Source organism: Carcharhinus amblyrhynchos, unplaced genomic scaffold (genome assembly GCF_965287045.1).
Source record: "Carcharhinus amblyrhynchos unplaced genomic scaffold, sCarAmb.v2.hapA scaffold_38, whole genome shotgun sequence".
In the NCBI taxonomy this organism is placed as follows: Eukaryota; Metazoa; Chordata; class Chondrichthyes; order Carcharhiniformes; family Carcharhinidae; genus Carcharhinus; species Carcharhinus amblyrhynchos.
In genome coordinates, this window is record NW_027649779.1 from 9951254 (window position 1) to 10023342 (window position 72089).

General features: G+C 41.9%; 12 non-coding genes and 2 gene segments (V, D, J or C); 3 read left to right on the forward strand and 11 right to left on the reverse strand.

The window, feature by feature from the left end:
• Window positions 1–1685: 1685 nt before the first annotated feature.
• Window positions 1686–31503, reverse strand: LOC145362568 (Ig heavy chain C region, secreted form-like). The segment is given in 6 exon segments: window positions 1686–1715; window positions 2705–2922; window positions 3129–3428; window positions 12009–12044; window positions 13236–13568; window positions 31404–31503. Coding segments are annotated over 6 exon segments (1017 nt in total).
• On the reverse strand, window positions 29246–29318 carry trnav-aac (transfer RNA valine (anticodon AAC)). Its single transcript has one exon. It is a non-coding gene; the product is annotated as a tRNA-Val (tRNA).
• A 1413-nt stretch (window positions 31504–32916) lies between the features above and the next one.
• Window positions 32917–32987, forward strand: trnag-ccc (transfer RNA glycine (anticodon CCC)). The gene has a single exon. It is a non-coding gene; the product is annotated as a tRNA-Gly (tRNA).
• A 441-nt stretch (window positions 32988–33428) lies between these two features.
• Window positions 33429–33503, forward strand: trnan-guu (transfer RNA asparagine (anticodon GUU)). The gene has a single exon. It is a non-coding gene; the product is annotated as a tRNA-Asn (tRNA).
• A 3297-nt stretch (window positions 33504–36800) lies between these two features.
• On the reverse strand, window positions 36801–36873 carry trnak-cuu (transfer RNA lysine (anticodon CUU)). The gene has a single exon. It is a non-coding gene; the product is annotated as a tRNA-Lys (tRNA).
• A 2451-nt stretch (window positions 36874–39324) lies between these two features.
• On the reverse strand, window positions 39325–39397 carry trnav-cac (transfer RNA valine (anticodon CAC)). The gene has a single exon. It is a non-coding gene; the product is annotated as a tRNA-Val (tRNA).
• A 406-nt stretch (window positions 39398–39803) lies between these two features.
• On the reverse strand, window positions 39804–39875 carry trnae-uuc (transfer RNA glutamic acid (anticodon UUC)). Its single transcript has one exon. It is a non-coding gene; the product is annotated as a tRNA-Glu (tRNA).
• Window positions 39876–41156: 1281 nt separating this feature from the next.
• trnav-cac (transfer RNA valine (anticodon CAC)) lies at window positions 41157–41229 on the reverse strand. The gene has a single exon. It is a non-coding gene; the product is annotated as a tRNA-Val (tRNA).
• A 420-nt stretch (window positions 41230–41649) lies between these two features.
• Window positions 41650–41721, reverse strand: trnae-uuc (transfer RNA glutamic acid (anticodon UUC)). The gene has a single exon. It is a non-coding gene; the product is annotated as a tRNA-Glu (tRNA).
• A 573-nt stretch (window positions 41722–42294) lies between these two features.
• On the reverse strand, window positions 42295–42368 carry trnan-guu (transfer RNA asparagine (anticodon GUU)). The gene has a single exon. It is a non-coding gene; the product is annotated as a tRNA-Asn (tRNA).
• A 1736-nt stretch (window positions 42369–44104) lies between these two features.
• trnan-guu (transfer RNA asparagine (anticodon GUU)) lies at window positions 44105–44178 on the reverse strand. Its single transcript has one exon. It is a non-coding gene; the product is annotated as a tRNA-Asn (tRNA).
• A 409-nt stretch (window positions 44179–44587) lies between these two features.
• Window positions 44588–44658, reverse strand: trnag-ccc (transfer RNA glycine (anticodon CCC)). The gene has a single exon. It is a non-coding gene; the product is annotated as a tRNA-Gly (tRNA).
• A 1062-nt stretch (window positions 44659–45720) lies between these two features.
• On the forward strand, window positions 45721–45793 carry trnaq-cug (transfer RNA glutamine (anticodon CUG)). The gene has a single exon. It is a non-coding gene; the product is annotated as a tRNA-Gln (tRNA).
• Window positions 45794–57713: 11920 nt separating this feature from the next.
• LOC145362569 (Ig heavy chain V region MOPC 21-like) lies at window positions 57714–70659 on the reverse strand. The segment is given in 4 exon segments: window positions 57714–58057; window positions 68881–68925; window positions 70144–70443; window positions 70568–70659. Coding segments are annotated over 4 exon segments (735 nt in total).
• Window positions 70660–72089: the final 1430 nt, after the last annotated feature.

Below are 72089 nucleotides of genomic sequence, written 5' to 3' on the forward strand. Positions count from 1 at the left end.
CTGTAGTTCCCGGGATTCACCGGCTTGTCGTTGACGGTCCACTTGACGAAGATCTCTCGGGGGGAGAAACCTCTCACTAAGCAGCTGAGGGAGATGAAACTCTGAGCGGAGACTTCCTCTGCCGAGGGCAGGAGGACAGAGACGACCGGTTCCCGCGGATTTGGATCTGTAGAAAATGTACAATAAATGTCAATAAACTGGAAAATTCTGGACACAAATGAAACGGCTGGTTAGATATCAGGAAAGTTTGCTTCCCTTTTGATTTTAACTGTTCCCATTTTTGACTTCTAGCTTGGAGGAGCGATGAACACCATGGTTTTCTGAAATAACTAAGGGGGACGGACTGGAAAGTTTGAGAAAGTTTACAGCACAGAATCAGGCCATTCGGCCCAACTGATCTACTTTTCTTTTTGGTTTTCTGGTTTTTATGCACCACATCAGGCTCTCCTCTTCTTCTTCGATCTAAACTCAATAACATCGCCTTCAGTTCACTTTTTATTCATCAACACATCAAACTTCCCCGTAAAAATATCGATCGGCCCAGAGTCTTTCAGTTGGTAGAGTTTCCAGTCAGAAGAGACCATGAATGCACTGAATATTAAATATTGACTAGTACACATCCACTGGAGACAGACACAGTGATGCATTTACAGAGAAGCATAGAACAGGAAAACACAGTACAGGCCCTTCAGCTTTCAATGTTGTGCCGAGCTATGTCCAAACCTAAGATCAAGCTATCCCACTCCCTATCTCTCTGGTGTGCTACATGTGCCTATCCAATAACCGCTTGAATATTTCTAAAGTGTCCGACTCCACTATCACAGCAGGCTATGTATTCCACACCCCAATCACTCTGAGTGAATAATCTACCTCAGACATCCCTCCTATATCTCCCACCATGGACCTTATGGTTATGCTCCCGAGTAACAGCTACATCCATGCAAGGAAATAGTCTCAGCACGACCACTCTCTTTATACACCTCATCATCTTATAAACCTCTATTAAGTCCCCTCTCATCCTCCTCCGCTCTAAAGAGAAAAAAACCCCAGCTCCCTCAACCTTTCCTCATAAGACTTACCCTCCAAACCAGGCAGCACCCTGGTAAATCTCCTCTGCACTCTCTCCAATACTTCCACATCCTTCTTATAGTGAGGTGACCAGAACCGCACACAATATTCCAAATGTTGTCCAATATAATTGCAGCATAACCCCACAGCTCTTAAACTCAAATCCCCTGTTAATAACCGCTAAAACACTATAAGCCTTCTTCACGGTTCTATTCACTTGAGTGGCAACCTTTAGAGATCTGTGGATATGAACCCCAAGATCTGTCAGTTCCTCCACATTCCTCAGGACCCTGCCTACATTTTGACCCTACATTTACTGCTCCAATCTCTCAGCTCACCTGTTTCCTTGTGGATAGATGTTCTTAAAGGAGTCGGCAGATCCTGATGGCTCACCACGCACTCAAACACAGCCGCACTCAGCCAGGCTTGTGTGGAGATGCTTAATTTGCTGATCACGCTGTCACGATCCGCTCCGGGCTTTTCGGCAATCTCTGATTTTAAATACTTCCTGTCTCGGATCCAGGACACGTTAACTCCATCAGGAGGATGAGAAATGATGCAGGTTAAGGTCGCGGTCGCCTCCAGTAAGACCTGTTCTATTGGTGGTGGCTGTATCTTCACTGTGGATTCATGGCATTGGAGAGGACCTGTGAATGAGAAATGAAAATCAACCGTAGTTCCCCTTCAGAGACAGGACAGCAGTCTTCAGCCTGAATGAGACGAAGTTGCCTTCGAAGTATCAATCTCCAACTATCGGCCTTCAATTTCTATAGGCGATGGCAAACCAGCTTGTTCTATGAAATTATTCCCTTTATTAAAGTATTGTAGCTGCTGTATCATTCTCATGAATCAGCATTACAACTGATACCATCCTGAACTCAGGGACAAAGTACTGCCCGTTGGTTTATAAGGTTAAGATGCATTTTGCAATATTTTACCCCTGTGCTGTGACCTGTGAAACAGTCCGATACCGACTGTCTCTCCAAGTCTTACCGGCTGTCTCAAGAAAAATAGTGACATCAAGGCCACTTCACTCACTTCAAGATAGAAGGGAACATTATTTGAAAAGGAGACAGTGGCATGGTGTGTTGTCAATAGAGTTGTAACCTAGGGCAAAGCTCTGGGGAAATAGATTCGAATCTCACCACTGCAGATGGTGAAATGGGAATTTAATAAAAATCTGTGATTAAAAGTCAAATGATCACCATGAAGCCATTGTTGTAAAAACCCACCTGGTTCACGAATGTCCTTTAGAAAAGTAAACCTGCTGTTTTTCTCTGGCCTGGCATGCATGTGACTCCAGATTCACAGCAACGTGGTTGACACTTAAGTGCCCTCAGGGATGGAATATAAATGCACATCTCAGGAAGCAATAACAAAAATTGCTGTTGTGATGAAATTCTGAGTGGGGCACTGTCCGAATGCAGCAAACTACATGACAATAACTTAGAAATTGTTCGATGCTTTCTACAAACTTTAATAGATCCCTAATTTCAATTAACAGCAGAATGGTATATTTTATGCACGATTTGAGTCTCTTACCCCGAGATGCGCTGATGTTCAGACTCTGAGTGTTTCCTTGATGAGTGACCTGGCAGGTATAGACCGCTTTGCTGAACCATTCCCCAGCGGAGACTGTCAGCCGGCTGCTGGCCGAGAAGTTCCTGTTCATTTGACAGGGGGGAGAGGTGACAATTCCTGAATCCACGGGTTCCCCATTCTTCAGCCACTTCACCGTCAGTGACCCTGGCTGGAAATCGATGATTGAACAGACGATGGTTGCAAATTTGCTGCTTGAGATTTCTTCACTGGAACTCACGGTGAGGATAATGGTTGGATGGAAAACTTTACGACCTTCAGAAAAAAAGCACATTCGTCATTTCCAGAAAATGTGGATCAATTAAACTTTTGTCTACATTAGCAACTCATTTGCAGTCAATAGACACTAGCCGGAACAATCCAGGGGTCTGGATTGTGCACATCTATTTAACTGAGTTATAACCAAGGCCCTACGTGTTAAGCACAGTGTTCCTGTTTTACACAAGCTCCACAACACTTACATGGTATTTCAACGCTCTTGACAGAGCTGCTGTGTTGAACCTCACAGTCAATTCTGGGACATTCTCCCGCTGAGTTGCTGATGGTTAACTGACTGCTCAGGGTGTAGGTTCCCTTCGTGTTTCTCACTGAAGGGTACGTCTTAAACCCAGTGGTGAACGGCTGCCCATTTTTCTTCCATGTCACTTTGGAAATATCTGGAAGGTAATCCATCGCCAAACAGCCGTAAGTGATGGAGCCGTCGGAGTTCTGTTGCTGACAGGAGGAGACCAGGCCGTAGAGAGTGGGCGGAGACGGTGTCACTGGGAAAGAATAGCCGATTGAACAAGTTAGACTCTTATTTGCGTTTATTAAGTCATCAAACATATTGTTACAAATATGTTTCTGTATTAGATATAGTTCTTGGTGTTGAAGGGATGAAGGGATATGGGTAGTAGGTGTGATCAGGATATTGATGAGCTCTGACCAAAGTGAATGGTGGACTAGGCTCAATGGGCCGAATGGTCTACTCCGGCTTCTATTTTCTATGTTTCTATCTCGAACATTGATTAAAATTATGGACTTTCCTAACACTTCCGGATTAAAACTTTCTTCCGCCTTTGAAATTATGTTACTTTTATCATTTGGGAATTGTCATCTCTGTAGAAACTCATATCCCTGTCTCCACTTCTATCAAATTAGGAAGGAACAAAAAAACACATTCTGTTAGTCTCACAATGACATGTCATTCACTGGATTAACAGTGAACAGCAAAAAATTTCTCCATTATTGCAGCAACCATTTATTTCTCAAACAACACCTTGTGATGAAGAAGTTTTCTCTTCGTTCATACCATCCACTTACCTGATGAGGGAGCTCCAACAACTTGTGATTCCAAATAAACCTGTTGGACTTTAACCTGGTGCAGTGAGATCCTTACTGTGCCCACACCAAACTCACCCCGGCATCTCCACACTAGTGCCCTTTCCCCCGCCTCTCTGCCCTTCCCCCAGCTCTCTGCTGTTTCCCCCGGCTCTCTGCCCTCCCCCCACCCCGGCTCTCTGCCCTTTCCCTCGCCTCCTGTTCTCCCCTGACTCTTTGTCATTGTCTCTGGCCCCGAGTCCCCAGCGATTCCCTCCAGCTCTCTGCACTCCCAGGGCAGCTCCCACGTTTAAACACCAAACTGCCGCTTGAGATCTTTCTTCTCTCTCGTTGCAGACCTTCCCCACACAGATTTTGTGAGTGTGGGTGAGAGAATGTGAGTGTGTGAGGGTGAGTGATTAAATGAGTGAGAGTGGGTGAGTGACGGTGTATGCGTGACGTAAGGTGGGTAAGAGAGTTTAAGTGAGCGAACTTCTTTGAGTGACGGTGAGTGATTGAGGGTGAGTAAGTGTGGGTGAGGGTAGGAGAGCGTGAGTAAATGACGGTGAGTGAGAGAGTGTAGGTGAGTGAAGGTGGTTGGATGAGTGTAGGCAAGCAAGATTGAAAGAATGAAGGAGAGTGAGTGAGGATGTGTGAAGGTTAGTGGAGGTGGGTGAGTGAAAGTGAGTGAGATTGAGTGAATGAGGGTGAGGGAGTGAATGTAACTGAGTAAGTGAGGGGTGAGTGTGAGTGAGTCAGGGTGTGTTATTGAGGGTGGTGTGTGAGAGTTTGTGAGGGAGAATGAATGTGGATGGGTGGGAGAATGAGGGTGAGTGAGTGAAGGTGTTTGATGAGGATGAGTGATTGAGGATTTGTGAGTTAGCGTGCGTGAAGTTGCGTGATGACGAGTATGTGAGGGTGTGTGAGTGAATGTGTTTGCGTGAGTTTGAATGGGTGACCTGGCGGAAGTGAGAGAGACACACAGAGAGAGGGTCATTGAGCTTGAGTTTGTGCGGGTGAGTCTGGGTGATTGAGGGTGGGTAGGTGAGTGAGTGTGAGTGAGAGTGAGTGAGACTGGATGAGTGAGGGTGGGTAAGTGGGGTGAGTGAGTGATTGTGAGAGAATGGGGTGAGTGAGTGAGGGTGAGTGAGAGTGAGTGAGACTGGATGAGTGAGGGTGGGTAAGTTGGGTGAGTGAGTGATTGTGAGAGAATGGGGTGAGTCAGTGAGCGTGAGTGAGAGTGAGTGAGACTGGATGAGTGAGGGTGGGTAGGTGGGGTGAGTGAGTGAGCGTTCGTGAATGGAGTGAGTGAATGAGGGTGTTTGAGACTGGGTGAGTGAGGGTGGATTAGTGGGATGAGTGAATGAAGGTGAGTATGAATGTTGGTGGCTGACTGAGGGTCTAAGTCAGTGAGTGAGGATTAGTGAGTGAGGTTGAGTGAGTGATGGTGTATCAGTGTGGGTGGCTGAGTGACAGTGAGTTAATGAAGGTGCGTGAGGGTGAGTGCGTGAGGGTGAGTACGTGTGAGAGAGTGAATGTGGGTGCGTGAGTGAGGGTGTGAGGATGAGTGAGTCAGGGTGTGTGTTTGAGTGAATGAGCGAGGTTGAATAAGGGTGTGTGAGTGCTTGTGGGTGAGTGAGTGAGAATGGATGAGAGTGAGTGAGCAAATATGAGTGAGTGATTGTGAGTGAGTGAGTGTGTGAGGGTGACTGACTCAGGGTGAATCAGGATCAGTGAGTTTCTGCGGGTGAGTGCATGAGGTTGAGTGCATGAGGTTGAGTGCATGAGGCTGAGTGCGTGAGGTTGAGTGCGTGAGGTTGAGTGCGTGAGGTTGAGTGCGTGAGGTTGGGTGCGTGAGGGCGAGTGCGTGAGGGCGAGCGCTTGAGGGCGAGCGCTTGAGGGCGAGCGCTTGAGGGCGAGTGCTTGAGGGCGAGTGCTTGAAGGCGAGTGAGTAAGGGTCAATGAGGATGAGTGAGTGGGGGCGAGGGAGTGAGGGCGAGGGAGTGAGGGCGAGGGAGTGAGGGCGAGGGAGTGAGCGTTAATGAGAATGAGTGAGTGAGGGTGAGTGATTGTGGTTGAGTGAGGGTGAGTGAATGAGGGTGAGTGAGTGAGAGTGTGTCAGTGAGGGAAGGTAGGTAAGATAAGGTGAGTGAGTGAAGTTATTTGAGTGAGGATGAGAGATTGAGGGTGAGTGAGTCAGTGTGGGTGAGGGTGAGAGAGTCAGTGAGCCACCTCCTCCTCTCCCTCTCCATCGATCTTTTCCCGATTCTCTCCATTGATCAGCTTTCAGTAACAGGGCTGTGTAAAGTCAGGAATCAGTGTAGATCACCGGGCAGCTGCTTTAATGTCGGGGCCTTTCTTTCAGAAACACGGATCAGTGAACAAATAGACAGACTGAGGGAGCTGGAAGGGAAGCTTCCAGCAAAACTAGGGTCACACAGGAATCAAACACCAAGTTTACACCAGTATTGGGGAACCAGGCGGACTTAGTCTCAGCCAGATCCCTTCTTATTGATTGTGTCTTTGTGTCCGGTGTAACACATGGAAATCCCAACTTCTGACCTCATGTTGGATGGAATGTGTCATTGATGAAGCAATAGAAGATTGTTGGTCCCAGAACAGTCCCCTGCCGAACTCTTGCAGTGATATCTCAACTTAGATGTTTGACCTCCAACAACCATTACCATCTTGCTGTATAAGTTAGAGCGTGTGCCTCGGTCTATGTTTGTGAGACAGTGTTCGTGAGAGAGCTAGTGTGTGAGAGCAAGAATGTAAAGGCGCGAAATAGTGCGTGCAAAAGGGATAGAAATATATGTGTGTGAGAGAGAGAGAGAGAGATAGATGTGTGTGCAAGAGGAATTGAGAGAGAGTGTGTGTGAATAAATGTGAGACCACTTGAGTGTGTGTGACAGAGTGTGGGAGAGAGAGTGCGTGTGCGAGAGCGTGAGACTATGCTTGTGTGTATGTGTGCGTATGTGTGTGTCTGTGTGTTAGAGAGAATGTGTGTGGAAGTGTGTGCGTGAGTGTTTTTCTGTATGAGATGTGAGAGACTGATTGAGAGAGCGAGAGTGTGTCTGTATTTGTATTTGAGACAGAGTATGTAGACCGTGAGAGAAAGAGAATGTGTGTGAAATATCGTTTGAGAGAGAAAGTAAGTGTGTGTATGTACGTGTGAGAGAATATGAGCGTCTGTATGTGTGTATTTATGTGTGTGAGAGTGTGTGATGTGTGTAAGTCTCTATCTGGCTGATTCAGTCTGGAAAACCACCCTCACTCCACACATACTCACCCACTCACACAGTCAGTGGGAGTGACAAGCGAGCACAATGCGGACTGCGGGGCAAGTGTTGGAAAAACATTTAAATCTCTCACAAGTCAGTCACAATTGAATAATTTCCTCTTTCCTCGATGAGAGAAACTTGTAAAACCTCACGCAATCTGACACAATCCAGGGCAAAGCCACCCACAAGATTACCCACCTCCTCATTCACCCTATTCACTCTCTCCATCACTAACAAGCAGTGTCAGCACTGTGTGTATTATATACAACATGCACTGCAGCAACTCACCAAGGCTCCATAGAATAAACTGTCCAAACCCGCTGCCTTTACATCCTAACAGGACAAGGGCAGCAGCCACATCTGAAACACTACAACCCGTAAGTTCCCCCCCAAAACACACACCATCCTGACCTGAAACAATATCTCGGTTCATTCCTGGTCGCAGGGTCAAAATCCTGGAGCTTCCTGCCCAACAGCACGGCGAATGTCTGCAGCAGGTGGACGGCTGTTATTCAAGGATGTTTCATATCAACACTTTCTCAAGGAACAATTAGGGAAGATTAAAAATTCTGGCCGAGCAAATGACTCTAAAATGTCTTTAGAAGATTCAAAACAAGATGTAAATGAATTTGACCCTTCAATCGTCATACTAAACAGTTCAGGGGCTGCTGTAGTACGGAGCACGACATAGTAAATCTCACTTTGTATTTGTTATTCGAACATTCCCAAGGCGGGTACATCACTGCTTAAAAATCACCCAATTCTCCCTCTACAGTCTGAAGTTTCTGCTTCTCTGATGGACACCATATGCTTTCGGGATCTAATTTCTGAGACGCCGAGCCAGTCATAATTCTCACAGATACAAGTGTATTGAAGAAATAAATCAAATTTCAGTCCCCGAAATACAGCAGAAGGGGCCAGAAGGTGTATAACCAGTCAGACAGATTCCTGCCCCCAGCACGGTGACCACGCGCTCAGAAACAGAACAGACACAAACGGTGCAACAGCCGAGTTCCCGGCAGAAAGATCTGTTCAATCTGTAAACTTCATTCAAACTTTTGGATTCTCATTGATCAATAGTCAACTTACAACAACAAAAAAAATAACCTATTTTAAATTAAACTGATAGTCATTTGAAAAAAACAAATTCCCTTGACTTTTAATTATTTATCTCTATCTGTATCACCTCTCATAAAGATGTAATTTCGCTGAAAATGAGCAATCAAAAATATCTGTTTCAGGACAGTTCAATGTCTTTAACAGAGATGCCAGAACATCATAAGAATTAAACAAGCATGGAAACATTAACATTGAAAACCATTACACGATACGAACTAATTTCTTCATTAAATGTAGTCAACACATGAATAAAGGCAAAATACTTTATCGAGCTGAGCAGAGCTGAGTAAAGAAATGTTTTGTTTCTGAATTCATTTTTGATACACTGAAGTATTCTCTAAAACGGATTGTATTTTGTACACCAGTGCAATATTCAAGGTTTCTTGTTTTGAATTAATTAGCACCAGTATTATATTTTGTTTTTATTAATTGGTGGTTTGTTCTCCTGTTACTGATTTGTGCTCCGTAATAAAATCAGTTTTCAATCATTCAAAACTTGCCTTTGACTCGAACACTGTGAAGTAATTAGATTTCAATTAAATCTTAAACAATAAACTTCAAATTACTGAATGGAAATATTCAAACATCTGTAATTAATTTGCTAAAATCGAATCACGTTGTAATGTTTTTCATTTCCACTTTTACTGCCAATGCCTTATTATAACCTACAAACGTGTTAAAATGCATGCTTCTGTATTTGTATTTGCTGTAACGGCCTGGCAGTTTGAGATCGATGAATCTGCTTCTTAGATTGAATAATTTGGATCATCCATATAATTTACTGACTGAAAATATTGATTAATTTAAGAAGATCTGAATTAAACAGTGAAAAATTCAATGAGGACAATTGATTCGAATCCTCTGCAACATTGAAAAATGATGCACAAAATAAGTCGAGACTTTTTCTTCAGTATAATAATTAATAACAATTAAACATAATATTCCAATAGAATTGATTCTTCTATCCTGTCATGTATTCATCTTTATTCAACATTTATTCTGTTTTCAGCAGTATGGGGCCATGATGCTATGATTAAGCGTAGAACAAATATTACTATTATAATATTATTATAATATTTGTATATAAATTAATCTTTTTGAATTTCATGTACTAACTTGTCAATCTCTATCCAGTTTCTGTTGACACTTACAACAATTCAAACACCATTAATTGAACCATTGTTTAGTGTTAACGAATTCCACCTGTCAGAAAACTGTGTTCACTCTGTCAAGATTGTTCAAAATGTGGGATTCTAAGTGGTCAATTGTCAAATTACAACAAACAATTAATAACTTATTTTAAATTAAACTGATATTAATTTCAAAATCCCCTTCGACTTTTAACTACCTGTACCTCTCTGTCTTAAACTAGAAAATTGGGCATAAAATATATCCTTTTTTTCTGAAAATAAGCGCATCAAATGTAACAGATTCAGGGTAGTGTAATGTCCCTAACAGAGATATAGTGACGCAGTAAGAATTATAATTCATGTTTTATTATAACCTGCAACTATTAGTTAACATGAATAAAATGCCCTGGCATGCATTTTTTTTTTGATACTTGTTTGTTTTATCCTGAAAATAATTTTTTAAACTTTTTTTTTGTTCATTTAGCTGGAAAAAAGTGTAACCGCTCAGGATCACGGTACTCAAAAAATACAGAAGCAATTGAGAAACACCAAACCATTTCAAAAATTTTGAGATTACATTAGTAAGTAACTGCCTTGTCATCCAACTACAAATGAATTGGAAGGAATGCTGTGCCTCCACAGAAAGAATGTAATAATCGGACCCAAAATGCCAAATAGCCACGTCTTCTTCTCTAAAATTCGTATTTACGTGAAAACGAACTTCATTGGGACATAACAATTAATGCAAAGTATCTTGATGGACTAAGCAATGCTGTGGAAACAGTTTGTTATCATTGAAACAGTTTCCTGAATTATCACAAAATATTTCCAGCCTAAAAACATTTCAGGTCATGTCAGTTGTGTGCGAAGTACAGTACAACTATTTGGAGGGATTAATGAATAATGATATTAATATAAAACAATCTGTGGTGAACATGGAATTATATTACCGATTTTAAAATATTTAATTTATATTAATTTTACGATTAAAATTGTTAATGAGAAGTCTGTATATGCAGCAACGACTTGGTGTCCGAATGAACGTTGTATGTCACGATTTATTTTAGTTTGTAAACGGCAGTTAAAATTTAATTAAAAAATGCTGTAATATGTTTATTTTTTTCCAAAACCTGCCTTTTTCTCCTACAAGGATTTTCACACTCATCGATTCTTTGCAGTTAACCAGACAACATGTAACTTCAGTGCCACCGAGTTTAAACAATGCAGAAACAATGCCGAAACACCAAACCATTTCGCACATTTTAAACATTCATTGTGACCGAACCACAGAACCTCCTCAACAGAAACACACCAAAACAAATCAATGAGGGAATGAATCCGTTGAATGTAGCCATTCAATGAAATCAAAAATATCATCGGAAGAAAATCAAAATATCCAATCCGGCAAACCAACTCGTCACCAAATATATGAATGACTAAACTAAACAGAAATCTGGAATAAGAGTAACAGCATTGCGAGGAGGTGAAATGTGTGCAACAAATTAACATTGAAACTTTACCACATTCTATTCATATTGGGTCATATTTCAAAAAGATTTCAAACATATTTATACATTTGCCTGCAGCCATCAGGTAAAACATTGCACGTACCCCAAATTGGGAATGCAGTGGCAAACTGTGTTTTGGACGAATGGCGTAAACGGTGGTTTGATTTAACCAGCAATTATCAGTTACGATTAAAAAAAATACAAATACAATAAACCCTGCCTGATTTCTCTGTGTAGGCACACGTGAAATAGTTTAAAACCCGCAGACTCTGGATTCAATCACAAAGTGTTTAACAGCTCAGTATGACGGAGTGTGAACAATGCAGAACCGCCAAACCATTTCACAAATTTCACTTCTTCAATGTCACCAAGACAGACAATCTCCTCACCAGAAAAATACATCACTGAGGGACTGAACCCCGGATCATGCAGAAACAGCTCAATTCTACAAACAGTTTCAACAGAATCAAATTTCACATTGGCGGAAAATCTCAGTTAAAAATCCAGCCAATCCGCCCATCACCAAAGTAATTAATAATTAAACTGAGCACAGCAATAACATAACAAAACCAGCATTGTGATTCAGCCGAACATGTTCATGACATTAATGCAGAAACTTTAACACATCTTGCTCAGACTGGGTTCGATTTTTAACACTTGTGGAGTAGATGGTGCAACTCGCAGCCACTAGATGTCACTGAGATTAAACATTGCAGAAACGCCGAACTGTTTAACAAAAGGAAGGCATTTAATGTAACCCAGACACACACACTGTCCTCAGCAGATAAACACCAAATCACAACAAGAGACTGAATTCACCTCTTATCAATTAACAGTAGAATTCTGTAACCCCAATTTAAGCAGGAGCACCTGAAACATTGTAAAGATTTTCAGCACAGAATCCAAAAACCACATTTCAGTGAACAAGTGAATTAATAAAATCGAGAAAAATATAAAACAAAACTTCAAATAAAACACTGACTAAATAAATGCATGGTTCTTACCTGCAGCCACCGTCACCATGGTCCCTTGTCCCCAGTAGCCCATAGCGTCACAGTGTCACATTCTCTAGGCTGGGCCATACAATAACCATCCCTGCACAAAATAGGCAGAAATCCATCAGGTTTTAAACAAAATCACAAGCCAGAGAGAAAGTAAATCACTGCATTTTTCATGACATTCTTACTACCCTGGTGGATACCGTTCGGTCAACATAAATAACCTTAATGTTTTATATTTCACAGAGGATCACATGATCAAGTTATTGAAAACACTAACTGATAATCAAATAGTTATCATAAATTTTCCGTATTAATTCTCGCTATTTGTGTAGTGCTGGGATATAAATAATACAGCACTGTAAATAATGCTGGATTGTAAAACAGACTCGGTCAATTAGCGCTGAGGGTTTTTGTATTGACAGTAACTGTTGTGTCACCCAGTTATCACAGTGAGACACAGAATGTCAAATACTGTGCCCATCTGCTAACTGGAAAATACAGAGATTTAATTTCACTGCTCCGTGAAAAATCTGATTCTGCCTCATCCAAGAGCGAATGAGTGAGTTATTTCAGCTTGACCTGGTCATTATATTTAGAAAGGGTATCGGATTGATTTTAAACTCTCCGTGTCGATTTAGCATGTCGGTCAATATCGATTTTATGGAAAGAGTTTTATACCTAATCACAAACTAATATTACGTCCACACATTATTTCTTTGAAGCCTCGTTTACTTTGGAAATGCTGCTGTGGTACTGATTGCTAATTTGAACAATATCTTTCCCTGAGGTTTTTGTATGAGGATGTCGCTGTGCTCAGCACTGTGACCCCCGTAGCATCACAGTGACACACACCCGCACAAAAACTGCACTCACTCTCTGTTCAGTACTGCCGCTCAATATTTACTTCAAATAGACCCGTATTCCTGATGTAATTTACAATTTATGCAGCTGTTTACAAAACACAATCTAGAAACACCTCCACCAAGTATCAGAAATAGTAAAACGAGCATTATATCCAGCTGAAACAGTAAATATAAACAGAGTGAAAATCTCGGCTCATTATGTCTGTGTGTTTTACTGATTTAATGTTTAATTTTCACTAAGTTAGGTTTGTCAGAAGTAGTTTGTGTTTTGATTCTGATCACTGTCGTTACTATTATATTTAAAACAGATACTGACCTTCAGGTTATGATGGAAGTTGCTGAATTCCCTCTTGAGCTGTTCTTGTTCGGGTCCATCCCTGGTTCCTCTCGCTGTGGTCTTTTGCACAGTAATAGATGGCGGTGTCTTCGATCTTCAGCCTCGTCATCTCCAAAGAGAAGATGTTGTTTGAAGTCTCTTTGGACGCAGTAAATCGATCCTTAATTGCTGGGATGTAGTTGTTGCTGGATGAACTAAAGTACCATAGCAGCCACTCCAGCCCCTGTCCGGGAACCTGTCGGACCCAGTACATATAAGTGCTGCCAATACTGAATCCGCTGGTTTTACAGGTCAGTCTCAGGGAGCCTCCGGGATGCCCGGTCTCTGCCTCTGGCTGAGTCAATACATTCTCCGACTGGACACCTGTAAAAATAAATTTTAAAAAAAAACGAGGATGAATCTTAGTGAAATGATTGCTGACTCTGGAACATTCCAGAGAGAGAGACTAACACTGAGACAGTAACAGTGAGAGACTTGAACAATAATAAAAAAAAAATACTCACCGGATAAGAAAGTCAGCAACAAACTGAGAGAAATGGCCGACCTCATCTTTCTGGTGATTTGGGGGAAACGGTTGTGTCAGGAACTCAGTGAACAAACCAGCTCCCGGACTGTTGGATTCCGGTCCCAGTGAGCGGTATTTAAATACCCGGCAGAAGGGGGCGGCTTTCCAGGCGCCGCCTGTTGATTCCCTGCTGGAGGCGGCGCCTGGATCCACGTCCCACCTTCCGCACCCCCAACAGAATGGACTCAGAGATTTACAATAGATTCATATTAAAATGGACATTTTACCTGTGTTGAGTTATTAGTTTGGCTGAATCTGTTCATTGTATTGTCCCCATTATTTCTGATGGTGATATTACAGTTCATCATCTCTTTATTTTTTTAAAAAAACTAATTCCATTGTAAATGTGGTGCTTTTATTATCAAGCCCCTAACAAGAAGACACATCTAAAAATGATGAAGTAACATTTTTGGAAAATAAATAAACTGTCAGTCTATTTTGCAACAATTCCGGGTCTCTGACACTTTACAATAATAAAGCATAATTTATCAGAAAAAAAGTTATCGATTTCTGTAACTAAATGCGGGGGATGAAGAAAGCGATTCGATTTGCAGCGTGGATGGCTATCACTGTACAATTTGGGTTTGGAGATGAGAAGAAAATCTCACACGACACAATGTTTCTCCTTATATTTGTCAAACTTCCCCAATGTCGAAGGCAGCTCTTTGAAAATAATAGGACTCCCGCCCTCCTCATAATTAAACAGTGAGTTGACAGAGAAACATAAAATTAAATTGATTTTTGACGGAGAAGTTAATGAATCGGAACGGACACTGAGATCATTAAAGTTCTCCTTCAGCATCCAGATCATTACAGCTCACTCTATTGGCCATCGGCTGTCTAACATTCACTGGTATTGGGAACAAAAGATATCAGGACTTTGCGGCACATCGCACAGTATCACAAGAATAAATGTTTTATCTTCCATTGTATCAGGTTATGAACTGATCATTTCTCCACTCATGGGCAGCTATGAGAGGAACTATTCAATAACAGAAATCAGATTATTCTGTACAATAGAACACGGTGCAAACCTGGCACAAGATCAGTCGGGTGCAAAACTTTCAGAATATTCCAGGAATCCCCGGTGTTCATCTCAGTTTTATGATGTTGTTTTAATACTATTTCATGTCATTGCATCGATTTCACTTCACTGGGGAATTGGTCCCATCAACATCTCTCTCTCACATTTCATGAAGTGGTTAATAAACATTAATTATTGGAATGAAATTTACTTGGAAACTATACAAATAAAAAAAAACATTGGGTCACTTTATTGTTTTGCGATACTATTTACTCAGATAACGAACAGGACATTGAATGAAAATATTTGATTAGAATGATTACGATTTAAAATGTGCCTTTCTTGAGGGAATGAAACATTTATTGTTTAAATGGCTGAATCCCATTTTGTCCATTCAGCTTCACGCTAATCTATCCCACACTGTATTTGGCAGCAATCCAGGCTGCTGTCAAATGCTCAAAGTTATTGACAAGAAACATCTGGGGCTGTTTGTGCAGTAGATCAAAGATCAGTTTCCTCAGTGCTGACCGCTTGGCTACAAGCCAACTTAAAACCCTTCACGTTGCCAATGCGGACTATTTATATACAAATCTACCCAGCAACAGTATTGGAGGCACATTAATTTTTAAAAGTTGTAAATCTAGATGATGTTTCCCAGCTCTAAAGAAAGGAAAGTCACCCAGCTTCTTTGGCACCCCATTAATAACAAAGATGATCTTTTTTCCCCAACGCATCAAGATATTGCGATAGATGGGTGGATATAAAGAATTACAGGCAAACTGAGAGATGCCTCAGAGAGATGATACATGAACATGTATGTTTGTGTTTTATTTCCCTTATTTTTCCATGGAATGTTTGAGTTGGTAAAGACCAGCAGTTTTTCCTGTCCCAAATTCCCTTGGACTCCTTCTCTAGGCCACTTCTGAGAAAACATTCAGTCTTGGGCTAATGAATGGCAAATAACATTAATGCCACACAAGTGGCAGGTAATGACCATCTCCAATAAGGGAGATTCCAACGATTTCCCCTTGACATTAAGTAGCATTATTATCGCAGAATCCCTGACTACCAACATCCTGGGCATTAGAATTCATGAAAATCTGAACTGGAACAGGCATTTAAATCATGTGGCTGCAAGAGCAGGCCAGATGCCAGGAGTTCTGCTGTGAACAGCTGACTTCCTGAATTCCCAAACTCTATCCGTCATCTACAAGACAAAAGTGAGGAGTATGAACAAAGAACAAAGGACAATACCGCACATGAACAGGCCTCTGTTGCAACATAAACGATTGATTATTCTCTACTTGTCCGACTTGTGCCACTCAAAAATCTCAATACCATTCTGGAAAAAGTAGCTGTCTCGAAGAACACCCCACTCACCAGCTTTCCAAAGCCTGTCACCACATTCTCAAAGGAAATTAGGATATAACAACAAAAGTTGACTTCACCAGTGACGCCAAAATCTTATGAAATAAGGAGGCTAGGGGAGAGAAAAAAACAGAGGGCATGGGTTAAGGGTGAACGGAGAAAAGTTTAAAGGGAATATTGGGGATGGGGGGATTTCTTCACGCAGAGAGTGTTGGGAGTGTGGAATGAGCTGCCGGATAAAGTGGTAAATGCGGGGTCACATTTAACATTTGAGAAAAACTTGGACGGGTTCATGGATGAGAGGGGTGTGGAGGGATATGGTCCAAGTGCAGGTCAGTGGGACTAGGCAAAAAAATGGTTCGGCACAGACAAGAAGGGCCAAAAGGCCTGATTCTGAGCTGAAATTTTCTATGTTTGTTTTTCTAATTTTAAACGTATTATATTTCTGCCTATACTCAACTCGCCTCTGACTCTGTGTTACACTGGACTCTGCCTGGATCACATTTCTATCTGAGGTGCTATCTAAGTTTTATTTCCCTGCACTCGGCTCGATTTCGGGTATTCATATATGATGTAGCGGCCCTGTTAATATTATAATTTCTAAGTTATGATCACAATTATCTGTGTCTCTTCTAATCTGACAAGAGGCTGTATCTTAATTCTTACTGCCTCACAACATGTGCCGCCGTATACTAAACTGGAAATACAGCCTTCATGCGTTACACATGGTTCTGCCACAGTTACTATGCTAATAGTTCATTAGTCATGTCTATGTCATGTCTAAGTTATGTCTAAGTTAACCCTGCACAAACAATGTGTTTGATTATTTAAGACTACGCCATATCTCAATTTTATTGCACTTCTCTTTGCTGCATTGTCCGAATCTCAGTGTGTATCAGTCTCGGTCCTGTATCAAAAATTATTACGAATAAAGTCGGCTCTGCCTTAGTTTATATCAGTCAGTGTTCTGTATCAGTCGCTATCACGAACATTCTGGACTCTGTCTCAGATTAAACATACCTCAATCTTGTACCAGTCATTATGACTCATGCACTTGGCTCCATCTCAGCTCATATAAATCTCGTTCCAGTATCATTAATTAGTCGGCAATATCTCAGTTCACGACACAAGCAACTATATCAGTAAAACTGCAGAATACACTGTTTCAGTTTTCTTTTCCTTGACAATGTCATTTTTTTCAAAATGTTTCTTTCATGGGATGTGGGTGTCATTGGAATCTGGCATTTGACCGCCCCCACATGGCACTCGGCACTCACTCATTTCTATTTTGTTGGATCAGGCCCCTATTTATATTAAAATACAGTCTGACTCTGTTAATACTCTGCTAGATCAGAACTCAGTTTACATTGCACCAGACATTCCCTCTGGATATGTAATGTTTGATACTGACCCTGTATATATTTCAGTAGAATGTGTCAGTATTATTCGTCCACTTAAGTAAACCTCTATTTGAATTATGTCTGTATTAATACACCGTTCTTCGAGAAGAAGAGATAATAAGTCGGGATAAAATTATTGCTATCAGGCAGGATCCAGAAACGGGCAGTATTAGGTCGACAGTATTTGGTTGGTGCAGTCTTGGAGGGCCGAAGGGCCTTTTCTTGTGCTGTAATTGTCTTTGATTTTTGTTCTTTGTTGACGGTGTATTCTACACAGGAATTGGTATCCATTTTGAATGCAGTCAGCAGAAGTAGATTTCAGATATCGCTTCTTCTTTTCCAAAGCCCAAAATCTCATCGAGTTTGCAGTTGCAGAAGGATGCAGAAAATTGTGTTCTTCCAGCCAGTTTTATCATTACTGGCTTTGACCAGTGCAATAAAAACTGAGACCATGTCTAATGCAATATATACATGGACACGGTCAATTTCAGAAACAAGAATGCATCTAGTTTGATACAAACCGAGAAATATCTAAATTAATATAAGTAGAGACAACGTCTCGCTTTACATAAAGAGCAAAATTACGTACAACATAAACAGGGACAGCGTCTAACTTAGTATAAACAGATAAAAGATTAAGTTTAATATGAGTAGAGACAGGCAATATAAAATTCTACATGCAATACAAAATGAGTTAGGCTCCAGTGAAACATAAAGAAATACATAGCCTCATAATATAAGTTGACACAGGGTACATTTACTGTAATATAAAGAGACAAATTCAATCCCCATGAAATTTGCAGAGATGGCGACTGCACCATCATAAACTTGCAGGACAGGAGGAACATGGGCTTAGCTGCAGAATGCAAAATTCTGTCTGTATTGTCAAATGAAATACTCCCAAGTCAGGAATAGCATGAATCAGTACAAAGTGAATCTCCCTCTACACTATTCAAATCCAACATTCCTGGAACAGTATCGTGTACAGAAACAGAGTGAACCTTCCTGTACAAACTCAACTCAAACAAAATGAAGGCAGAAAGAGAATGGACTCTATTCGACGTAAACCTTCTCCTGTACTTTTTCTTTAGAGATTCGGGATGCAGATGTTAGGTACAGAGGAAAAATCGGCTACACACTTCAATAAAACACATCCAGGTCGGGTACAACAGAGATTAGATACGGATTAAATTTTGATATTGACAAAGTCATATCAAACATTCAGAAGGCAGCTGCAGTGAGTTGAGATGTAGAGTAAATGTTCCTCCACACTGTCCAGTCAAACACTCCAAGGAAAGGGATCACACCGGCTAAAACTAGGGAAAGGTCCCTTGGTGCTGCCACATCGAATTTTTATCATTAGCTACACCCGAGGTTAGATGCAAAAGAAAATGTAGCAAGCTTTTCAAGATCATGGAATGTTCAAGAGATCTTTTAGAGTACATCTCACTGACGGATTCAAATTAATTTAATTGTATATTTTAGAAGCTTGTAACTCTGGCTGAGAGAATACTAGGGCAGATATTGACTTTATCTGTGGAGTGAAGACGATGAACCATCGTGGAGAAACACGACACAGAACTAGACAGGAGAAAGAAAGAGAAAGAGATGAAACACAAGAGATGTTCTGTGTTTTCTGTGTCATTTTATTTCGGGATCAGAGGGATTATTTCCTAACTTCGAACATAGATATCATCATGATGTTTTTCCTCACACAACTGATGAATAAATAATGTTGAAAAACAGTCATTACTGGAATCCGTTGATTGATTTGCATGGTTGTTTCTATTTCTGTGCTGTGTTGGTGGGGAAATATTTGTTGTGTTTTTGCCAGTCAACAATCTAATTTGAAATTTCTATTTTTGTATTTATTTACATAAATACCTCACTGTTTACAATGAAATGTTCATGACAGCAAAAACAGATAAACCGTCACTTATTGATCAGTTTCAACTCAAAATAGCGATTTATTTTAAGAATTTTAACAGTTGGTTCGAAATGAATAGAATCTTTTGAACATTCATAACACCAGTTGTATTTAATTAAAAGAAAATGATACATTTCATTTCAGAATTAGTTCTGAAAGTTCTGATGTCGCAATTAATGAAGCATCTGTGAACAGACAGGTATTCTTCTGAATGTTAATCTGATTGAGGTTTTAATCTGTTTAAACTAGACAAGTTCAATTAAAATAAAGAGACCTGATGTCTCAATATTCCTGTCACAAATAGTGATTACACTCACACGACAGAAGAATAAAAAATCCAATATGGTTATCACTAAGAGATACAATTAATTTTGCTGCCTCACAGGGAAACGCGTTCGATTCCAACACTGGGTGAATGTGAGTGGTTTTCACATTCGACCCATATCCATGTGAATTCCCTCCGAGTGTTCCAGTTTCCTTACACAGTGCAAGGATATGCAGGTTAGATGGATTGGCTTTGATAAATTGCCCCTTAGCGTCCAATGATGCGCAACGTAGAATCACGGAATCCCTACAGTGCAGAAGGAGGCCATTCTATTCATCAAGTCTGCACCAGCTATCCATCAGAGCATCCTTCACAAGGTGGATTGTCTATGTTAAATTTCCTATTAGTGTCCAGCGATGTGTAGGTTCGGGGGATTAGCCTGTGAATATGTATCGTTGTCGGGATAGGGTGAAGGCTGGGCCCAGATAGGGTGCTCTGCTCGAGAGCTGCTGCAGACTTTTTGGACAGGATGGCCTCCATTCGAACTGTAGGTATTCTATGAGTTCATGCTGCTGTGATCAGGCAGAAGAATGAATATATCCGCAATAATCTCAGAACTTCCAAAAAATTACAACTTTCATTTTGGTGGAACTTGCATTTATAGAACATTTTACCCGACCTCATGCCGTCCCAACGTTCTTACAGCTCACTTTGCTGAATTTAGTCACTGCTATAATGTTCGAAATACAGTAAGTAATGGACGCTTAACTTGCTCTAACAAACCGAGATATGATAAATGACCATCACTTTGCGATTTTATTTGAAAAATGAGGATTTGTGTAGGATATTGGGCATAACAGCTTTGCTCTTTGTAGTTATATCATGAGATTTTGCATCCTGGCATCGATCTTGAATGTGAATCTGCTTCTCTCTCTGCTGATGCCCATTGAGCTGCTAAGTAGCGTTTTTATTGTTTAGATTTCTGGAACCTGCAGCACTTTGCGCTGTTTTTATTGATCCTCTGGATGTGAGCATCACCGACAAAACCAACATTAATTATCCCTGCTGAAAAGGCGGTTGTGAACCACCTTGGTGAAACTTGCCCTCGAGATCATTTTATTGTTTGAATCTCCATAAAAGCTTTGATAAAACTGGGTGCCTTGCTCGGCAAGTTCAGTGGTGGTGAAGGGTCATTTTCCTCACAGTGGAACTGGAGTCTATCTGGGACAGACAGGGTAAAGATAGGAATCTTTGGCTCTCGTGTTATTTCCAAAGAACGGTGTTGTTTGAAGTATAAAAGTAAATTACTGTGTATTCTGGAATTGAAACCAACAGAAAAAAAAATGCTGGAAAATCTCAGCAGGCGTGGTAATATCTGTAAGGAGAGAAAAGAGCTGACGTTTCCAGTCCAGATGACCTTTTGACAAAGCGTTGATGAAGGGTCATTGCACTCGAAAGGTCAGCTGTTCTCTCTCCTTACAGACGCTGCCAGACTTGCTGAGATTTTCCAGAGTTTTCTCTTTACGTTTTTTTACGTGTCTTTGGGAGGAGTGAATTGATTCTGAATCCCTGAGATGAAGGAATTGTAGGTTGATCCAAGGCTGTTGTATGGAAGAAGACCCTATAAATATTGTCCAGGGACCTGTGGGAACCAGGCCAAGCTTTTCTTGAAAGCTTGGGATGAAACTTGTAGCGTTCTCTTGTCCAAAAGAGATTGAAGAACATAATAAATGTATGTCACGTTGCACTGTAGATGGACACTAAATGGTAACTGAGCATGGCCATTCCAACCACCCTGTACATTTTTGGAATGTAGAGGGAAAGCGGTAAACCTGGGGGAAACCCACGCACACACTGGGTGATTTTTCAAACACCATACAGTTACACAAGGCCGAAATGGAACCTGTGTCCGTAACAGTGTGAAGTTCCAGTGCTAACCACTGTGTAAATAATTCTTGCTAACTTGAAAAACGATATGAGTAACATATTCAGCATTTACTTGCACATTCTATGTCTCAGTCAATGCCTAAATGTAATGATTTGCCCGGGGCGCCCTTGAATGTGATGTACAGCTAACCATTCCGCTGCCAGTGCAATGCATCTTTCAAATGACTCACTGAACTTCTCTCCTATCTTTCTCTGCCTCAGACTGCACCTAAATCAGATAAATTTTATTCTCTCCCTCAGTCTCCATTAAATCACTTACACGGGTTCCCAGGAAACGGATCTGGCTACTCTTTGAAAAAAAATTTGATTTATTTTTGGTTACGACACCTTTTGACTAAAAAGATGAAGCACAAAAGTCTCATCAGTGGAAAATTCAGTGTCGGAACCAAACCAGTTCATCCGCTTAAACCCCTCTCCTCGACTTCTGTTACACAGCACCGAACACACTTAAACTTCCTATTTTAAAACACCTCGGTGGGAGAGAAATGTTGCTTTAATTTTTCCTCTTTTCTCTCAGTGATAATCTTCAGTCCATTTTCCCTTCAATTAATCTATTTAAACCCCCTAATATGATCATTTTCTTGATTCCTTAAAATGGGAATGGAAGTGAATGTAATGCTGAGACCGGCAGCAATCTGTACGGTTGTTCTTGATGCTTTCAGAGTGAGTTCACCCTCACAGGCAGGAAGACTGTTCACGGTGATAACATCAAACTGGCCCCGGTTGTTTCATTCTCAGGTAACACAACTTCCTGTTTCTCTGCTGCCGGTTCCAAACCGCACATCTCACTTCTGAGCAGAAAATAAATCCAGAGACCACAATCTGGTGAGAACATCTGTCAGTGCGGCTTATATCTGCCCACAGAGTCAGGGCAGAGTCAGACAGGTCACATTGCGGTGACATTTACAAATGAGCCTGGTGTGATCTGTTCAGTGTTTCCTTTCCCGGACATTATCGGAATGGTCAGTGGATCAGTCACTGAACTCCCCCGGATTCCGTGAAGGGAGGGAATGATAGCTGTTATCTTTCCTTGTTTGATCATTTTCTGTCCATCTGTTCTTTATTTTTGTTCCTCAGCTTTTATCTGGCAGCACCCTGTTCTTCTTTCTCCCAAATCTCCCGTTGTCTCTCTCCATTTCCTTGTCAATCATTTGAACACTTTAATTCGAGTTCAAAATCGTGAAGTTGTGAGTGGAGTAATTACAGAGAGAATATCTCTACTCGAAGGACGGTCGGTAACCAATGGGAAAAGACGTATTTTATTGAACAGGGCGACAGAATTTTAATTGTTCACCTTGACACAACAGTTGTCATGAAATGGAATAAAGAGCTTGAAAGGCTGATGGAATCAGATTTCACAGTAACTTTGGAAAATTAATGAGATACATCCTTCATAGAGTTAAAATTTGAAGGATTTTACGAGAATAGGTCCATTTTAATGGCCTTTAAGTATCATTGCCCAAGCATCGATTCTGTACCCCTCCCCCCACCCCCCCCCCCCCACCCCCCCCACCCCCGCACCCCCGGCCTTCATTGAGCCTGAATAAAATGCAACATTTATACAGCTTTCATCTTGTGCTACTCTTACCTTGTGACAGCACTTAAGAACATAAGAACATAAGAAATAGGAGCAGGAGTAGGCCATCTGGCCCTTCGAGCCTGCCCCGCCATTCAATAAGATCATGGCTGATCTGTCGTGGCTCAGTTCCACTTTCCCGCCCTCTCCCCATAACCCTTAATCCCCTCTCTTATCAAAAACCCATCAACCCGCTTCTTAAAAATATTTAGCGAGGCAGCCTCCACCACTTCAACGGGCAGAGAATTCCAGAGATTCACCACCCTTTGAGTGAAGAAGTTCCTCCTCAACTCCGTTCTGAACTGCCCCCCCTTTATCTTGAGGCTGTGCCCCCTAGTCCTACTGTCTTTTTTGAGCGGGAAGAGTCTTTCCACCTCTATCCTATCCATCCCATTCATCATCTTATACGTCTCAATGAGATCTCCCCTCATTCTTCTAAACTCTAACGAGTACAAGCCTAGTTTATTCAGCCTCTCCTCATAGCTCAACCCCCTCAACTCCGGTATCAGCCTAGTAAACCTCCTCTGCACTCCCTCCAAGGCCAAAATATCCTTGCGCAGGTGCGGCGCCCAAAACTGCACACAGTACTCCAGCTGCGGCCTCACCAATGCCCTATACAGCTGCAGCAAGACCTCCCTACTTTTATATTCAATCCCCCTCGCTACTTGTGTTTGTGTGTGTTTGTGTGTGCGTGGGGGAGGAGTGCTGGGGGGTGGGGAGGGTGGGGGCGGGGAGGTGGACTGTTCCGAAATTCAATTATTCAATTCTACATACAAGCCGTCACTTTGAACAAATTGGCAATGGATCGAACTTGTTTAGGAAAAGCACAACAATCCTTAACATTTACTGCACTGTTCTTTTTGCCTCCGATGATGTTTTTATATTTAGTTTTTTCAGTCTTCACGTGTCCTAATGTTGTCTGTAACTGCAGGACTATTTGTAAGAATGAGAGGGACCAGATTATTCAAAATTATTCACCATTATTGCCTCAGATAACAGGAAAATATGGAGTCTCCCATGACTGACTGCCCCCCTCCCCACCTTGGGAATAACAGCTCTTAGTCAGGTGGAGTCAGTCACTCCTGCGGTTGCCATAGGGTTTCCAATCCGTGTTTGCCACACAAATCCCTGCGTCACTCGTCATGACAACGACACCCGGGCTCAGGCCCAAGAAATAATTGCTTTTTTATATCAGGTCCCAGTCTGCCTCCGGGCCCAGCTGTCTCTGTTAGTGATACACTGAAGCTCGTCATTCAAATTATAATGTTCTAATTCCCTCTGATTTTTTTTGGAAAGCGTTAACCAATCAGTTGTGAATTAGAACCTGTACCTGATTTCCTTCATTGGACACCTGTCGATTATTATTGAACAAATTACTTTTTCCAGAATTATCAAACGCACAAGAAATGTTTATTTAAATATGATATCATGCTCTGTCTCTTTAACTCTAGAGATCCCATACATTGCTTTACATGACTCTCTTGGTCAGTTTATGTCATAATTGTGCAAGAATATCTGTCTATATTAGATTCGATTCTGTCTCTGTTGTTACTGCAGAATTTTTAATCATTTATAGGATGTGGGGAGCACTGATACCTGTTGTCCTTCTCTAATTGCCCCTGAGAAAGTTGTGATGAGCTGCTATCTTGAATCGCTGCAGTCCATGTTCACCAGGCAACATCACTGTTTATATCACATAAGGTCTGGCCACCCTATGATACACCTGATCCTGATTCATCGTATTACCAAGATTGTACAACCTATACACAGTAGAAAATATTTGGGATAGTTACCATGGAATTGATGAAGATAACGGTTAAATAAAAATATTGAACCTTCTCAGGAGAGCAGCAGATGTTTCAATCCTTAGCATTAATAGGAATAAGAAGTCTGAGAATTAGAGGTATAATTATGTCCTGTCGGCTATATAGCCAGGGTCATTTTCACCATCATTTTCACAAATCAGCACGCAATTGAGTCCTATATCAGGAACTTCAGTGAGGCATTGAGAAGATCAATTTTCATAATCTCCTCGTCAGTCAAGATGCGATTTATTCATTTTCCAACAGATCCCTAAAGACATATAAGTCAACGCCGGGAACAAAATAGTGAGGCTGAAATCATTTTGTATGCAAGAGCACACAACCGAATGGTTGTCAATAAATACTTACAACTTAAATGACCTTCAGTTGAAGCACATGAACTGTTTGGTGTTTTCATGCATTCATGGAAGGCAGAGACGGGCTGAAGGTTATCACTGGGAAAACTGAAGGGGAATTGCTAAAAGAGATCATTTCTCCAAAGGGGGTTATTAGAAAATACAATATATAAAATAAACAAGCACACAAATGTCTATGATATTCCTTGGACATAGAACCGTAGAATTCCTACAGTTCAGAAGAAAGGCCATCTGGCCCACCGAGTCTGCGTCCTACCCCAGGTCCTCCCCTCTGCCCTATCCCCGTTCGCCCCACACATTTACCACGGCTAATCCACATACTCTTCAGGGAAAATAACGGGCAATTTTGCGTGGCCAATCCAACTAATGCTATCTGTTGTAATATAAACGAGGTATGGGTTTTGTGCAGTAATACAGAGATAGAGCCGAATGCACCAGGTATCGATACAGCAACTGTACTAATAAGAATACAGACTGGGCCCAGTTCAGTCATTACTCAGAGAGTGTATACAGTATATTACTAACCAGCGTGGTGTTTTCTCATCTAAATAGAGACATGACATATTTAGTTTTGACAAAGACAAGGTCTATTCTAATATAAGCAGGGTCAATGTGCGCTGTAATTTAAACTGAGACTGGTTCCAGCGTATCAGTGCTAACAGAAAGTAGAGACATGGTCTAGTGTGATATAAACAGAGATGTGACCCAGTGGAATAAAAAGTGAGGCAATGCAGAATAAAGCAATAATTGAGAAAGGATAATGTGTAAAACGAGCAGAGGTATGGTTTGGCACACTGATAAAGGAGAGAGCAGCTGGCGCAATAGAACTGTCTCCCAGTGTAATTTTGTCTGATTCTGGTCATTGAATAATATAAACTGAGGCAAAGCCGATGCAGTAATTTCAAACCAAACCTTTAGATTGATATAAACTTTGACGGGGCAATTGCAGAAATAAATAAATCATGAAACAGAATAATAATTAGAGACAGAATATTATTCGGTATAAACAGGGAGGTGGACTAGTGCAGCAGTGATTGAGATATTGTCAATGTTTCTTTATATGTGGCAGGTTTCAGCAATGTAATAACTGAGACGGAGCCTCGTGGAATGCAAACAGTAACATATCCTGGTACATTATCAGGAGAGAGATGGTCCAGTGAAGTAACAACGGAGATATAGAGTTTCATGCCATTAGACGAGGATTAATTCCGTGCTGTCATAACTGCCAGAGTGAACGGTGTAATGTCAAATGAGGCTTGGTGCAGTATAGCAACAACTGGGATTTTGTTGAGTACAAAATCAGCTCAGAATTATTATCATATAATCAGAAAAATGATTTCGTGTCAGAGAAACTGGGTCACGTTTAGGATGGACAAAGACTGAGTCTATTACAGAAATAACTCAGATGATCATCTGTATCGTGTCGTGCCAAAAAGCACAGTTTCACTGCCATCTCCTGGACTATCTTTGCTATTGCAGGTGTTGTGAAATGCTGATTTCAGTTGCTGTTTCTTATTCTTTGATGGGCTGGATACCCAGCTGGTAAGGCCAACATATAATGGCAATCACTAATACACTGAATTTACTGGTTTTCTAGACCCTCATAGAAGGTACATAATCGCCAAACACGTGTGCGCCTGGAGTCAATTCTGGGCCAAACTGGTGAATGATGGAAGGTTTCCTTTTCTGCAGGGCATTAGATAATCCGATATATTTCTTGTCATGGCCGCAATTACAGAAACGAACTTTAAATTCAAAATTGTAATTGCATTTTAAAGCCTTTTGTAAGTGGATTTGAATATATATAGAGAGAGAAATTTGCCTAGCCTCGGAATTACTCTCTCAGAAATATTACCACTATGACACTGTCTCCCTTTCAACATTGACAAAGTACTTACAGCAGAGAAGAAGGCATTTTGAAGCTTCATGTATGTGTTGGCCCTTTAAAGAGGCAATTCATCCAATAACACTCTGTACCCCACAGTCTAGCATTTTGTTCATTTTCAGACCATATGCAATTCCATTTTGAAACCATTAATTGGCGCTGCCTGCACCACACTCTCAAACAGCACATTCCAGATCTGGATCACTCACTGTCTGACAATGTTTTTCGTGATGTCTCCATGTTTCTTCCACCAATTTACTTCAACCCGCGCCCTCATTGTCAAGATCCTTCTGCCATTGAACAAGACTGTGGGGCAGCACCGTATCACATGACTTTTGAACGCCCATTTAGAGAAATATCCTCACAAACAATCTCTGTTACACAGCATAAAATTCAAACAAGTTAATTGATCTGGATTTGACCTGAACAAATACACTCGGGCTGAATGGGTCAAGAAACATATAAGTGGGATGATTCCTGCAGTGATGAAGAGAGTGAAGATATGAATGTTAAATGTGCTGACACACAAAGATAGATCGGAAATTTTGGCATTAGCGAGGGCATTGGACATATCTCGAATATTGTGCACACTACTTGTCTCCTTTTCTTCAGAAAGATGTTAATGCGTTAGAAAAAGTTCAGAGGAGTTTCATTGAACTATTGCCAGATATGAGCGGGTTATCCTATGAGGAAAGGATGGTGATGTCAGGTTTGTGCCCACAAGAATTCAGAAGAGTAAGAGGCAAATTGACTGAAACCTTCAAAACTCTAAGAGGTGCTAACAGTGTGGATGTTGAGAGGAAGTTTCCTCTTGTCCAGTGTTGTGCCTGTATTGGATGTGTCTCTGAGTGCAGATATCTCGGGTCTTGGTTCTGCGTCTGTTTCCAATGCTGTACTGTCCACGTGAGGGCGCTCTCTGATCACTAACCGAACATCATGGCCTCCTTTTGCATAAAGTGACAATTTGCCGATATGAAAATGGGCGGAGAATAAAAATCCCACCGAATCACATTGCACCTTCCCGGTTCTTTGATTCAACCTTTAACTTCAATACATTTATTTGACACGAAATGCCCTCATTCTGGACTGAATAACTTTGAAATAGACAGCATTGAATTGCAAGCATGACTAACCGACAAAAGAAAGCGAATCACTGGGAAATACACATCCCATGGTACTTATTTTGAAATTGACCACAGTCAGCTTTCAAACAAAAGCAAATAACTTTCAAGGGATATTGATCATCACTGAATTGAAAACATAACTGACCAACAGAACGAATAACATCTCCGGGTAATACAGATCACAATTTTCAGATTGGCTGTCGTCAGCTTTTACACAAAGTCAACTACATTTCACTGGAGGGGAATCAAGAACTGTCTGTTGTTCACACTTGAGCTTTTTTCACTATGGGTGTGAAACATTCAGGCGCATAAAATCCGGCCCTTCACAAGAAAGTCCAGTAGATCCGAACTGAGCATCGATTCCCTCATCTGTCTGAGTGGCTTTTCCTGTTTCTTAATGATGAAAAGCCATTAAAAAGATTCTTCTGTGAAATGTCCGCCATTTCCACTAGTTCACTTACAGTATCACTTGTATCTGTCTTTTTGAGCACACAGTACTATCAGATATTTCAGATGGTGATTAACCATATGAGTCTGCACCTAGAAACCCATTAAATTCTGTTGGAGACTGAACAGGATGGGAATAAGTGCTCGGTGTCAAAATCGAACTTTCCTGTCAGTGCGTCAAAAAGGAGTTTATTATTTTCCAGCAGACATTTGAGAGTGATATCAGAGCAATGAAAACATGCCTTTAACATCGAGGTTCGGATAATGTTGAACAACAAACTGAAATCAAGGAATGCTCCAAAGCAGACATCAGAAAGCTAAAATTTGACTAAATGTTCCTGCGCGGTTTCAAACCGGGGACTTTTCGCGTGTTAGGCGAACGTGATAACCACTACACTACAGAAACAGCTTGAAATACACAACCGCAAATCTGCTTGTCTGCAATGTTCAACTGCGCTGTGTTGCTGCAGGTTCCGATGGTTAGACTGAGAGCCCACGTCACTGAATTCAGGAAGATAACTGTTACTTTCAATCTGATTGTACAACTTATCCCCAACATCAAAACTGAAAAGTGTCAGTGTCGAAAATATCGAAAGGAGCAATGATTTCTGCTAATTCATTAATGCGTCATTTCCATCTTCCTTCGAATAATCTCAATCCATTATACTCAGTAATAAAAGCAAATTACTGCGGATGCTGGAATCGGAAACGAAAAGGGAAAATTCTGGCAAGTCTCACAAAGACTGGCAGCAACTATAAGGAGTGAAAGGGGCTGACATTTCGAGTCCAGATGACATCTTGTCAATGCTCATTGCACAATTATACTCTGTATATGTTTCAATATTTAGTTTCAGAGCACTCTGGGGGAATTCCCCTCCTGCACATGCGCCCAGGCAGTTACCTTTTAATCTTTTAATATGTTGAATCTTGATGACTATTATTCACATCCTCACCCGTCAGACTTTCGGTTCCTTCTCCATTCGGGAACATTTTTTTTATTGCGTCTGTTTTTCAATCACACCCGCGCGGTGCTCTCTGGGAAAATACTACAGCACATGCGCAGTTCCGCCACATGCCTCTTTATAAAAATATGAATATTATTTAATTTTAATTCCGCTCCGGGCGGGATTTCCGGGTGGGAATTTCTCTCACTTTCTACATTTCTGAACTGTCGCTTTTTCCTCGACGGGGGGAGGGGCTGATGGTGACGTCACGGCAATATGGCGGCTGGCCCCGCCTCTCTACATGACCCGGATGTTCCGCCAACGAGCAGCGGCCGGGCAGGAGTGGGCAAGAAGTGATACTGGGAGGAGCAGCGTCCGGTCGAGTTACTGCGGCCTCTGGTGGTCAGGAAGAGAAATAGCAGCAGCTCAGTCTCTGCCCAAAGGCTTCCCCAGTTCAGCTGCTCAGAGACACCGGGAACCTCTTCAACTGGAAAGTTCAGCTTCTCACATTCACCCCCTGTGTTCAGTCATTGTTTAATAGGCAGCCTCTGTAGTGAAATCAGAAACAACTTGTTCACATTAAAGGGGTTGGGAATCTGGACCATTCTGCTTAAAAGGCTCTGCTTGCCTTGAAATTTCAATTGAAATGTTCAATATGAGAATTTATAGATACAAGTCATATTGTATGTGGAACGCTCATGATGCCACAATAAGATCAGTACAGACATCTCATAGGGTTGTGTGAGTGGAGAAGATATCAGAGATGGAGTGGTTAAATATAGAGCTACAGAGTTTGAAACTCAGTTTTGGGAAAAGAAAAATGACAGTACAAAGAGCAAAGAACATTACAGCCCAGGAACATGCCCTTCGGCCCTTCAAACATTCCATGAACATCTCCTTTAAACCTTGCCCCTCACACCCTAAAGCATGCCTCCATCGGCCGGGGCATTTTGTTGCTGAACATTATCTGAATCTCGATGTTACACCCATAGTACCTTCGCTCTGGCCTCGGCCTCAAATGCTTTGTGTCAAATAAGAAATGATAAATTGTTTGATGCATTGCCAGGAAAGAAACTTCCTATTTTGACACCTGCACATTTCAGCAAGCCATCCAGTCTACAAGACAATTTAATAGGTTTAGGTACAGACTAACATAGTTCATCAACATCTGAAACGTGCTAGGGTGAGGGAAGTCTGTATGATTTCAGTTTGGTGCTGAATATTATCAGAAGCTCGCTGTTACAGTCATATTATCTTTGCACTGACCTCAGCTTCAAAAGCTTTCTCCAAAATCATACATGCTGAATTTTATGAAAAAATTGATAAAGTAGTGTAAATTCTCGAAGACATGTTGAATTTTGTCCAAAATGTATTTGAGGTTAGCATTTATTTAATATCCTAATCTTATTAAATGATTTTTCAACCGAAAAAAAACCTTAAAATAGTCGGTTGCTGTTCATTAGCAATTTCCTAACATTACTTTCCCCAGAGAAGATGAAAATATGCTTGCCAGCATTTGTCTGAATAAGTACGAAGCTATTACATACTTTTTTCATCGAAAGTAACAAGGAATTTGTGAACACCTTTTAAAACTTTGCACTGAGTCAACCAGGAATCTTTTGATCCGTAGTCAGACGCGTTATCCATTGCGCCACTGGCCCACATGTGACTGTGGGATAGTTGTTACATATTAGCTCGACGTATCGAAAGTTTCAGGCAGAAACTGTCAAAATGTTTGCGATTACTTGTGAGGAAAATGTCCATTATTGAGATTGTCTTTATTCATTTCCTATCATCCCGAATTGCCCTTGAATTGAGTAACAGCAGTTGAGCGGGCTGGCAAATTCTCCTCTCGATGAGGACTTGGTGATAAATTTAAATGAAAAACCCTTCAGCCAATCGGTGATCTGTATTTGCAAATTAAAACAAGGTTTCACCAAAATTTGAACTCGGATCGCTAGATGCGGAGTCCAGAGTGCTCACCATTACACCACGGATCCCAACACGAGGGACCAACCTGAAAATCGTGGATCAATACTTGTGCCAATTTGAACAGCAGGGAGAAATATCAGTCCCGTTGTACAATTATTCATATTTATATTTCCCTTGCTGGTTCCTCCTGTAAAAATGAGTAGGCTACTTTCCACTGCATTAAATTTCACTGTAACTGACCACATTCAAACACCAATGTTTGCATCGAACTCACATAAACCTTACTGCAGTAAATCCACTGAACAACATCAGCTTATAACAGCTCTGCTTTCATCACACTGGAAGCCAATGTGAAAAATATAAACAATTTCAAATCTTAACAGACAGGAAGGAGTGTGTGAGTGCGGACAATTGGCGCTGTGCACATTCCTGTAACCAGTATCTGGGAGAATCAGGCAGATGGGATCCTGGTGGTCTCGTGGTTAGGATTCATTGCTTTCAGATGTCGCAGACTGGCCTCGATATAGGAAGATTTAATGCATTTTTAACGTAAGAGTAAAAATCTTTGGGGTTTTCCTTTATCCGACTTGCCAAGGACTTCTCGTGCCCCCTACTAGCTCTCCTAAGCCCTATTTTTTAACTCATTCCGAGTTAACTTGTAACCCTATAAAGGTGCCATCAAGTGTTGAAAGTGGAAGTTTGCCCTGGTGTCGCACTGGGTACCAGCTTTGAAGAAATGTAGCAACTTAAAGCTTTTGCAGAATGGCATGATGCGTATTGTAGTGATATGAGTTGAGTGGAAGAGACAGTGTGCAAATGATTTGAACAAGTTTTAAGCGTGTTTAGACTGATGTGGTGAAAGCAGAGGCGTATTTAGGAGAATGAGGCGGTGTGAGAGGGGGACTGTTGCAGAGTGTTTGTGTTTTGGAGGAAGGTTGAAAGTTTGAGATGCGGCTGTGAATGAAAGGAAGGTGTTGAACAGCATGAGAGGCTTGTGCGATGTTGCGTGTGAGATTTGAGTGAGAGCATTTGTGTGCATTTGGGGAATGAAAGGACAAAGTAAGAAAACTGTAACTGCTGCTTAGTATGAAGGAAGAGAGAGCATGCGGGGATATAGTGCCAAGAGCAGCATTGGTGGTTCAGTGGTAGAATTCTCGCTTCCCACGCGGGAGACCCGGGTTCGATTCCCGGCCAATGCAAAGCTTCTTCTTTCTCCGTTCACCCTGCACATTGAAGCGAATCTCCTGCCAAAATTTGGGGGAAAACAAGGGAAATATTAAGTCTTGGAATTAAATCCTGAGGGAAATGGATCACAATATTCGGAAGGAGGTGCAGTTGTGAATGGTGTTATTGATGATTGAGTGGAAAGTATTGGATCTTTGGGCTACTGGTGGTCAGTTCAGTTCCCTTCCCTTCCCTCCCGTTGAATTCCTGCCTGTGATAAGAGACATGGATTCATTTTACCTGCCCGTTCATAGGAGAAACACACTACAGCAGTGCTGCTGGATCAACGGGACTAAAGAGACTTGTATAGAATTGTAAACAGTGCGGTCATGCTGCAGTTCTGGAACAGGTTTTCAGAAATAGAATTGTGGTCATTCACACACTAGTTTAAAATATATTTAACTGTTGTTGCTTCAGTATCTGTGGCGCAATTGGTCAGCGCGTTCGGCTGTTAACCGCAAAGGTTGGTGGTTCGAGACCACCCAGGGACGGTTTTTTGCTATTTTTCTCACTATCAGCATTCACGGGTAAACAATTGCCTGCTTCAACTCATTGAAAAGTTTGGAACTACGAGAGAAAATTTGGTAGTGTACAAGCTGAGACATTGTATATACCTCTGATTCTGTGTGTGCCCTTGCATCTTTCGAGTTACGAGGATCTCTATATATCTGCGCCTGAATCTTGGTGTATCTGAATCTAGTGTGCCCCTACATCTATATGTGTCCCTGAATCTGTGTATGCCCCCCTGTTTCTCTGTAGGCTCCAATACCTGTGTGTGTGTGTGTGTGTGTGTGTGTGTGTGTGTGTGTGTGTGTGTGTGTGTGTGTGTGTGTGTCTCCCTGTAAATGTCTGATTCGTTGTGCCTTTTTAAAGACTAAACCGTGAAAATGTCTGACAAACGAATTGCAGAGGGCAGCAATGTTTACCCACTAAGATTCTGAATTTGATTACCGTCTGAAAACTGCTTCGAATGTACAATTTGAAGTTTCAAATAATCCCAACTTCAATCTCCAGACATTATCTCCCAATGGGAAATGAAGAACACGATTTATCTGCGGTGTCTGGTTATAAAAAGGGCGAACACGCCAGCCGAAAGCCTTCTATAAACTCCAATCTCGGACAATATCGTTCAATATTCATATTTCAGTAACCGGTTCGCAGGCTCACAAGCACCAGCGCCTGCAGTTACAGTGGTCCGCCAGCAGATGGTGGTGTTGTATCACTTTAATCACGAGGTTAGTGCAGCAGGTTTGAGGAATAATTATTTCCCTGTTTCCATGGAAAGGGAACAATTAGTTATGCAAGGGCGTTAATATCTCTGTGAGTAACATTCACAGGGAAATCTGGCCAAGGATAGCGAATTTAATACTTGCCTTCCGGCTAGTGAACATGTCGATTACAAGCTAATTATCGTGTAACCTTGCATTTTAGTGATTTAAAGATTTGTCTATTCTCTCATCCAGACATTATCAAATAATATTTCATTATAATTGGACACATATCTACTTTTCGCTGGATTTTCTTTTCCTTGGCGCTCATTTTTTTTTCCTTCGTCCGTTTAGAAATCCAGCCGAACCTTGCCTCTATATTGCGTTCTGTGTATATTTAAAATGTAGTTGCTTGTTATAATGTTTAATTCAGCACAATTCGAGCTCTAACTCACTCTGATCTATAACACACACTGTAAATTGCATGAGAGTCTCAAAATGACTAACTGTGCACTGATTTGCGTTATTAGCTCATTATACCAATCTCACTGTCGAATGCTGACACGGGATTTTATTAAGTGTAATCGCAGACAATCCAATTTTCTGTTCCGAGCTGCAATCTGAATCTGAAAGTAATTCAATGGGAGTTTGGGGCTAGTATTTCTTGGACATTATCATCTCAGTATCCATCATAATTTCCCATGCCCTCCGCACCGCTCCACCCCCTCACTCCACGCCCCCAGCGCCTCCCTCCCCCCCTCCACCTCCACCCTCCACAAACTCCACACCCCCACCCCCGGCCGCTTCCCAACACCATTTATTAATCTCGATTCCACGTCTTCAGTTCACCATCATTAGTTTTAATAGTGACATTTATCAATGAGTTGGAGCGATGGAGGGGGAGAGGGCGGGGCTAAATACGCGGGGGTTCAGTGAGGTTTCAGAACTGGTGGAGTCACCAACTCCCACCCACTTTGACACGGTGCTACTCCATTCTGGAACAGGATTGATGATAAACTGTCAGCTAAACAGAACATTATACTCACCATGTAATCAGTTTCTGGAGGTGAATGTACCTGAAAGCAAAGGAAGGGGATATCATTTACTGCAGATGATAGAATGACTGTGTGACTATATCTGTAGTGACAGTGACCTGGGATGAAGCAATGGAGACGGTAATGATGATCAATGAGGTACAAATCTCAGATATCACAGCAGAACTGTGAAAAGCTCATGTTGTTCAGCAGATTTCCCACAAGAAGCTATAGAAGAGTCAGAGGCTACGAATGATCTTTGAATGTGGTGAGCTACAGTGAAATGTAGTGGAGTAGAATGTATTATTCATTTTGACAGGAGGAAGCAGCAAGGGGAATGTAAATATAAATTGCTGGGATTGGGCCAATGGGTTTAATTTGTTTCACCAGGTAGTTCAAACTGACACAATGATCACTCCTGTTTTCCATCAGAAAGGGATTTCAGACCCTGCGACATCTTGTGCTGGTCGGCAGCAATGAAGTCTACATTCCCTAACCGGGAATTGAACCCGCGCCGCGGTGGTGAGAGCGCCGAATCCTAACCACTAGACCACCAGGTAAAGTGCGAGTAGAGCCTTAATCTGGCCGATACATTGCAATGTTTTTCAAATTGTCAAGAAAGGTTTGTCGAGGAAAAAGAAACTCATGTTTTGATAGAACAGGAATGACTCCTTCAGCCCACAGCAAATTACAACAGATGCTGAAACTTAAAAGAACAACTTAAAATGCTGGAAAATCTCACCAGGCATGACGGCATCTCTGGAGAGAGAATGTAAGACAATGTAATTGAGTCTAAACTGCCCTCTGAAAAGGCCCAACAAAATAGTTAGTTCAGTGGGAAATAGGGATGGACAACAAATGCTGACAATGAAATCTATATTGTGTTAGCAGCATTTTATGAAATAATTAATAATTTTCATTTTGTTTCATTTCATGTCAGAAAGAGTGACATATTCGGGGCTCTTATTATTTAAAACCTCAGTCCTTTAACTATTGAGACAGTTATGGTTCAGTCAGAGAAAAGTGATCCACTGTGATCCAAAAGAAGGAATTGTAGTTGCTGCAAATCCCACCTCAAAACGGAAAATGTTGGAAGATTCATCAGTTTCAACAGCTTCTGTGGAGGGAAAGAGAGGGAATGATACAGGTTGCTGACCTTTGACCCTAACTGGAAGAAATGGATGCTTTAATAGTTTACAAACAAGTACAAGTCAAAGAAAATAGAGAGAGAGAGGAGGGAAGAACAAATAGTCTTTTGATAGGATGGAAGGCTGGAGTGATTGAATTACAATGGAGATGATTGTTGTTTCCACTGACACAATCTCGCAGATCTGGGTTTTAAACTCATAATAAATGAGAACAAAATCTCTCGCTGAGTTCAGCGCTAAACTCACCGCCTTCCAGTGATCTGGAGGCAGTTTTCATTCACAGCTGTGAGATGAACAAGGTAGAAAGGAGAGAGGGACTCAGTTTGAGCCGTGACACTTCTGGGGGAACAGAGATCTGTAATTCACCCAGGAATGAGGCAAAGTCTAAAAAATATTAACACCCAACGTGGGGCTCGAACCCATGACCCTGAGATTAAGAGTCTCAGGCTTTACCGACTGAGCTAGCCGGGTACATACCCTAGCATCCTTTCCTTAACCTGAAATGCATGGAGAAAATATGGCTTTTCCATTTGGTGTCTCAGTTTGTTCAGATTTCAGTTTACAATGAATCATAAGAACATAAGAAATAGGAGCAGGAGTAGGCCATCTAGCCCCTCGAGCCTGCCCCGCCATTCAATAAGATCATGGCTGATCTGAAGTGGCTCAGTTCCACTTTCCCGCTTTCTCCCCATAAGCCTTAATCCCCTTGCCTACCAAAAACCTATCTACCCGTGTCTTAAATATATTTAGCGAGGTAGCCTCCACCACATCAACGGGCAGAGAATTCCAGAGATTCACCACCCTTTGAGTGAAGAAGTTCCTCCTCAACTCCGTTCTAAACTGCAGCACCCCCCCCCCCCCTTATTTTGAGGCTATGCCCTCTCGTCCTGCTGTCCTTTCTGAGACAGAATCCCCAAAGTTTCTATCCATCCCTCTCAATCATCAATTACATCAATCACATCTTTCAATTCTTAGCTTCACCTTTCCCAAACATTCCAAACTCCTCTTACATCATTCACCTTCTTTTTTTTGTTCGTAATAATTTAGCCAGGGGAGGGGCCGGGGAAAAACCTTCTCAAGATTTTCATGTCACACTGTTTCCCAGTTTCAGATGTTTCAATAAGATCATCTCTGATTATTCTAAACTCCAGAGCGAACAGACTCATCCCACTGAATCTCTCCTCTCAGGAGAAACACAGAAATCAATCGCCTCACAGCGTCTGTGAAGGGAACAACATCTAAATCTTCCGGCTGGATGAACTGGCATCGGAGCTGGAGAAGTCAGAGATGTAACACTAACGATAAACTCTGAAGAACATACATGTCAGATACACAACATACATGTCAGATACACACACAGCACACATGTCAAATCATGTCGCTTTCAAGTTGCGTCTTTTAACTTTCTGCTCTCCACCTCAGACATTTCCACATTCATCAAAAATCCCCCACCTCAAACCCCATCCTGCTCCTCAATCCACCGATAATGCTACTTTAGTCGCAAGGGGCTAGCAGCATTTGGTTAGAACACTGGCCTTATACACCTAGGTGTTCGAGGGTTCAATTCTCACTGGAGCTCCCACCCAAAGTTTAGCTAATATGAACTGTAGTAAAAAGCCAGACCGTAATAGGAGGTGAAACAGAGTGTTCTTATGACTGGAGGGGCAGATCAGGTGCAATTTTGGAAAGCAAAACGATGTTCTTTTTCGTGAAAAAAAATAGAAAAACCAGAACATATTTGACGAGCTGAAACATATAAATGTTTATACTAAGAATAGAATAGATGCGCGTTTGTACAAGGAATGCATAAAGTTAGCATGTAGGTGCAGCAGATAATTGGAAGGGGAATTATATTTTGTTCTCATTGCCGGCAGACTGGAATTTAAAAAAAATAATGAGGTGTTTCTGCTGCTACACCAGGTTTTGTTGAAACCAGGTTGAATATTCTGCGCAGGTGTGACAGTCACATTTAAAAATGTTTATGCTTTGCATTACTAACGGTAAAAAAAAGGTTCACCAGATTGTTCCCTGGGGTCAGTGAGTTGTCCTGTGATGAAATTCTCTGGAGTTTAGAACAATAAGAGATGATCTCTTTAAACTTACACTGTTTTGATTCGGTTTGATAGGATGGAGGCTGAGAGATTTTCTTTTTCTCTGCTGGTCGGGAATCTAACCCCCTGCTGCAGAGATCACCGGCTGGTCATTTAGGGCTAAGATAAGGAGAAATTACTTCACTCAAAGGATGAGAATCTTTGGCATTCTCTATACCTGACAGTGATGTATGTCCCATCATCGAGCACATTTAAAGTTGTGATAAGCAGGTTTCTGATCTCTTGGAGAATTCAGGGATCTGGGGAGCTGTTGCAGAAACTAAGTTGTCTCCCAAGATCAGCCATGATGGTATTGAATGGTGGAAATCTCGATGGACCGAGTGGGCTGCTCCTCCTCCTATGATTCATGTTAGAATAAAAACAGAAAGGACTGGAATTTCTCAGCAGGGCTTGAAACAAATGTGGAGCAAGACAGAGAGTTAAGTTTCCGAGTTCAATATGATTCTTTTCAAACCAGTAACTGAGTGTGAATTATAACAAGTAACACAACATCGAGACTGCAAACACTTCGAGTATCACTTGCATTTGTCTGTTTGAGCACACACTACTATCAGATATTTCAGTTGGTGATTAACCATATTAGTCTGCACCTATAAACCCATTAAATTCTGTTGGAGACTGAACGAAATGCGAATAAATGCTCGGCGTCAAAATCGAACTTCCCCGTCAGTGCACTTTATTTCACAGAAAACATTTGAGGGTGAAATCAGAGTAACGATAACATGTATTGAACATCGAGGTTTGGATCATGTTGAGCAACAAACTGAAATCAAACAATTTTCCCTGACCCGACATGAGAAAGGTTAATAAAAGTTTCTGCCCGGATTCGAACCGGAGACCTTTCGCGTGTGAGGCGAGTATGATAACCACTACACTACAGAAACAGCGTGAAACTGGGTGGAGCGAATCTGCCTGTCTGCAATGTTCAACTGCGCTGTGTCGCTGCAGGTTCCGATGGTCAGACTGAGAGCCCATGTCACTGAATTCAGGAAGATAACCATTATTTTCAATCTGATTGTACAAATTATCCCCAACATCAACATTTAAAAGCGTTCGTCTGGCAAATATCTAAGGGAGCAATGATTTCTGCCCATTCATTAATGCATCATTTTCATCTTTCTTCCAATAATCATCCGCATTTTGTATCCTGTCGCTCCCTTATTTCTTTGTTCTTTAAATCTGACATTTCCAATTCAGATACTAAAGAGGAAATCCCCCTGATACTGATTCCGACAGAACTGGTACAGACCGGGAAGTAACACAGGATTGTTATACAGCAATAAATCTACATTCCCTGACCAGGAATCGAACCCGGGCCGCGGCGGTGAAAGCACCGAATCCTAACCACTAGACCACCAGGGAAGCTGGTAAATACTCTATAAAATATTAATTTATCCATGAACCACCTGCATTTTGTTTTGTTTCTGTCTTTTTATTCATCAAATACAAGTTTCTCCTTCACATTGTCATGATTATATCACACACAAGTGATATAAACTTGTGGCCACAGTGTAGAATCCAAACCACTGATCCAACAAGGAAGCTGACAGTGACTTTTCCAATCAGCGGATCATCATCATTTTAGCCTTTCTCTTCGTTCTCTTCCGTCACACAATAGGCAGGTTTCTCATTATAAAAACATACTCTGCTTATTTCCACACTCGACACCTGTCATCGAGCCCATGGTGGTGAAAACGATGGCGTTGCACCATTGGAACACCCGGGTTCCGCCATCACCAGCTCAGTGTTACCTTGTTACTCCGGGACCCGGCAGTCAGAGTGTTCTCCCACCCCCAGTAAGTCCCCAGAGTTCAGAAGCTGTGACATCATCTTCGGAGCCTTCAGTCTATACTCGATGGAGACGAATATCACACGAAGGCCATCTCCACGCCCCCACTACTTCCCTTCAAAAAACAGAGCAACAGGAAATTAAGAAACGACGAGCTTAAGGACAGTTGAAATGATGCAGTCCCTTCAATGCAGCTCATTGTGTTTCTAAAGTGAGATGATTTCTGTTTGTTACACAGTTCAGGCTGACCTGATTCAGAGAAGGATCAGGCTCAATCCTCCCGATGGCCTTTCCCAACTCCATTTCTTTAAACGAATTTCAGTGACATTTCTATTAAACAATATGATTGTCACATATGTCAATGTGGTTGTGTGGCCGAGTGGTCTAAGGCTCCAATCGCCGTGGCGGTGTGGGTTCGAATCCCAACGCGAGCGAAATTCGTTTAAACTTTGATCCTTGCTACTTTTGTAAGATTGAATGCAGGAGTGTGTGCAGTGTCGTTTTCGTCATGTGATTCTTCTGTGAAATGTCCGCCTTTTCCTCTAGTTCACTTACAGTATTACTTGTATCCGTCTGTTTGAGCACACGCTACTATCAGAAATTTCTGATGGTGATTAACCATATTCGTCTGCACCTATAAACCCATTAAATTCTGTTGGAGACTGAACGAGATGCGAATAAATTCTCGGTGTCAAAATCGAACTTCCCCGTCAGTGCACCTTATTTCACAGAAAGTATTTGAGGATGAAATCAGAGAAATGATAACATGTCTTTAACATCGAGGTTCGGATAATGTGCAGCAACAAACTGAAACCAAATAATTTCCCTTCCCCGACATAAGCAAGCTTAATAATTGTTTCTGCCCGGTTTCGAACCGGGAATCTTTCGCGTGTGAAGCGAACGTGATAATCACTACACTACAGAAACAAGTGGTAAACTAGTGGAGCAAATCAGCCTGTCTGCAATGTTCAACTACGCTGTGTTGCTGCAGGTTCCGATGGTTAGACTGAGAGCCCATGTCACTGAATTCAGGAAGATAACCGTTACTTTCAATCTGATTGTACAACTTATCCCGAAAAGCAAAATTTAAAAGCGTTCGTCTCGCAAATATCTAAGGGATCATTGATTTCTACCCAATCATTGATGCATCATTTTTATCTTTCTTCGAATAATCTCAGCATTTGTATCATCACCGCTTTGTAACCTGTCGCTCCCTTTTTTCTTTGTTCTTTAAATGTGACATTCGCAATTCAGATGCTAAAGAAGAAATCTCCCTGATACTGATTCGGACAGAACTGGTGCAGACCGGGAAGTAACGCAGGATTGTTGTGCAGCAATAAATCTACATTCCCTGACCGGGAATCGAACCCGGGCCACGGCGGTGAAAGCGCCGAATCCTAACCACTAGACCACCAGGGAAGCTGGCTGATTTTAACATATTAATTTATCCATGCGCCACCTGCCTTTTGTTTTATTTCTGCACGGGAACACAATCTCAGGATAAGGCGCTGATGATTTAGGACTGAGATGAGGAGAAATTGCTTCACTCAAAGGCTGGTGAATCTTGGGAATTCTCTACTCCAGAGGGTGTTGATGCTCCATCATTGAACACATTTCAGTTTGGGTTAGACAGATTTATGATCATTCCAGGAATGAATGGAAACAGGAATATGGAATTGGAACAAATGCTCAGCCACAAGTTCATTTTTCAATTGTTCTTTTTATGTTTAAAGGTATAATTACACATATATATTATATATACTGCATATATATGATATATATATATGTAATGGTGTACAGGTATATATATATGTATATATAATGTTATATGTAATATGTTTGAAGTCAATCGTCATTAAATAATGTTGGTAATACCAGATAACAGTACAGCCGGGAACAATTCACAGCTATTTTTTATTGGCACCACGGACCCATTGCCAACAGGCAACTGTTTACCCGTGAATGCTGATGGTGAGAAAAATAGCAAAATTCCGTCCCTAGGTGGTCTCGAACCACCAACCTTTCAGTTAACAGCCGAACGCGCTGACCAATTGCGCCACAGAGACTAAGACAGGCACTAAATATATTCTAAACCAGTTTGGGACCAATGATCACGCAATCTGAAGCTTAATTTTATTATTAATGCACTGGGCTTTGCTTCTATCAGGGCTACAATTAACCTTGTCTCATTTATGACTGTTCATGGCAGTGTTCACTACAATCACACATTTGGTGCAGTCTTGTACAGTAATGCACTAGGCCATGTCTCTTTATATACTGCGTTTGACTCATTTGAATCATTATTGCAATAGACTTTGCAACTGTTTACACTACATTACATGCCGCTTCATTTATTAATACATATAGACATGCCATGATAAATGCTACAAATCATCGTCTCTGAACTATTATTACTTAGTCAAGAGTTCACTTACGTTACATTAGGCTCCATCTCAGATATTATTGTGCTAGGCTCTATGTCATGCACTACTGAACACACCCGTGTATCACTAATAAAGCAGACAATTTCTCACTAATTGTTTTTCTATCAAATGTGTCTAATAGATGGAATCGAACAAAGAGCGAGTGAGAAGAATAGATGGATAATAACTAAAAAGTGCAATATAATTGTGTGGGTGAAATTGTTTTATAGATCAGAGTGAGTTAGGGCTCGAATTGTGCTGAAGTTAAAAATTATAACAAGGAACTATATTTACATATACACAGAACATAACATAGAGGCAGGGTTCGGCTGGATTTCTGAACGGACTGAGGAAAAAAAATGAGCGCCGAGGAATGGAAAATCCAGCGAAAGAGACATGTGTCCAATTATAATGAAATATTATTTGATAATGTCTGTATGATAAAATAGACAAATCTTTAAATCACTAGAATGTAAGGTTATTCAATAATTAGCGGGTAATCGACATGTTCACTAGCCGGAAGGTAAATATGATTGCAAGTATTAGATTCACTATCCTTCGGCCAAATTTCCCTGTGAATGTTACTGACAGAGATATTAATGCCATTGCTTTACTGATTGTTCCCTTTCCATGGAAACAGGGAAAAAATTTTCCTCAAATATCTTCTCAAACCTGCTTCACTACCTTGTGATTAAAATGATACAACACCACCATCTGCTGGCGAGCAACAGCGACTGCAGGCGCTTGTGCTTGTGAGTCTGCGAACCGGCTACTGGAATATGAATATTGAACGATATTGTCCGAGATTGGAGTTTATAGAAGGATCTCGGCTGGCGTATTCACCCTTTTTATAACCAGGCACCGCAGATAAATCGTGTTCTTCATTTCCCATTGGGAGATAATGTCTGGAGATTGAAGTTGGGATTATTTGAAACTTCAAACTGTACATTCGATGCAGTTATCAGACGTTAATCAAATTCAGAATCTTAGTGGGTAAACATTGCTGCCCTCTGCAATTCGTTTTTCAGACATTTTCACGGTTTAGTCTTAAAAAAGGCACAAAGAATCAGACATTTACAGGGACACACACACACACACACACACACACAGGTATTGGAGCCTACAGAGATACGGGGGGGGGGGGGGGCATACACAGATTCAGGGACACATGGAGGTGCAGGGCACACTAGATTCAGAAGCAGACATATAGAGATCCTCGTAACTCGAAAAATACAAGGGCACACACAGAATCAGAGGCATATACAATGTCTCAGCTTGTACACTGCCTAATTCTCTCTCGTAGTTCCAGACTTTTCAATGAGTTCAAGCAGGCAACTGTTTGCCCGTGAATGCTGATAGTGAGAAAAATAGCAAAATTCCGTCCCTGGGTAGTCTCGAACCACCAACCTTTTGGTTAACAGCCGAACACGCTGACCAATTGCGCCACAGAGACAGCAGTAATTAAATATATTCTAAACTAGTGTGTCACTGGCCGCAATTCTATTTCTGAAAACCTGTTCCAGAACTGCAGCATGACCGCACTGTTTACAATTCGATGCAAGTCTCTTTAGTTCCGTTGATCCTGCAGCACTGCTGGAGTGTGTTTCTCCTATGAACGGGCAGGTAAAATGAATCCATGTCTCTTATCACAGGCAGGAAGGGAACTAACGACCAGTAGCCCAAAGATCCAATATATTCCACTCAATCATCAATAACACCATTCACAACTGCACGTCCTTCTGAATATTGTGAACCATTTCCCTCAGGATTTAGTTCCAAGACTTAATATTTCCCTTGTTTTCCCCCAATTTTGACAGGAGATTCACTTCAATATACAGAGTAAATGGAGAAAGAAGAAGCTTTGCATTGGCCCGGAATCGAACCCGGGCCTCCCGCGTGGGAAGCGAGAATTCTACCACTGAATCACCAATGCTGCTCTTGCTAATGCAACCCCCACATGCTCTCTCTTCCTTCACACTCAGCAGCATTGTAATTTCCTTACTTTGTCCTTTCGTTCCCCAAATGCCCACAAAAACTCTCACTCAAATCTCACACGCAATATCGCACAAGCCTCTCATGCTGTTCAACACCTTCCTTTCATTCACAACCGCATTTCAAACTTTCAACCTTCCTCCAAAACACAAGCACTCTGCAACAATCCCCCTCTCACACCGTCTCATTCTCCCAAATATGCCTCTGCTTTCACCACATCAGTCTAAACACGCTTAAAACGTATTCAAATCATTTGCACACTGTCTCTTCCACTCAACTCATATCACTACAATGCGCACCATGCAATTCTGCAAAAGCTTTAAGTTGCTACATTTCTTCAAAGCTGGTACCCAGTGCGACACCAGGCCAAACTTCCACTTTCAACACTTGATGGCGCCTATATAGGGTTACAAGTTAGCTCGGAATGAGTTAAAAAAATAGGGCTTAGGCGAGCTAGGAGGAGGCATGAGAAGTCCTTGCCAAGTTGGATAAAGGAAAACCCCAAAGCTTTTTACTCTTACGTTAAAAACATGCATTAAATCTTCATATATCGAGGCCAGTCTGTCACATCTGAAAGCAATGAATCCTAACCACGAGACTACCAGCATCCCGTCTACCTGATTCTCCCAGATACTGGTTACAGGAATGTGCACAGCGCCGATTGTCCGCACTCACACACTCCTTCCTGTCTGTTAAGATTTGAAATTGTTTATATTTTCCACATTGGCTTCCAGTGTGATGAAAGCAGAGCTGTGATAAGCTGATTTTCTTCAGTGGATTTACTGCAGTAAGGTTTATATCAATTCGATGCAAACATTGGCGTTTGAATGTGGTCAGTTACAGTGAAATTTAATGCAGTGGAAAGTAGGCTACTCGCTTTTACAGGAGGAACCAGCAAGGGAAATATAAATATGAATAATTGTACAACGGGACTGGTATTTCTCCCTGCTGTTCAAATTGGCACAAGTATTGATCCACGATTTTCAAGTTGCACCATATGTTGGGTTCTGTGGTGTAATGGTGAGCACTCTGGACTCTGAATCCAGAGATCCGAGTTCAAATCTCGGCATGAGCCTTGTTTTAATTTGCAAATACAGATGATGGATTGGCTGAAGGGCGTTTCGTTTAAGTTTATCACCAAATCCTAATCGAAAGAAAAAATTGACAGCCTGTTCAACTGCTGTTACTCAATTCAAGGGCAATTAGGATTGGTAGTAAATGAATAAAGACAATCTCAATAATGGACCTTTTCCTCACAAGTAAAAGCAAACTTTCTGACAGTTCTTGTGCCTGAAACTTTCGAAACATCGAGCTAATATGTAACAACTATCCTAATGATCACATGTGGGCCAGTGGCGCAACGGATAACGCGTCTGACTACGGATCAGAAGATTCCCGGTTCGACTCGTGGTTGGCTCAGTACAAACCATTAAAAGGTGTTTACTAATTCCTTGTTACTTTCGATGAAAAAGTTATTCAATAGCTTTATACTTATTCAGACAAATGCTGGCAAGCATATTTTCAGCTTCTCTGGAGAAAGTAATTTTAGGAGATTGCTAAAGAAGAGCAACCGACTATTTTAAGTTATTTTTTTCGAAAAAAAAAACGTTTAATAAGATTAGGATATTAAATAAATGCTAAACTCAAATACATTTTGGACAAAATTCAACATGTCTTAGAAAATTTACAGAATTTTATCATTTTTTTCATAAAATTCCGCATTTCTGATTTTGGAGAAAGCATTTCAAGCTGAGGTCAGTGCAATGATAATATGACTGTAACATCGAGTTTGTGATAATATTCAGCACCAAACTGAAATCATACAGACTTCCCTCACCCTAGCATGTTTCAGATGTTGATGAACTATGTTAGTCTGCGCCTAAACCTATTGAATTGTCCTGTAGACTGGATGACTTGCTGATATGTGCAGGTGTCAAAATAGGAACGTTTCATTCCTGGCATTGCATCAAACAATTTATCATTTCTTATTTCACACAAAGCATTTGAGGCCGAGGTCAGAGCGAAGGTACTATGGGTGTAACATCGAGATTCAGATAATGTTCAGGAACAAAATGGCCGGGCCGATGAAGGCATGCTTTAAGGTGCGAGGGGCAAGGTTTAAAGGAGATGAATATGGCAGATTGTTTGCACAGAGAGTAGTGGGTTCCTGGAACTCGCTGCCGGGGAGACATAGTAGAAGAGGATGCAGTTGTGACTTTTAAGTCAGTTGACAAGTACATGAATAGGATGGGAATAGAGGGATATAGTCCCGGAAGGATAGGGGGTTTTAGTTAAGTGGGGCAGCATGGTCAGTGAAGGTTTGAAGGGCCGAATGGCATGATCCTAGGCTGTAATTTTCTTTGTTCTTTGTACTGCCGTTCTTCTTTACCCAAAACTGAGCTTCAGACTCCGTAGCTCTATGTTTAACCACTCCATCTCTGACATCTCCAGTCACACAACCCTGTGAGATGTCTATACTGATCTTATTGTGGCATCATGAGCGTTCCACATACAACATGACTTGTATCTATAAATTCTCATCTTGAACGTTTCAATTGAAATTTCAAGGCGAGCAGAGCTTTTTGAGCAGAATGGTTCAGATTCCCATCCCCTTTTAATGTGAACAAGTTATTTCTGATTTCACAACAGGGGTTGTCTATGAAATAATGACTGAACACAGGGGGTGAATGTGAGAAGCTGAAGTTTCCAGTTGAAGAGGTTCCCAGTGTCTCTGAGCAGCTGAACTGGGGAAGCCTTTGGGCAGAGACTGTCCTGCTGCTATTTCCCTTCCTGACCACCGGGGATCGCTGTAACACGCCCGGGCGCTGCTCCGCCCAGTGTCACCTCTTGCCCACTCCGGCCCGGCCGCTGCTCGTTGGCGGAACATCCGGGTCCTGTAGAGAGGCGGGGACAGCCGCCATATTGCAGTGACGTCACCATCAGCCCCTCCCCCGTCGAGGAAAAAGCGACGGTTCAGAAATGTAGAAAGTGAGAGAAATTCCCACCCGGAAATTCCACCCGGAAAGGAATTAAAATTAAATAAAATACATATTTGTATAAAGAGGCAGGTGGCGGAACCGCGCATGTGCTGTAGTATTTTCCCAGAGCGCACCGCGCGGCAGTGATTGAAAAACAGACGGAATAAAAAATAGAAACGATTTTCCCGAATGGAGAAGGAACCGAAAGTCTGACGGGTGAGGATGTGAATAATAATCATCAAGATTCAACATATTAAAAGATTAAAATGTAACTGCCTGGGCGCATGTGCGGGAGGAGAATTCCCCCAGAGTGCAGCGCGTGGGACGCCGTCTCCCCTGGCAACGCAACATGGACGCCGGCCGTCTCCCCTGGCAACGCAAGATGGACGCCGGCCGTCTCCCCTGACAACGCAAGATGGCCGCTGGCGGTGAGTGATTGTGGCGCAGGCGCAGTGAGGTCTGCCTGCCGCCCATTGTCCAGATTGCCCCCCAGTGGATGTGGTGGGGATGGTGCAGCAGATGGAGCAACAATCCCAGTTTCAATGGGGGGAGAGAAGCTGCAATGCTGCTCCCTGTTGTTCACTCCTCTCCCCAGTCTCAGCATTGCAGAGTGTTTAAACAAGAGGGTGCATTGTCACAGCAGCAGGGTCTCCACGTCCTTCCGGTAGTAAGGTGACCAGAACTGGACGCAGTACTCCAAATACGGTCTAACCAACGTTCTGTCCAACTGCAGGATTAGACGCCAGCTCTTATACTATATACCCCTTCCTATAAAGGCTAGCATTACGTAACCTTTCTTTGCAACCTTCTCCACCTGTGTTGACACCTTGAGAGACTTGATCACTTGCACTCCCGGGTCCCTCTGCATTTCTGTACTCTTAATTGCTCTACCCTTTATCATGTAACTCCCCTCTACATTATTCCTTCCAAAATGCATCACCTCACATTTATCAGGATCAATATCTATCTTGAGAAATTTGCCTACCTCGGAATTACTCTCGCAGAGATATTACCACGATGCCACTGTCACCCTTTCAATATTGATAGAGTACTTACAGCAGAGAAGAAGGCCGTTTTGAAGCGTCATGTGTGCGTTGGCCCTCTAAAGGACCAATTCATCCAATAACACTCTGTACCCCACAGTCTCGCATTTAGTTCATTTTCAGACAATTATCCAATCGCATTTTGAACCCATTAATTGGCTCTGCGTGCAGCACGCTCTCAAACAGCACATTCCAGATTTGGGTCACTCACTGTCTGAAAATGTTTTTTCCTGATGTCTCCATGTTTCCTTCACCAATTTACTTCAGCCCGTGCCCTCTGTGTCAAAATCCTTCTGCCATTGAAAGTTTCTCTCTATCTACTCTGTCAAGACCCCTCAGGATTTTGAATGCCTCATTAAAGTCACATCAGCAACTTTCTGTCAAGAAAATTAGTCCCAAACTCTCCAAAATATATTCGCCACTGAAGTTTCTGATCTCTGGAACTATTCTCGTGTTTTTCTCCTGCATCCAGTCCACTGATTTTACATTCTGCCTTACGTTCGGTCAGTTAGTGCCTCCTTGAACACATGAAACACAATCTTTCTTCATGCCCTGAAGTGAAGATTCGGAGCAAATTCATTTCTCATTTCTGGCGGACTAAGGGGAATCAGACAAGGTTAAGGGCAGTTTAAATGCTGCTGGTCCTCCATAAGAACATAAGAAAGGAACATAAGAAATAGGAGCAGGAGTAGGCCATCTAGCCCTTCGAGCCTGCCCCGCCATTCAATAAGATCATGGCTGACCTGAAGTGGATCAGTTCCACTTTCCCGCTTTCTCCCCATAACCCTTAATTCACTTGTCTGTCAAAATCTACCCGTGTCTTAAATATATTCAACGAGGTAGCCTCCACCACTTCAATGGGCAGAGAATTCCAGAGATTCACCACCCCTTTGAGTGAAGAAGTTCCTCCTCAACTCTGATCTAAAGTGCACCCCTCCCCCCCTTATCTTGAGGCTGTGCTCTCTAGTCCTGCTATCCTTTCTAAGCGGGAAGAATCTCTCTCCCTCTACCCTATCCATCCCCTTCATTATCTTATACGTCTCTATAACATCCCCCCCTCATCCTTCTAAACTCCATGACAGACCAGTTTATGAGTGAATTCACCAAGGTTCTCCTCATTCTTCTCTCATTCTGTCTTTGGGTTTGATCAGAAAAGGGCAGAGATGAAGGTGTCTTTCCACGGGTGGGTCACTGGTTGGCGCAGTGACTCTGTCTCGAAAGGGTCCTGAGTTCAACCACATCCCACCCATGACTGGGGGGGACATGCCTGTCTGGGAAAGTGGGGGGAAACCGTGTAATAGGGAAATGGAGCGGGGTTGATGGGTTTAGGAGAACGGAATTAAGCCAAGACAGGGATCGTTAAATTTTTATTCAAAATTTATTTAAAAATTCAGAGAATATTTTACAGCGAAATTGTTTTTTTTAAAGTTAGGAAAGCGAACATAGCGATCGAGGGTCACATTGAGAACAGGAGACATGTACAGAGAATCCGTCAATATTTGTACATCTGTTACATACACCAGAAAGAGAAAACAGATCCTTAATAGAAAGAGGAATTAACAAACGTGAATAAGGAATGAGAAATTATTTGTACATGAATTTTAAACGAGGGGGGAAACTATTAACCACAATAACATTATAACAAAAAAACTCGTACTTTTCACACTGAAAACTGAAATAATGTCTAATGTTGCCTCAGTTACAGATCCAGAATGATAAATTGAGAGAAATTTACTGATAGATTCACCGAGAGCAGATATTGTATTGGAACCATACACAGATCTTTATAATCAGCTGAGCGAAATCTGCAGCGTCCAAAATTCAACCCATCATTTGATCTGTAAAATAAAGAGACAATATTGAAGCAGATGTTTCTGATGCGGGACATTAATGTTTTTAATCAGTGAAACATTGAGAGATGTTTCAAATCCATTCTGCCAGTTTGAAATGTGAGTGAATTGAATCATCTCACCTTCATCAGAGTGACGGCAGTGCTGTAGAAAATGCTCAGGAAGAACAGGACGATGAATGTGGAAGCGGTTGTCCAGATGTTGCTGTTATCATCCTCACTGTCTTCAATCCAGATGCGGTCGGTGGGGTCTGAGGGACAGAGACCAGGAAATGGAATTAGATTACTTTATTTATCCAGGGAATCTTATTGTTTTCTTTTCCCTGTTCTCCTTCATAAACTGTTCATTCATTCTCATCTCTAATTTTCAATGTATATCTCCTGTTAAATTCAGGACACTCAGTAACAGATCTCCATAACTATTTTCACACCTGATCCTTATTGGTATTCCTTGGAGAGTCCATGTCAGAAAGCACTGAAGGTGTTTTCTTGAGAATCAGTTCATTTTGAACTATTTGCCACGAACCCTTATTGAAGAACGTTCTGACTGATCTGGAGGAACATTCCCCTGTCAATGATTGTTTCCACAGATGGTGACTGATCTGTAAACTGTGAATGCTACTGTTTAAGATCTGGGATGCAATTTCTAATCTTTGCTTATTTACGGTGGAAATGTTTAGTAAATCATGAGCTTAATTCAGTTTCTCAACGTGTTTGGCGGTGTTTTGAGAATTGGGATAGTTATCGGTGTGTATGTCCATTCAAATTCACACTTAAATTTTCCTTTCATCATTTACCTGCCGTTTATATTTAAGATTTTGTGTGTGTGTGTGTGTGTGTGTGTGTGTGTGTGTGTGTGTGTGTGTGTGTGTGTGTGAACACTTCCTGAGCTGAATTAATCTTTGGTCCTGAGTTAATCTGTGTGTATGAGGGATAATGAACGTGTTCATTTGCCTGTGTTTGTTGATTTGTGTAGTTGTGTGTCTGTGTGTATAATTTATTCTTCAGACATTGTGGATAATTTGTATAATTTGTATAATTTATTCTTCAGACATTGTGGATATATGACTATTATTGTGTGAAGTCTCTGTATATTTATTAATGCCACTCTTAACGTCTGCTCGTGTTTCTGCCTATTTCAATGTGTGAATTTCTGTCACTCGAGTAATGTTTCCTTCCTTTTCTGTGTGTGTCTGTTCCTCCGTGTGTTTGTGTGTGTATCTGTTAACATGTTAGTGCATGTAAATCCTGTTGATAGTTATTTATAACAATGTGTCAGCATATACCTGTGTTTCCATGTGTTGTATTGTGTCCCGTGGTGTTCTGCTCTGTATGAGCATGTGAATGTTTGCATCCACATGTTTGTGTGAAAATATTTTGCTCTCTGTTTATCTATATGCAGTGTGTTAATATTGTTACATGTATTTCCCTGTATAAGTGATAATGTGTATAACATTGTGGGTCTCTATATCTGTAATCATTTCAGCGTGAACATGTGAGAATATGCATTTGTTTGAGTGTATGTATCTGTTTGTGTATGTTTTGGACCTGCATGCATGTTATCTGTCCGTATTGTGTGTACACATGTATGTGTTTGTGTTTGGGTCTGTGTACCTAGTCACGTATGTTTAGGTAAGTGTGTACTTGTGTGTTTGTATGTGGTTCTGCGTGCGTATGTACAAGTTTGATAATTTGTGTGCATGTTCTGTTTTGTGCCTTCTTGTACAAGTACGTGTCTGTGTGTGCGGGTGTATGCCCCTTGTGCATGCATGTGTGTGTGTGTGTTTGTGTGTTTGTGTGTATGTGCATGGTGCGTGTGGGACAGAGAGAGCGAAAGAGAAAGGGAGAGAGAGTATTTGTGGATGCATGTATTTTTGTTTGTATACGTGTGGTCCATTCGTGTATTTGTGGGAGCGTGCTTGTTTGAGTTCGTTTGTGCGTATATTGTGTGTTCTTCTGATCCGTGAATGTGCATTTTTATTTATGAATCTATCTGTGTTTTTGTTGTGTATGTATTTGTGTGTATTGTGTATTTGTGAGATTCTGTGTCTGTATTTGAATGTGCCTGTCTATATTTCTGTGTGTGGGAGTATGTGTATGCTTTTGTGTGTGTATATTAACATTCTGTATTCGTGTGCATATGTATGAGCATGTGTATTTGTGCAATTGTGTCCACGTGTCTGTGTGTGCGTATGTGTGTGTGTGTGTGTGAGTGTGTGTGTGAATGAGTGTGTGAGTGTGTGGTGTGTCTGTATGTGTGAGCGTGTGTATGTGTGTGTGAATGTGTAGTGTGTGTATTTATGTGTGTGAGTGTGTGTGTGAGTGTGTGAGAGTGAGTGTGTGAGTGTGTGTGAGTGTGTAGTATGTGTAGTGTGTGAGTGTGTGTATAGTGTGTGAGTGTGTGAATGTGTGTATGTGTGTATGTGTGTGTGAGTGGGTACGCCTATGTATGTATGTATAATTGTTACAGTTTTGGGCAGTTTTATCAGTGTGTGTTTTTTTTAACTATTGCTCCAAGTTTCACCGACAATCGTGAAGTGAATATGATCCAGGCAACCCGAATAATGGAACATATTTTCAATGTTCTGCTGTAGAAATGTATTTTATGTGAGGGGCACGGTGATATCAGGAGAGAGAATGAAATAATTCATTGATGTATCTCAGAGACCTCAGGGACAGAACAGTTAAAACCCGGGGAGGAATCTATGACTTGTTTAAATTTGTATTCTGGGAAATCAATGCCAGCACATGGTTAACAGGAACAAGAGTGTTGAAACATTTTAAAATTATGTTGCATTAGTATATTTATATTTCAATGATTAAGATAATGATACTTCAAAATCTGTTGCAAGTAAACCGGAAACTAATTTGTACTGTTGGCAACTGGGTCCTTATAGTAGAGAACTGTTCCCTTCCAAACACGGGAGAGGGAGGAGAGTGAGCTCAGAGTTTCCCTCTCTCTACCCGGTGATGCAATGTCCCTGATGGTTCTAACCACTGAGGAGGTGGAGGTGAGTGGATTAAATAATGACATTCCTCCTCTTTTCATTGAGGAAGTTTTGGGACATGGATTAGCTCCTGCTCCTCCCCTCTCTCTGCTGGGTTAGTGGGAATCCAGGATGTTAACAATTTCACTCTCCCTCAATCCGATGGGGGGAATATTTCTCCATGTTTTTTGTGTGACCCTCACTTCAGTTCCCAGTGGGTGCGGTGCAGCAGCTTAAAGAGGTGGTCAATGAGAGAAGCAGGGACACAGAGATCTAAATGTTGTGTTTGTGTGTCAGACATGTTAAAAATGTCGGATTTTTTCCCCCTCAGCGGGAGGAAAGTCAGTGAAGATATTTTGCAGAATCCTGTAATGAATGTGCTCTATTCTATCCCTGACCCGGTATCAATCTCCGCTGGGAGCACTGGTTCAACAATGTTGGGTCCGAGACATGAAAATATCTGACTCAAATCAAAGATATGGAAGTAAAACTGAAAAACAACCAATTAAACAATTGGGTATTTCATTGATCGTTAGAGGAAAATGTTTTTATTCTTTTTATTGTAGTTTTTAATGGAAGTGAGTGACTCTCATTGACATGAATTAACCGTGTCCATCAGTGCAAGGGAAATGTTCACAAAACTGGGTTTACCGCTGGATTTGTCAACTGTTCTGTTGATGATCTTCAAGGGGATGGCTTCATGTCCCACCACACAGGAGTAAGAAGCGCCGCTGGACCATTCCTCTGCTGCAATGGATAACAGGCTGTACATGAAGAAGGAGCTATCGCCGTTCTCCGCCACCACCTCGGTGTTCCTGTAGTTCCCGGGATTCACCGGCTTGTCGTTGATGGTCCACTTGACGAAGATCTCTCGGGGGGAGAAACCTCTCACTAAGCAGCTGAGGGAGACGAAACTCTGAGCGGAGACGTCTTCTGCCGAGGGCAGGAGGACAGAGACGACCGGTTCCCGCGGATTTGGATCTGCAGAAAATGTACAATAAATGTCAATAAACTGGAGAATTCTGGAGACAATGAAACCACTGGTTAGATATCAGGAAAATGTGCTTCGCTTCTGATTTTAACTGTTCCCAGTTTTGATTTGCAGCTTGGAGGAGAGGTGAACACAATTGTTTTCTCAAATAACTCAGGGGGGGCGGAGTGGAAAGATTCAGAAAGTTTACAGCACAGAATCAGGCCATTCGGCCCAACTGATCTACTTTTGCTTTTTGGTTTTCTGGTTTTTGATGCTCCACATCAGGCTCCTCCCTTCTTCTTCGATCTAAACCCAATAACATCGCCTTCAGTTCACTTTTCACTCATCAACACATCAAACTCCCCATAAACATATCAATCCGCCCAGAGTCGTTCAGTTCAGGGGAGAACATTAATGCACTGAGTACTAAATATTGACGAGTACACTTTCACTGGAGATAGACACAATGATGCATTTACATAGAAACATAGAACAGTACAGCACAGTACAGGCCCTTCGGCCCTCAATGTTGTGCCGAGCTATGTCCGAACCCAAGATCAAGCTATCCCACTCCCTATCATTCTGGTGTGCTCCATGTGCCTATCCAATAACCGCTTGAAAGTTCCAAAAGTGTCCGACTCCACTATCACAGCAGGCAGTGTATTCCACACCCCAACCACTCTCTGAGTGAAGAATCTGCCTTGGACATCCCTCCTATATCTCCCACCATGAACGTTATGGCAATGCCGCCCTAGTAACAGTTACATCCACCCGAGGAAATAGTCTCTGAACATCCACTCTATCAATCCCCCTCACCATCTTATAAACCTCTATTTAGTCACCTCTCATCCTCCTCTGCTCCAAAGAGAAAAGCCCCAGCTCCCTCAACCTTTCCTTATAAGACCTACCCTCCAAACCAGGCAGCATCCTGGTAAATCTCCTCTGCACTCCACTATCACAGCAGGCAGTGTGTCACTCTCTCCAATGCTTCCACATCCTTCTTAGAGTGAGGTGACCAGAACTGAATATTCCAAATATTCCAAATGTTGTCTCACCAAGGCCCTGTACAGTTGCAGCATAACCCCACGGCTCTTAAACTCAAACCCCCTGTTAATAAACACGAACACACTTTAAGCCTTCTTCACGGCTCTATCCACTTGAGTGGCAACCTTCAGAGATCTGTGGATATGAACCCCAAGATCTCCCTGTTCCTCCACATTGCTCAGGACCCTGCCGTTGACCCTACATTTATTGCTTCAATCTCTCAGCTCACCTGTTTCCTTGTGGATAGATGTTCTTAGAGGAGTCGGCAGATCCTGATGGCTCACCACGCACTCAAACACAGCTGCACTCAGCCAGGCTTGTGTGGAGATGCTTAATTTGCTGATCACGCTGTCACGATCCGCTCCGGGCTTTCCGGCAATCTCTGATTTCAAATACTTCCTGTCTCGGATCCAGGACACGTTAACTCCATCAGGAGCATGAGAAATGATGCAGGTTAAGGTCGCGGTCGCCTCCAGTAAGACCTGTTCTATTGGTGGTGGCTGTATCTTCACTGTGGTATCAAGGCACTGGGGAGGATCTGTGAATGAGAAATGGAAATGAGCCCTAGTTCCCCTTCAGAAGCAGGACAGCAGTCTTCAGCCTGAAGGAGACAAAGTCGCCTTCTATATATCAATCTCTAACTATCGCCTTTCATCTTCCATGGCGAATGAGAAACCAGCTTGCTCTATGGAATTATTCCCTGTATTAAATATTGGAGCAGCGGTAACATTTCCATGAAGCAGGATTGGCGAATTCCCAAACAAACACACCATCCTGAACTCAGGGAAAAAGCACTGACCGTTGGTTTATAAACAGGGTGGATGCACTTTCTAATATTTTACCCCTGTGCTGTGACCTGTGAAACAGTCTCACACCTACTGTCTCTCCAAATTTTACCAGCTGTCTCAGGAACAAGCTGACATCAAGGCCACCTCACTCACTATATTGCTTCAAACCGAAAGGGGACACTCTTTTAAGGGGAGGCAGTGGCATATGGTGTTGTCAATGGACTCATAACCTCGGGCTAAGACTCTGGGGACACAGATTCGAATCCCATCATTGCAAATGTGAAATTTGAATTTTGTAAAAATCTATAATTAAAAGTTGAAATGGTTCTCATGAAGCTATTGCTGTAAAACCCCTCCTAGTTCACAAATGCTCCTTAGCAAAATCAACCTGCTGTCTTTATCTGGCCTGGCATGCATGTGACTCTAGATTCACAGCAACGTGAGTGACACTTAAGTGCCGTCAGGTTTGGGAAATAAATGCACATCTCAGGACGGGATAACAAAAAATTGTTTTTCTGATGAAATTCTGAATGAGATATTGTCCTAATGCAGCAAACTACATGACAATAACTTACAAGTTATTCTATGCTTTGTACCAACTTTAATAGATCCCTAATTCTGATTAACAGAATGATATATGTTGTCCTCTGTTTGAGTCTCTTACCCTGAGATGCGCTGATGTCCAGACGCTGAGTGTTTCCTTGGTGAGTGACCTGGCAGGTATAGACCGCTTTGCTGAACCATTCCCCAGCAGAGACTGTCAGCCGACTGCTGGCCGAGAAGTTCCCGTTCACTTCACAGGGGGGAGAGGTGACAATTCCTGAATGCGTGGGTTTCCCATTCTTCAGCCAATTCACTTCCATTGACCCTGCCTGGAAATCGATGATTGAACAGACGATGATTGCGAATTTCCTGTTTGAGATTTCTTTACTGGAACTCACGGTGATGATAACAGTTGGATGGATCACAGGCAGAGGGCCTTCAGAATAAAAAAATATCAGTCATTTCCTGCAGAAGATGTGGATCAATTAAACTTTTGTCAACAGAGGGTAGTAAGGGCGTGGAATGCCCTGCCTGCAGCAGTTGTGGACTCGCCAATTTTAAATGGTCAGTGGATAGGCGTATGGATAACATTGGAATAGTTTAGGTTAGAGGGTCATTAGATTGGTTCCACTTGACGGCGCAACATCGAGGGCCGAAGGGTCTGTACTGCGCTGGAATGTTCTATGTTCTATGTTCTAACTCATTTGCAGTCAATAGACACTAACTGGACCAATCCAGAGGGCAGGATTATGCACATCTATTTAAATGAGTTATAACCAAGGCCCTACATGTTAATCACAGTGTTTCTGTTTTACACAAGCTCCACAACACTTACATGGTATTTCAATGCTCTTGACTGTGTTGATGTGTCGAACCTCACAGTCAATTGTGGGGCATTCTCCCGCTGAGTCGCTGATGGTTAACTGGCTGCTCATGGTGTAGGTTCCATCCGTATTTCTCACTGACGGGAACGTCTTAGACCCAATGGTAAACGGCTGCCCTTTTCTCTTCCAGGTTAGTTTGGCAACATCTGGAGAGTAATTCATCGCCAAACATCCGAAGGTGATGGAGCCGTCGGAGTTCTGTTGCTGACAGGAGGAGACCAGGCCGTAGAGAGTGGGCGCAGATGGTGTCGCTGGGAAAGAATAGCCAATTGAACAAGTTAGACTCGTGCGTTTATTAAGTCAACAAACATATTGTTACAAATAGGTTTCTGTATTAGATATAGCTCTTGGTGTTAAAGGGATGAAGGGATGTGGGTAGTAGGTGTGATCAGGATAGTGATGAGCTCTGACCAAAGTGAATGGCGGAGTAGGCCCAAAGGGCCGAATGGCCTACTCCAGCTTCTATTTTCTATGTTTCTATCTCGAACATTGATTAGAATTATGAACTTATCCCTAATATTTCCCGAATAAATCTTTCATCCGCCTTTGAGATGATGTTACTTCTATCATTTGGGAATTGTCATCTCTGTAGAATCTCATATCCCTGTCTCCACTTCTATCAAATTAGGAAGAAAAAAAACACATTCTTTTAGTCTCACAATGACATGTCATTCATTGGATAAACAGAGAACAGCAAAAATTTTCTCCATTATTGCAGCAACTATTTATTTCTCAAACAACAGCAGTGTGTGATGAACCGCTGTTTATTTCTCAAACAACAACACTTTGTGATGAAGAAGTTCTCCCTTCATTCAGACTACCCACTCACCTGATGAGGGAGCTCCAACAGCTTGTGATTGCAAATAAACCTGTTGGACTTTAACCTGGTGTTGTGAGAATCCTTCCTGTGCCCACACCAACCTCACTCCGGCATCTCCACACTAGTTTTGGAAATTGCCTGTGTTCAAACTGATTGGTGCCCCTTCCTCTCTCCAACTCACTTCCTCTCGCTCCACAAAACGGAGATTCGTGTCTTTGCTTCAAAAATCCCTCCGGAATGAATACTTACTGAGTGATCAGGAAACTCTAAATGTGATTATAAATTCAAATAAATCCAACAGTGACTAATTGAAGGATCATACATTAGTAGCAGGAGTTTCCCATTCGGGTCCTGAAGTCTCCCCCATCATTCACTGAGATTACAGATGAGCTGATTGTGGTGCTAGCTCTATTCTGAACCCCCTCACTCCGCCCGTCCATCACCCGCTCTCTGCCCATTTTCCCCAGCTCTTTGCCCTTTCCCCTGGCTCTCTGCCTTTCACGGTGGCTCTTTTCCCCTTTTATCCAGCTCTCTGTATTTCCACCTGGTTCTCTACACTTCCCTCCAGCTCTGTGCCCTCTCCCCCGGCTCTCTGCTCTTTCCCTCAGCTCCCTACGCTTTTCCTCAGCTCTCTGCCCTCTGTCCCTGCTCCCTCCCCTCTCTCCTTTCCCCCAGCTCTCTGGCCTTTCCCCCTGACTCTCCTGCCCTTTCCCCTGGGCTCTCTGCCCTTCCCCTCGGCTCTATGGCCTTTCTCCTGCCTCCCTGCCCTTTTTCGTGCCTCCCTTCCCTTTCTCCTGGTTCTCTCCCCTTTCCCTGGTCTTTCTGCCCTTTTCCCCATCTCTCTGCCCTTTCTTTCAGCTCTCTCCACTTTCACTGGTCTCTCTGCCCTTTCCCTCTGCTCCCTGTCCTTTCTCCTCTCTCTACCCTTTCCCCTGGCTTTCCGCCCTGTTCCCCGGCTATGTGCCCTTTCCCCGCCTCTCTGCCCTTCCCCCAGCTCTCTGCTGTTTCCCCTGGCTCTCTGCCCTCCCCCCACCCCGGCTCTCTGCCCTTTCCCTCGCCCCCTGTTCTCCGCTGACTTTTTGTCATTGTCCCTGGCCCCGAGCCCCCAGCGATTCCCTCCAGCTCTCTGCACTCCCAGGGCAGCTCCCACCTTTGAACACCAAACTGCCACTTGAGATCTTTCTTCTCTCTCTTTGCAGACCCTCCCCACACAGATTCAGTGAGTGTGAGTGAGGGAATGTGAGTGTGTGAGGGTGAGTGATTAAATGAGTGAGAGTGGATGAGTGATGGTGTGTGTGAAGGAAGGTGGGTAAGTGAGGGTGAGTGAGTGAAGTTCTTTGAGTGAGGATGAGTGATTGAGGGTGAGTAAGCGTGGGTGAGGGTGAGAGAGCGTGAGTAAATGAGGGTGTGTGAGAGAGGGTCGGTGAGTGAAGGAGGCTGAATGTGAGTGAAGGTGGCTGGATGAGTGTAGGTAAGCAAGAGTGAAAGAATGAGGGAGAGTGAGTGAGGATGTGTGAAGGTTAGTGGAGGTGGGTGATTGAAAGTGAGTGAGATTGAGTGAATGCGGGTGAGGGAGTGAACGTAACTGAGTAAGTGAGGGGTGAGAGTGAGTGAGTCAGGGTCTGTTACTGAGGGTGGTGTGTGAGAGTGTGTGAGGGAGAATGTGGATGGGTGGGAGAGTGAGGGTGAGTGAGTGAAGGTGTTTGATGAGGACGAGTGATTGAGGATTTGTGAGTTAGGGTGCGTGTTTTTGAGTGATGATGAGGATGTGAGGGTGTGTGAGTGAATGTAAGTGCGTGAGTCTGAGTGAGTTTGAATGGGTGAGGTGGCGTAAGTGAGAGAGAGACAGAGAAAGGGTCATTGAGCTTGAGTCTGTGGGGGTGAGTCTGGGCGATTGAGGGTGGGTAGGTGACTGAGTGAGTGCGAGTGAGAGTGAGTGAGACTGGATGAGTGAGGGTGGGTAAGTGGGGTGAGTGAGTAAGTGTGAGAGAATGGGGTGAGTGAGTGAGAGTGAGTGAGACTGGGTGAGTGAGGGTGGATTAGTGGGATGAGTGAATGAAGGTGAGTATGAATGTTGGTGACTGACTGAGGGTCTAAGTCAGTGAGTGAGGTTTAGTGAGTGAGGTTGAGTGAGTGATGGTGTATGAGTGTGGGTGGCTCAGTGACAGTGAGTTAATGAGGGCGCGTGAGGGTGAGTGCGTGAGGGTGAGTGAGTGAATGTGGGTGCGTGACTGAGGGTGTGTGAGTGAGTGAATGTGAGTGAGTCAGTGAGGGTGTGAGAATGAGAAAGTCAGGGCATGAGATTGAGGATGAACGAGTGAGGTTGAATCAGTGTTTTGTGGGTGAGTGTGGGTGAGTGAGTGAGGATGGATGAGATTGAGTGAGAGAATGAGTGTGTGAGGGCGTGAGGATGAGTGAGTCAGGGCTTGTGTTTGAGTGAACGAGTGAGGTTGAATGAGTGCTTATGGGTGAGTGAGTGAGGATGGGTGATAGTGAGTGAGCGAATATGAGTGAGTGAGTGAGTGAGTATGTGAGGGTGAGTGACTCAGGGTGAAACAGGATCATTGAGTGTGTGAGGGCGAGTGTGTGAGGGCGAGTGCGTGAGAGCCAGTGCGTGAGGGCGGTTGAGAATGTGTGAGTAAGGGTGAGTGAGTAATGGTGAGTGAGTGCGGATGAGTGAGTGTGAGGGAGTGTGTGGGAGGGTGGATGAGTGAGCAAGGATGAGTGAGTGAGGGCGAGTGAGTAAGCGTGAATGAGAATGAGTAAGGGTGAGTGATTGTGGATGAGTGAGTGAGGGTGAGTGAATGAGGGAGAGTGAGTGAGAGAGTGTGCCAGAGAGGGAAGGTAGGTAAGATAAGGTGAGTGAGTGAAGATCTTTGAGTGAGGATGAGAGATTGAGGGTGAGTGAATGAGGGTGAGTGAGTGAGAGTGTGTCAGTGAGGGAAGATGGGTAAGTGAGAGTGAGTGAGTGAAGTTCTTTGAGTGAGGATGAGAGATTGAGGGTGAGTGAGTCAGTGTGGGTGAGGGTGAGAGAGTCAGTGAGCCACCTCCTCCTCTCCCTCTCCATCGATCTTTTCCCGATTCCCTACATATGAGGGTGAGTGAGTGAGAGAGAGTGTGTCAGTGAGGGCAGGTGATTAAGTGAAGGTGAGTGAGTGAAGTTGTTTGAGTGAGGATGAGAGATTGAGGGTGAGTGAGTGAGTGTGGGTGAGGGTGAGAGAGTCAGTGAGGGAAGGTGGGTAAGTGAGGGTGAGTGAGTGAAGTTATTTGAGTGAGGGTGAGAGATAGAGGGTGAGTGAGTGAGGGTGAGTGAGTGAGAGTGTGTCAGTGAGGGAAGGTGGGTAAGTGAGGGTGAGTGAGTGAAGTTATTTGAGTGAGGATGAGAGATTGAGGGTGAGTGAGTGAGTGTGGGTGAGGGTGAGAGAGTCAGTGAGCCACCTCCTCCTCTCCCTCTCCATCGATCTTTTCCCGATTCTCTCCATTGATCAGCTTTCAGTAACAGGGCTGTGTAAAGTCAGGAATCAGTGTAGATCACCGGGCAGCTGCTTTAATGTCGGGGCCTTTCTTTCAGAAACACGGATCAGTGAACAAATAGACAGACTGAGGGAGCTGGAAGGGAAGCTTCCAGCAAAACTAGGGTCACACAGGAATCAAACACCAAGTTTACACCAGTATTGGGGAGCCAGGCGGACTTAGTCTCAGCCAGATCCCTTCTTATTGATTGTGTCTTTGTGTCCGGTGTAACACATGGAAATCCCTACTTCTGACCTCCTGTTGGATGGAATGTGTCATTGATGAAGCAATAGAAGATTGTTGGTCCCAGAACAGTCCCCTGCCGAACTCCTGCACTGATATCTCAACTTAGATGTTTGACCTCCAACAACCATCACCATCTTGCTTTGTGCTAAATATGATTCCAAACAGAGAAGAATTTCCTGCTGAAACTTATTCACATGAGTTTTACTCGGGCTCCTCGATCCCACCCTCATTCAAATGTTAGTGGGGGAGGGGGAGGGGGTGGCCGAGGTGGCACAGTGATTAACGCTGCTGCCTCACAGTTCAATTCCCGATATGGGTCATTGTGTATGGAGTTAGTAAGTTCACCCCGTGTCTGCTTGGGTTTCCTTCGGGTGCTCCTCTTTCCTCCCACAGTCCAAAGAAGTTTGGGTTCAGGGGAGTGGCCGTGCTAAATTGCCCCTTCGTTTCAGGAGGTCTAGTTAGAGTAAACACATGTGGTTATGGGGATAGGGCTTTGGTGGGGTTCCTGTTGATGCAGACTCGATGGGCTGAATGGCCTCCTTCTGTACTGTAGGATCTCGTGATTCTATTCTATGATGTAAATGACAGTCGCTCTGACATATGTGAGGTGGAAAGTGTGTGAGAGGGTGTTTGGGTGTGTGTTTGATAGAGAGAGAGGATGAATGTGTGTGTGAAGGTACCTGTGTGTGATATACTGTGTTTGCACATGTGTGAGACAGTGCGCTGAGTTTGCAAGAGGGGGCAGTGTGCCTATTGGAAAGCAAAATAAACTGTTCATGACTGTGTGGAAATGTGCATGGAATTGCGTGTGAGTGAGAAAGATGTGTGCAATGTGTGCGGGTGACAGAAGCAAAGTGTGTGTGTGTGTGTGTGTGTGTGTGTGTGTGTGTGTGTGTGTGTGTGTGTGTGTGTGTGTGTGTGTGTGTGTGTGTGTGTGTGTGTGAGAGAGAGAGAGAGAGAGAGAGAGAATGTTTGCGCGAGACTGTGCTTATGTGAGAGATTGTGTCTGTGTGTAAGTTAGAGTGTGTGCATAGGTCTATATTTGTGAGAGAGTGTTTATGTGTGAGCTCGTGTGAGAAAGCAAGAATGTACAGTTGTGAGGTAGTGTGTGCAAGAGAGATAGAAATATATGTGTGTGTGTGTGAGAGAGAGAGAGGGATGCGTGTGCAAGAGGAATTGAGAGAGAGTGTGTGTGAATAAATGTGAGACAACTTGAGCGTGTGTGACAGAGTGTGGGAGAGAGAGTGCGTGTGCGAAAGCGTGAGACTATGCTTATGTGTGAGTATGTGTCTGCGTGTAAGAGAGAATGTATGTGGAGGTGTGTGCGTGTGAGTGTTTTTGTGTTTGAGAGATGAGAGACTGATTGAGAGAGCGGAAGGATGTCTGGATTTGTATCTGAGACAGACTATGTAGACCGTGAGAGAAAGAGAATGTGTGTGAGATATCGTATGAGAGAGAAAGTAAGTGTGTGTCTGTATGTGCGAGAGAATATGAGCGTCTGTATGTGTGTATTTATGTGTGTGAGAGTGTGTGATGTGTGTAAGTCTCTATCTGGCTGATTCAGTCTGGAAAAGCACCCTCACTCCACACATACTCACCCACTCACACAGTAAGTGGGAGTGACAAGCGTGCACAATACGGACTTTGGGGCACGGGTTGGAAAAACATTTAAATCTTTCACAAATCAGTCACAATTGAACACTTTTCTCTTTCCTCAATGAGAGAAACTTGTAAAACCTCACGCAATCTGACACAATCCAGGGCAAAGCCACCCACAAGATTACCCGGCCCCTCATTCACCCTATTCACTCTCTCCATCACTAACAAGCAGTGTCAGCACTGTGTGTATTATATACAACGTGCACTGCAGCAACTCACCAAGGCTCCATAGAATACACTGTCCAAACCCGCTGCCTTTACATCCTAACAGGACAAGGGCAGCATCCACATCTGAAACACTATAACCTGTAAGCTTCCCTCCAAAACACACACCATCCTGACCTGAAACAATATCTCAATTCATTCATAATCGCTGGGTCAAAATCCTGGAACTCCCTGCCTAACAGCAGGATGGATGCCTGCAGCATATGGACTGCAGTTGTTCAAGGATGCTTCATATCAACACTTTGTGAAGGAACAATTAGATTAAAAATTCTGGCCGAGCAAATGTCTCTAAAATGCCTTTAGAAGATTAAAAATAATATGCAAGTGAATTTGACCCTTCAGCTGTCAAACTAAACAGCTCAGGGGCTGCTGTAGTACGGAGCACAATATAGTAAATCTCACTTTGTATTTGTTCATCGAACATTCCTAAGGCCGGTACATCACTGCTTAAAAATCACCCAATTCTCCCTCTACAGTCTGATGTTTCTGCTTCTCTGATGGACACAATATGCTTCAGGGATTTAATTTCTGAGACGCCGAGTCAAACAGTCACATTTCTCACAGATACAAGTGCATTGAAGAAATAAATCAAATTTCACTTCCTGCAGTACAGGAGAAGGAACCAGAAGATTTATAACCAGTCAGGGAGATTCCTGGTCCCAACACAGTGACCACATGCCCAGAAACAGAACAGACACAAACAGTTCAATAGCCGAGTTCCCAGCAGAAAGATCTGTTCAATCTGTCAATTTCAAACTGTTGGATTCTAATTGATCAATAGTCAACTTACAACAGAAAATCAATAACCTATTTTAAATTAAACTGATATTCATTTCAGAACTCCTCTCGACTTTTAATTATTTCTCTCTGCCTGTCTCACTTCTCGAAAACTGTGTAAAAATGGAATTTCGCTGAAAATGAGCAAAAATAACAGATTCAGGACAGTTCAATGTCCCTAACAGAGATGCAGTGACACAGTAACAGTTCAATGTCCCTAACAGAGATACAGTGACACAGTAACAGTTCAATGTCCCTAACAGAGATGCAGTGACACAGTAACAGTTCAATATCCCTAACAGAGATGCAGTGACGCTAAGAATTAAACAAACCGGGAAATATTTTCATTGAAAATCGTTACCTGATTCGATCTAATTTCTTAATTAAATGTAACCAACAAAATAATCAAGGCAAAACACTTTATCGAGCCGAGCACAGCTGAGTAAAGAAATGTTTTGTTTTGGAATTCATTTTGATACAATTAAATATTCTCTAAAACTGATGATATTTTGCACGCTAGTGCAATATTCAAGGTCTTTTGTTTTGAATTAATCAGCGTTAATATTACATTTTAAGTTATTGTTAATTGTCAGTTAGTTCTCCTGCCAGCTGATTTGAACTCTGTAATAAAATGAGTTTTCAATCATTCAAAACGTCCTTCTGCCCCCAACATTGTTAAATAATTAGGTTCCAATTAAATCTCAATGTTAAACTATTATTTCAAATTACTGAATGGAAACATTCAAACATCTGTCATTCATTTACTTAAATCTAATCACATCGTAATATTTTACTTTTTCACTTTTACGACAAATGTCTTATTATAACCAACAATCGTGTTAAAAATGCATACTTCTGAGTTCGTATAGACTGTAACGGCCTGGCCGTTTGAAATCAATAATACTGCTTCCCAGGTTTAATAATTTAGACCACCCAAATAACAACTTCATTACTGAACACATTGTTTAATTAAAGAAGATCTGAATTAAACAGTGCAAACACACAGACGACAATTGATTCAAACCCTCTGTAACGCTAAAAACACGATGCAGAATATAAATCTCAACCTTTTCTTCATTATAATATTTAATAAGAATTAAGCATAAGCTTCAGTTAGTATGAATTCTTCGATTCTATCATTCATTCTTCTTATAATTCTATTCTGTGTTTAACATTAATGGGAGACATGATGTTATTAAGTGCAGAGCTAATATTATTTTTATAATATTTATAATATCATACTATTTTTATATAAAGTAATATTTTTGAATTTCAAGCATTTAATTGTTAATGTGTAGCCCGTTTCTGTTGACACTTCACTACAATTCAAACACAATCAGTTGAACAATTTTGTCTGAGTGTCAGCGAATTCCATCTGTCAGAAAACTGTGTTCAGTCTGTCAAATTTTTATAAACTGTTTGATTCTAATTGATCAAAGGTCAAATTACAACAGTGAAAAAAAATCAATAAACATTTTAAATTAACCTGATGTTCATTTTAAAACTCCCTTTGCCTTTTTACTAACTCTCCCTGACTGTCTCAAATCCCAAAAACTGGGCAATTATTTTTTCTGAAAATGAGAATTTCGAATATAACAGATTCAGGGCAGTGTAATGTCCCTAACAGAGATACAGTGAATTGTAATCCATGTTTTATATTATAATGTAACCATTAGTTAACATGAATAAAATGCCCTAACATATATTTATTTTATTTTCCGAAACTTTTCTGCTTTATCCCTTCAAGAATGTTCAACCGCAATTTTATTTTCATTTAGCCAGAACTGCTCAGTTTCACTGAGCTGAAACAATGTAAAAACAATTGAGGAACACCAAACAATTTCACAAATTTTGAGATGAGATAAGTGATTAATTATCTCGGTATCTAATTTTAAAAAATACTTAGAACGAATAATATGGTTCCAATTGCATAGAAAAAAGATAATAATCGGATACAAAAATTTCCAAAAAGGAAATTATTCTGCAAAACTCGGATTCCAGTAAATGCGAACTTAATCTGGGATATACCGATTAATGCAAAGTATCTTGTTCAACTGAGCGCTGCTGTGAAAACAGCAGGTTATCATTGAAATAGCTTCTGGAATTGTCACAAAATATTTCCAGTCTGGAAAATGTTCTGGTCATGTTATTTGTGTGAAAAACACAGCAAGACTATTAAAGGGGATTATTGCTAAATTATTAATATAAAATAATCTGTGGTGAATAAGGAGTTATATTACTGATTAATAATTCTTTGATTTGTATTGATTTTACTATTAAACTTGTAAATGAGAAGTTTGTGATTGCAGCAAAGACTAAGTGTCCGAATGAGCGTTGTAAGTCATGACTTACTTGAATTTGTAAGCGTTATTTAAAATTTATAAAAATGCTGTGCTATCTTTGAGTTTTTTTTCCCAAAACCTGCTTGTTTTCTCCCTACAAGGATTTTCAAACTCAAAGATTGTTTGTGTTCAACCAGAAAACATCTAAACTCACAACGGCACCGTTAAAACACTATTCAAACAACACAGAAATAATGCCACAAAGCCAAATGACAGCGCAAATTTTAAACATTCACAGTGACTGCACCACAGAATCTCCTCAGCAGAAACACAACAAAACACATCAATGAGGGAATGAATCCGCTTCACAGAAAAACAGCTCAATTATCCATTCAACAGAATCAAATGTAACATTGCAAAAAGAAATTTCAATATCGAATCCAGCAAAAAAAGCTCTTAACCAATTATTATGCTAACCAGAAATCTGGAATACGAGCAGTAACATTGCGACGAGGTGGAATATGTCCAACAAATTAGTATTGAAACTTTATCACATCTTATTCACATTGGGTCATATTTCAAACATATTTAAACATTTGGATGGTAAAAGTTGCAGCCATCAAATGCCACCGAGATTAAACATTGCAGGTACCCCAAATTGTGAATGCAGTGACAAACTATGTTCTGAACGAGTGGCGTAAGCCGTTATCACTAAAGATTTTAAACGTACAAACACAATAAAGCCTGCTTTATTTCTGTCTGCAGTTATGCGTCAAGCAGTTGCGAACCGGCAGAATGTTCATATTCAATCACAAAACGTGTAACAGCTCAGTGTCACTGAGTTCAAACAATGCAGAAACAACAAATTAATTCACAAATTTTACGCATTTAAAGTCACCCAAATACATAATCTCCTCACCAGAGGGAAAAAAAAAGCATCACTGAGAGACTGAACCCCGTTTGATGCAGAAGCAGCACAATTCTACAAACACTTTCAACAGAATCAAATATAACATTTACAGAAATGTTTAATATAAATTCCAGCCAATTCTCCCATCATCAAACTAATTAATGTTTAGAATAAGCAGTAAACATTGCACAGCAGCACCAGCATTGTGAGTGAGTGGAACATTTTCACTGGATAAATATAGACATTTTAGATTTTTTACTATTTTTGGTTTAAATTTCAAACACTTGTGCAGTAGGTGGTTCGACCCACAGCCACTAGATGTCACCGAGATTAAACGCTGCAGAAACGCTGAATTGTTTAACAGACATTCGGCTTTCAAAGTAAACCAACCACACAGTAACCTCAACAGATAAACACAAAATCCCAACAATTTGGGATTGAATCCCTCAGCGGCACCTATTGTCCAGAAAGAGCGGAATTCTAAAACCCCTTTGCAGCAGAATCACAGGAAACATTGTAACAATTCTCAACCGAGAATACACCAAACTCACATTTATGTCACCACATGGATTATCAGTACAGATAAAAATATAAAACAAAGACACATGTAAACCAGTTACTCAATAAGTGGATGGTTCTTACCTGTAGTCACCGTCACCATGGTCCCTTGTCCCCAGTAGTCGAAAGCATCACAGTGTCACATTCCGTAGGCTGTGTCATACAATAACCGTCCCTGTACAAAATAGACACAAAATCACCATTATTTTAAACATCCACAAACCCAAGGAAAAGCAAAGACAATTAATGTTCATTAAATTATAATTGTATTTCTGGATATCATTTGACATTCATAAATGACCCTAATGTTTTATATTTCTCAGAGTTACAGGTGAACATGTTGTTGAAACCACACATCGATAATTGAGTAATTATCAAGATCTTCCATGTTTATTCTTGTCATGTGGTCAGTGCTGGACATAAATAATACTGTGCTGTGATTACAGTTGGAATTTAAAAGTCACACTGATCCAGTTTCAGTCAATCAGTGCTGAGGGGTTTTTGTATTGACAGTAACTGCTGTGCCATCCCAGGTATCACAGTGAGACACAGCATGACAAATACTGAGGCGGACTGTTAGCTGTAAAATACAGACAGTTAATTTCACTGCTATTTCAAAAGCCTGTTTCCAGCTCGTTAAGGGTGAGTCAGTGAGATATTTCAATTTTTACTGGTCATGATATTGATAAAGGGGGTTAGAAACTTTTACACTCTCTGTGCACATTCAGCGTGTAGATCAATAACAATAAAATTGAAGCATTTTACATCTTTAAAAAAAACAATGCTGTTTCTAAGTATTATTTTGTTGAGCCCTCATTTACTTTGGCATTCGGCAATGGCATTGGTCACAAATTTAAGCAACGTCCTTTTCTGAGGTTTTTGTATGAGGATGGCGCTTTTCTCAGCACTGTGACTCCCATAGTATGTCACAGTGACACACACCCATACAAAAACTGCACTCACTCTGTTCAGTACTGCTGTTCAACATTCACTTTAAATGTATCATTAGTTTTGCTCTAATGTAAAATGTAGGCAACTGTTTATATAACACAATCTATCAGAAATATTAAAAAGAGTAATATATCGTGTGTCGTTCTTGCTGAAACTACAATGAATTATAAAGTCAGTGAAAAGCTCACCAGTTATATCGGTGAGTTTGGGAAGATTTACTGTTAAATGCTTTCTGCGTTACTTTTTTTAAAACACGATTATAGTTTGGTTCTGACCACTCTCGATCATATTGCATTTAAAACAGATACTGACCTTCAGGTTATGATGGAAGTTGCGGAATCCCCTCCCGGGCTGTTCTTGTCCGGGTGCAGCCCTGGATCCTCTCGCTGTGGCCTCTTGCACAGTAATAGATGGCCGTGTCTTCAATCTTCACTGTCGTCATGTCCAAAGAGAAGATGTTGTTTGAAGTGTCTTTGGACGCAGTAAATCGACCCTGAATTGATGGCGCGTAGTAGTTGCTGCCGGAGCTATAGTAGCGAACCAGCCACTCCAGGCCCTGTCCGGGAACCTGCCGGATCCAACCCATGCTTTTGCTGCTAAGATCGAACCCGCTGGTTTTACAGGTCAGTTTCAGGGAGCCTCCGGGACGCCCGGTCTCTGCCTCTGGCTGAGTCAACACAACATCCGACTGGACACCTGTAAAAAACACCAGGGATTAATCTTAGTGAAATGATTGCTGGCTCTGGAACATTCCAGAGAGAGAGACTAACACTGAGACAGTAACAGTGAGAGACTTGAACAATAATAAAAAAATACTCACCAGATAAGAAAGTCAGCAACAAACTGAGAGAAATGGCCGACCTCATCTTTCTGGTGATTTGGGGGAAATGGTTGTGTCAGGAACTCAGTGAACAAACCAGCTCCCGGACTGTTGGATTCCGGTCCCAGTGAGCGGTATTTAAATACCCGGCAGAAGGGGGCGGCTTTCCAGGCGCCGCCTGTTGGTTCCCTGCTGGAGGCGGCGCCTGGATCCACGTCCCACCTTCCACACCCCCAACAGAATGGACTCGGAGATTTACAATAGATTAATATTAAAATGGACATTTTATCTGTATCAGGATATTTGTTTGGCTGAAATGTTCATTGGATTGTCCGCATTATTTCTGATGGTGATATTACAGTTCATCATCTCTTTACTTTTAAAATAACTCATTCCATTGTAAATATGGTGATTTTATTACCACACCCCCAACAAGAAATCTAAAAATGATGAACTAACATTTTGGAACATTAGACAATTTTGCAACAATTCCGTGTCTCTGCCACATTACAATAATAAAGCACAATTTATCAGAAGAAATACCATCGATTTCTGTAATTAAATGTGTGGAATAGACAAAGTGATTCTATTTACAGTGTGGATGGCTATCACTGTACAAGTTGGGTTTGGGGATGAGAAGAAACTCTCACACAATACAATGTTTCTCCTTATATTTTCAAACTGTCCCAATCTCGAAGACAGGCCTTTGAAAATAATGAGAATCCCAACCTCCTGATAATTAAATAGTGAGTTGACAGAGAAAGATAAAATTAAATTGATTTTTGACACAGAAGTTAATGAATCGGAACAGACACTGAGATCATTAAAGTTCTCCTTCAGCATCCAGATCATTACAACTCACTCTATTGGCCACCGGCTGTCTAACATACACTGGTATTGGGAATACAGGATATCAGGACTTTGCGGCACATTGCACAATATCACAAGAATAAATGTTTTATCTTCCATTGAATCAGGTTATGAACTGATCATTTCTCCACTCATTGGCAGCTATGAGAGGAACTCTTCAATAACAGAAATCAGATTATACTGTACAATAGAACACGGGGCTAATCAGGGACAAGACACGCTGCTGTTTCAATACGATGCAGAACTTTCAGAATATTCCTGGAATCCCCGGTGTCCATGTCAGTTTTATGATGTTGTTTTAATATGATTTCATGTCATTGCACCGATTTTACTTCACTGGGGAACTGGGCCCACCATCTCTCTCTCTCTCATTTCATGAAGTGATTAATAAACAGACTTTAATTATTGGAATGAAACTTACTCGGAAACTATACAAATGAAAAAAATCACCCGGTCACTTTATTGTTTGACATAGTATTTACTCAGGTAATGAACAGGACACTGAATGAAAATATTTGATTAGAATGATTACGATTTAAATTGTGGGAATGAAACATTTACTGTTTAAATGTTTGAATCCCTTGTTGTCCATTCAGCTTCACGCTAATCTGTCCCACACAGTATTTGGCAGCAATCCAAGCTGCTGTCAAAT